Source organism: Pleurodeles waltl, chromosome 4_1, assembly GCF_031143425.1.
Source record: "Pleurodeles waltl isolate 20211129_DDA chromosome 4_1, aPleWal1.hap1.20221129, whole genome shotgun sequence".
Taxonomy (NCBI): Eukaryota; Metazoa; Chordata; class Amphibia; order Caudata; family Salamandridae; genus Pleurodeles; species Pleurodeles waltl.
In genome coordinates, this window is record NC_090442.1 from 1,009,748,114 (window position 1) to 1,009,820,202 (window position 72,089).

Consider the following 72,089-nt stretch of genomic DNA (forward strand, 5'->3'; position numbering starts at 1 on the left):
ACAATTCGGTGAGTCCCTTCCCTTAATACAAAGCCATTGTGTGTTCTTGGGCTTATATATTAGAATGCTAATAGTGCCCTTTTAACTCTTGTTTTTTTGTAGAGTGAACATAATAACTCAGCCTGTCCTCAGGGCCTTTTTCTCTTAATGTGAGCTGTGGCTTTACTAAGTCTAAAAGTTTTCCCTCCATGGCTAGGATACCACGAATAACAGTGGGCCTTCTTTGCAATTTTAGGGACCTGATTAGTTTCTCTGTAGACGAGGTGCCGGCTGGCTCTCACCATACGAACAGTTTTCGCAGTTTCCTCACCGGAGGAATGAGCAGTCCAGGTGAGCATGCATGCATTGTATTAAAGTATCACTATCACACACATTGTTATATGGTTTTAATTAGTTTGGACATAATGTAGTTCATTTGTCCAATAGATTGATCCCCTCTATTCTATTACTGAGTCCTGATGAAGACCCAAACCTTGATTGGATAGTTGGTCCACCTAAGGGCAATTAAGATTGAAACAGTTACCCTTTCTCAATGAATTCACATTCATTTTGTACAATAATTGTGACTGACAGGCTTTTCTATATTGATTATGACATACTTATGATTTTTTCTTTTAATCTCTATTTAATTTTACTTATGCCACTCCTTTTTGAGCACTTCCTTTTTCCTACTCTTTCTGTCTGGTGCTGTCGCGTAGGCCCTCATTGTTCTAATGAGACTACTGGATTTGGGCGGCAGAATCACTTCCACTGTGGGGGACTGAGTCTGAACCCACTAGAGGTGACAACTGTTGGCCTAGTCCGGGTTTTGCTCCGGCTGACTAGCAGTGCCTCATCTCCCCCCAAGAGCAGGGATGATTGGGTAACTGAGCGCATGACACAATTGGGAAATCGTGGTCACTCAGATCTTATCCGTTTCTTTCAGTTATATTAGTCTCACATATACAAGGACAATCAGAGGCAGAATATATTTCAATAAGGTTTTATTGAAGTAACTGCACCTTAGATAATAAAGCCTGTACTGCAATAACTAGGACGATGAAGCATGACAGGATTAAAATTGTGACAAGGAGAGTGAAACATAAAAATAACATATTGTCACTAGAATCATTAACATAGCTCCTACCTAGGCTATGTTAGAGCACTGCATGTTAAGCTCTAATTCTGCCCTTCGGGTTCCCCTGGGAAGACATCATCCCTCATACCTAAGCAAGTAGCCCATAGTCGTGGTCATCTGGCTGTAATCTCCCTCTTCTGTACATGGGTCAAATCAGTGTATATATCATAAAACAGCTGATGTTCCAAGAAAGGATCCCCACGTTAGAGTGTGTATGTTTCTATGAACACTAGAGACAAAGTGTATCACGTTTGCCGGTAACTTATCTTACTGCAGCCTTGAGAAAAGCACAGAGTGAAAGAAATGTCTTGTTCTGATGGATACAACTACCTGTGGATTCCTCACCTAATGAATTCTCCCCATGCGTAGCATTCGACTGAAACTTCTCTCCAGCTCTGCATGTCGGCGAGGACGTCACAATTACCCGACTCCACGCGGCTCCGCCTGACGTCATCGGGGCAATAAGAGGCCCTCGCCGGCGTGCTGACGTCAGTTCCCTTTTTTCTGTGCCTTCGATAACGGTTACTTTTCCAGCTACCTGTATCGTTTGCTGTTCGGAAGGGATACTTTGTGTTTTTTGTCGACATGTCAGCCCCGAAGAAGTCAGGCTTCAAGCCCTGCAGAGAATGTGGAGGTCGGATGTCAGTGGCTGACCCCCATAACGACTGTCTTTGGTGCCTGAGTTCAGACCACGACGTCCAGGAATGTGGTTCATGCCAAAAAATTAACCCGAAAGCCTTGAAGGAACGTGAGGCTATGTTGTTCTTAGCCAAGGCTAAGAAGGAGAGAAAACGGCACCATAGATCATCGTCGGGGAAGTCAAGTCCAAGAAGCGGCGTCATCGTGATTCTAGGCATCGATCCAGAAGCCGGTTGGAGTCGAGGTCTCCATCGACCCGACGCCGTAAGTCCTGGGAGGTCAGCCCGACGGTGTCTCCTCAACCATTGACTCCGTAGTCATCCCCGGCGCTGTCGGTCTTTGAGGTTGTGGAGCCTCAGAGTCAACAAGCTTCTCCGGCGCATCCAGGCGCGCAGGATTAGAGTCCGGTGCCTGCTCCGGGTCCTCAGGACTATCCTGCATTCCCGGCTCCGGGTACGGATCCAGCGGCATTTCTAAATGCCATGTTCACTATTTTCCAGAACATGGCTCTGGGAGGTGGTGCGCCGGCTGGCCCCACTGGTCCCCTGGCATTCAACTTAGGCGTTCCAGCTCCGTACAGGCTGACGCCGTTTATGCCATTCTGTCCGGCAGGAGACACTAGCCCAGCGCCGGTGCTGGCGGTGCAGCCATCGACGTCGAGGGAGAGGCCTTCGACGCCGTTATCCGTTGAGATGGAGCCTCGGAGCCGGATGGCGTCAGCGGGTGCAGGTCGTACATCCATCTACGAAGTTGGGAAAATCCAGAGATCCTGTAATGACGCCTTTTCGGTGCCATTCGCCGAGGTCGTTGCACTCCATGTCGACGCCGGGGTTGGAGGCCAAATTGCGGTCCAGGAGGAAGGCCCTCAGGTTGTTGGAGGAGAGGGAGTTCCAGCGACAGATCCTTGAGGGTTGGATACGGCCAGTGGACTAGATACTTCCCCGGAGTGGGATCTGGCCTCCCCAGGGGAGTATACAGCGGAAGCAACCACCTTTCATTCCGTCATCAGGAAGGCTGCTGATTTCCTGGAACGTCCCCTGCCTACGGCGCAAGTTAAAACCAACATCCTGCCACGGCCATTGCAGATCTTCTGTTGCCATTCAATGAAGCTCTCAATGAGCCAATAGAAGAGGTGTGGAAGAAACCTGTTACCCGAATTTCTATCTAAGCATCAGTCTCCAGAGACTCTGGTCGTACAGGCATCCTGTTCTTCACGGTCGGCTCCTGGAACCTTTCCTTTCCTGGGGTACCATCTGACCGGGAGTCCAAGCGTATGGAACAGTCGGCAAAGAAGGTTTTCTCCTCGTGTAGCATGGCATTGAAATCTGCTAATGCTACGTGCATCCTTGGCAGATACATTCACGCAATAATGGATGCAGCAAAGACAGCGTTACCGGACATGCCCCAAGACTTGCATGGTCTACTCTTGGATGTCCAGGCAGCGGCTACGCAAGTCATACAGTCAGGGTTGGATACCACAGACTCTGTTGCTAGAGCCATGGGGACCTCTATTGCCACCAGGCGCCATGCTTGGTTGCGCACATCTGGATTTTCATCAGATGTTCAGGCCACGCTCTTGGACTTGCCTTTTGATGGGGCTAAATTGTTTGGCTCTAAAGCTGACTCTGCGCTAGAGCGCTTTAAGGAGTGTAGGGCCACTGCTAAGTCCTTGGGCCTGCAGAATGTTTCGACCCCATTTAGATCCTTTATGCGGCGGCGAGTTTTTGGACGAGGGGCTTCCTTTCGTGGGAGATTGCAGCAGGCAGGACAGCAGTCTTCGAGCCTCCCTTATAGATCATTTAGGGGGCGGGGTAGGGTCTGCACTAGAGGGGCCACCCAGCAGCAGCACCCTTCCTCTTCCTCAGGAGGGATGCAACAGGGAAAGCAGCCCTAGTCCTCTCGCCATGCGTCCCATGCCTCTCCGGTAGGGGGAAGGTTATCTCTTTTTCTTCCCATGTGGGAGTCCATAGAATCCGATTCTTGGGTCATCAGCGTGGTAAGGAAAGGCTATGCCCTTCCCTTTCGGGAGATTCCTCCTCCCTTCCCTCCCTGTCCTTCCTTTTGTTCAGAAGATCATCTCCTGTTGCTAGAACAGGAGGTTCTGTCCCTATTGTCAAAAGGTGAAGTGGAGTTGGTTCCCGAGCAGGAGAGGGGTCAGGGATGTTATTCAAAGTACTTTCTGATCCCCAAAAAGGATGGTCGTCTGAGGCCTATCTTAGACCTGAGGATTTTGAATTAGTTCCTCAAGCAGGAGAAATTCAAAATGCTGACTCTAGCATAGGTACTTATGGCGTTGAACAAGGAGGATTGGATGGTGTTGGTCGACTTGCAGCATGCTTATTTCCATATTCCCATTCTCAAGTCACACAGGAAGTAGCTCCTTTTTGTGGTAGGGTCGCAACACTACCAGTTTGCAGTCCTTCCTTTTGGTCTTACTTCCGGTACCTCAGGTCTTCATGAAGGTGATGGCCGTTGTTGCAGCAGACCTCAGAAGGAAAGGGATAGCAGTATTCCCTTACCTGGACGATTGGTTGATCAAAGCCAAGTCTCCGGAGCTTGTGCTGCATCACCTGCAACTGGCAACCCAGTTGTTGTTCAGTCTGGGCTTTTCCATAAATGTGCCCAAGTCTCACCTGGAGCCCTCTCAACGCCTCCTGTTCATAGGGGCAGTACTGGACACTACATTGAATCAGGCCTTTCCTCCACCACAGCGGATTCAGGACATTCAGGCATTGATTCCGATGTTTCAAGAAGTAGCGGTTGTTCCGGTCCTCAGGGTCCTTCGGTTGCTCGGTTTGTTCGCTTCTTGCATTCTGTTGGTCACTCATGCACGCTGGCACATGAGGGCTCTTCAGTGGTGCCTCCGCAGGCAGTGGTTTCAACACAAAGGGGATCTCGAGGAGTCGATAAATATTTCCAGAGACACTGCTGCGGATCTGCAATGGTGGGCTGCGGGCGGCAACCTGTCTCAAGGAAAGCCGTTTTCGCTGCCTCATCCAGTGACCACAGTGATAACAGATGCCTCCACTTTGGGGTAGGGAGCTCATCTGGGGGACCTGGAGATCAAGGGTCGATGGTCTCCATTCATTCATATCAATCTGCTGGAACTGCAGGTGATTTGTTTGGCCCTCAAGGCCTACCTCCCTTCCCTTCGCGGTCAGTCGGTTCAAGTCCTAATGGACAACACGACCGTGATGTGGTACTTCAACAAGCAGGGAGGAGTAGGGTCGTACCTTCTCTGCAGAAAGGCTCTGCGGCTGTGGCCCTAGACACAGGACCATCGGCTTTGCGTAGTAGAAAAACCATTTGGCTGGGGTTCAAAACGTGCGTGCGGACAGTCTCAGTTGGTTCTTCTCAGACGGTCACGAGTGGCGTCTTCATCCGGATCTGGTTCTTTACATCTTTCGGATGTGGGGTTTTCCCCAGATAGACCTATTTGCCACTCGGGAGAACGCGCACTGCCCGTTGTTCTGCAGCCTTCAGTATCCGATGCAGGGAGCGTTGGGGGGCGCGTTTCAGAGGTCCTGCTGCGACCAGTTGCTTTACGCATTTCCCCCCATACCCTTGACTCCTCGGGTTTTGAGGAAGATTCGCCAAGACCGGGCCCGAGTCATTCTGATAGCTCCGGATTGGCTGTGAAGGGTGTGGTACGCAGAACTACTCCAACTCTCACTGTGCCCTCTGCTCCGTCTCCCTCACAGGGCATACCTCCTCTCGCAGTCGCAGGGGCAGATTCTACACCCCCACCTCCAGAGCCTGCACCTTCATGCCTGGAGATTGAACGGGGCAACCTGAGTGCTTTTTCTCTCCCATTGGATGTTGTGGAAGGTATTTTATCGGCCCGGCGACACTCCACCAAGTCTGTCTATGCGGGCAGATGGGCTAAATTCGTTCATTGGTGTGGAGAGCATCAAATTAATCCCTTAAGTCCCCATCTGTCAGATATATTGATGTTTGCTTTGTCTTTTGCTATCTTTCGGCTCTTTCGGCCTTCTTATGTCTTCCTGATCAACACTCTTTGTTCAAATCCCTTTTAGTGTTAAGGTTTGTGAAGGGGCTTACCAATAGGTTTCCTCCCACTCCGTTTATCATGCCCCAGTGGGATTTAAATCTGGTGTTAACCTTTTTGATGGGCTCTCCTTTTGAGCCGCTTCATTCTTGCCCTTTAAGGTTTTTGGTTCTAAAATCTGTGTTTCTGACAGCCATCACATCAGCTAGACGTGGGAGTGAGCTTCAGGCGCATTCTGTTCACCCACCTTTTACAACCTTTCATAAGGACAAAGTGGTTCTGAGGACCAGGGCTGCTTTCCTCACCAAGGTAGAGACTCTGTTTCATTTGGGACAATCCATCACTCTCTCGACATTCTACCCTCCTCTGCATCCATCTAATGAGGAGGAGAGACTCCATCGACTGGACCCTAGGAGGGCTCTCAGCTTTTATATAGACAGGATGAGAGAGTTCTGCATGGATGACCAACTCTTTATTGGATACGTGGGGAAGAGGAAGGGGAAGGCCGTACACAAACGAACGCTATCCAGGTGGGTTATTCTTTGTATTAAGGTATGTTATTCATTGGCGAAGAAGGATCCTCCTGAGTGGATCAGAGCCCATTCCACCAGGGCCAACTCGACCACATTGACCTTGGCTAGAGGTGTTCCAGTGGCGGACATTTGTAAGGCCGCAACTTGGTCTTCCCTCCACACCTTTGTAAAGCATTATTGCTTGGATTCAGAGGTGAGGAGGAATGGCTATTTTGCGCGGTCTGTGCTGCAGGAGTTCTTGGTATGACCAGACGGACATTTTTATATATGTGAATTTAACAAAATAAATATATTATTCCTTAAATTTTTTACATATGGTTGCACTGTTGTGTAGCCATTTTTAGTTACAGCTTTATACACGTTCTTTTAGCGAACTAGGCCTGCAGCTGTGCACTTTCACCTAGACATATTTTATTTAGCTTTGTTTTATTATTTTAACAATAGCCACATTTGCGGTCTTGTTTATTTTCTCTATCTAGCTGTAATTGTTTGGTTCCTGTGTCGGGATGTTGGGCACTGTGGGACGTCTTCCTGCAGCCTGAAGTTCATGTCAACACTGCCAAGCTGAATAGTGCCAATTTCAGATGAGGTCAAGTATAAAAATTTCACACCAATGTGTTTCACTTGTACTCCCAGCTGACGTTATTGCCGAGCACTCTTACACAGCCATTCCTGCTGTATGTAGTGGGTGAGGTATGTATGTTTTAAAACAAATGTCACATACACAGTGACTTGCTTGTAGGGGATGTGGCCAGCATTGACGTTCATCATGTAGTTACCTTGTGCATAGATATCTGGCCACATTATTTATGCCCTCTTGTATTGACACTCTGTGACCATAGACATGTTACACGCATCACAAATCTCCAGCAAAGTAGATGTGTCACATTACACAGAGACAAAGTGGTTGTACTGGTGCTGTTTATTTTAAAGTGCTGTTGTGCAATATTTACATTGTCCAGGTCTGTGACCCCCATTAGTGTAAACCATTGTATTGTGACACAACACAAGTGCAAGGTTGAGGCCCATGTCATTGGACATGCTGAGGTGAAGTGTCGTTCAGTGCAGGGGAACATGAATTGCCAATGGAGTAGTGAGAGACAATTGCAGTCCATAGTGGAAAGGTGAACAGTGTGTCGGTGAAGAGTGCATGTCACCAACTGTAGCAACACTGGCATGTTGTCAAGCACAGGACAAAAGGAAATCACTGCCCATGTGGCATGGGCTGGTGCTACCGGGTTCTCCTACGGGTGAAGAGGATCTGTTCCACATCTTCATTCTCTGATGTGTGTGTTGTCTCCTCTGCCCTTGATGGTGGTGCTGGTGGGTTTGAGGGGGCGACACACACTTCAGTGGTTGAAGAAGTGGACACCAAATTCCCAGCAGCTGCCATCTGTGAAACTACATATGGCATCACTGCAGCAAGGAGGAGCTGCTGATTATTGAGTATAGCAGCAACATCCCTGTGGTAGGCAGCCATGTCTGCCCTGAGGGAGGCCAGTTCCCAGTGCATGGAGTCCTGCTTGTTGTCATGCATGCAGCAGCAAGATTGGGAGGGCAGGTGTTGTGGCAACTCCCTCACGGCAGTGGTTAGGTCCCTCACACACTGTTGGACTCCATGCAGTGGGGATTGTGTGACTTGTTTGGCTGCTGTCCGTTCAGCAGACCTTATCATGCACATACGCATACCCTCAAGGCTGGCTGCCATAGTTTGTATCCCCACCCGCACCTCTTTGGCTAGCTCCCGCTGTACTCCCACTACTGTCCTCTCAAGGGTGGTCCCTGTGTCATCAGAGTCCTCAGGTGTGTTTGAGCTGGCAGGTTGTACTATTGGGGTGGTGGGTGTGTCCTCTGGGATGGCTGCTACATGAATCAATCAATCAATCAATTAAAAAAATGTGTAGAGCGCGCTACTTACCCGTGAGGGTCTCAAGGCGCTGGGGAATAGGGGGGGGGGGGCAGGGAGGGTCACTGATCAAACAACCATGTCTTGAGGTTCTTTCTGAAGACCAGTAGGTCTTTGGTTTTGCGAAGATCGGTGGGGAGGAAGATCCAGGTTTTGGGGGCGAGGTAGGAGAAAGACCTGCCTCCTGTGGTGGTGCGTTGGAGGCAGGGGACTGTGGCTAGGGCAAGGTCGGCTGATCGGAGGTTGCGTGTGGGAGTGTGGAAGTTAACTCTTTCATTGAGGTAGGTTGGGCCGGTGTTGTGGAGGGATTTGTATGCGTGGATGAGGATCTTGAATGTTATTCTCTTGTCTATGGGGAGCCAGTGAAGGGATTTGAGGTGTGATGAAATTCGTTTGTGGCGGGGGAGGCCAAGGACGAGGCGTGCGGCTGTGTTCTGGATTCTCTGGAGTTTGTGTTTGAGTTTGAGTGTGGTGCCGGCGTAGAGGGTGTTACCGTAGTCCAGTCTGCTGCTGATGAGTGCGTGGGTGACTATCTTTCTGGTTTCTGGGGGAATCCATATGAAGGTTTTTTTTAGAGTGCGGAGTGTGTGGAAGCAGGAGGAGGTTAGAGCATTGATTTGCTGTGTCATGGAGAGGGAGGGGTCGAGGATGATGCTGAGGTTGCGTGCGTGGTATGCGGGGTGGGTGCGGGGCCTAGGGCGGTGGGCCACAAGGAGTCATCCCATGTGGTTTTGTTGGGGCCAAAGATGATGATCTCGGTTTTGTTTGAGTTGAGCTTGAGGTGGTTAGTGGTCATCCAGTTGGCAGTGTTGAGGAGAGCGGCATATAGGTTGGTTTTGGCGGTGGTGGGGTTGCGGGTGAGGGAGAGGATGAGTTGGGTGTCATCTGCATAGGAGAGGATAGTGATTCCGTGTGCTCGGAGGATGTTGGCTAGGGGGATCATGGAGATGTTGAAGAGTGTGGGGCTGAGGGAGGACCCTTGGGGGACTCCGCAGGTGATCTTGGTAGTGTTGGAGTGGAAGGGCGGAAGGCGGACTCTCTGGGTCCGGTCGGTGAGGAAGGAGGTGAGCCAGTCTAAGGCTTTGTGGCGAATTCCTATGTTGTGGAGGCGTGTGCGGAGTGTGTGGTGGCAGACGGTGTCAAAGGCTGCGGAGAGGTCTAGGAGGATGAGTGCGACGGTCTTGCCTTTGTCGACTTTGGTCCTGATGTCGTCAGTGCATGCGATGAGGGCGGTTTCTGTGCTGTGGTTCTTGCGGAACCCAGATTGTGAGGGGTCACAAGTGTTGTTAGCTTCGAGGAAGTGGGATAGGCGGGTGTTGACTAATTTCTCTGCAACCTTGGCGGGGAAAGGGAGGAGGGAGATGGGGCGGTAGTTGGAGAGGATCTCCGGGTCGGGTTTTTTTTTTTTAGGAGAGCGGTGATTTCCGCGTGCTTCCAGGGGTCTGGGTAGGTGTCGGAGTCAAAAGAGGAGTTGATTATGTTGTAGAGTATAGGGACGATGGTAGGGCTAGCTTTGTTGTAGATGTGGTGTGGACAGGGGTCGGAGGGGGAGCTGGAGTGGATGGAGTTCATGTTTTTTTCGGTTTCTTCATGTGTGGTGGGGGTCAATGTGGAGAGTGTGGTGGGGGGGTCCTGAGTGGGGGTTGGGTTGGGTGAGTGAGGGGTATGTGTGGTGGGTGTGTGTGGTGTGAAGCTGTTGTGGATGTCCAGGATTTTGTGGAGGAAGTGGTTGGAAAGGGCGTCACATAGGGGCTGTGTGTGTGGGGTCTATGTTGCTGGCTTTGGGTTTGGCAAGTTCATTGATGATGGTGAAGAGTTCTTTGCTGTTTTGAGAGTTGTTGTCAAGGCGTGTCTTTTAGTGATCTCTTTTGGCGGTGCGTATGAGTTGGTGATGGGTGCGAATGGTAGTTTTGAGGGTGGAGAAGTTGGTTGTGGAAGGTTCTAATCTCCATATTTTCTCAGCTTGGCGGCATTTGCGCTTGGAGTCTTGGAGTTCAGGGGTGAACCATGGGGTGTTCTTGATGTTGCAGGTGGCGATGTGTTTTCTGAGGGGGGCTAGTGTGTCTGCGCAGGTAGTGATCCATTTGGAGAGATTGTGTGCTCCTGTGTTGGGGTCGTTGGTGTGGGGGGGGTTATGGGCCAGTTGGGAGTTTAGTCGTTCTGTGGGGATCTTGTCCCACATGCGGTAGGGTGTGGTGTGTTGATGGTAGTGTGTGGGGGGTTTGGTGAAGGAGAAGTGGACGCAGTGGTGGTCAGTCCAGAGGAGTTCGGTGGTGTTGGGTGTAGGCTATGTGTTGGCTTGAGGTGAAAATTGCGTCAAGCGTGTGTCCTGCTGAGTGGGTGGGTGCGGTGACCAGTTGTTTGAGTCCGAGGTTGGTGAGGTTGTCTATGAGGGAGATAGTGTTGTGGTCTTGTGGGTTTTTTAAGTGAAAGTTGAAATCACTGAGGATGATGTAGTCTGTGGAGGTGAGGGCGTGCGAGCTGATGCTGTCGGCGATGGTGTCGCAGAAGGCAGGGCGTGGTCCGGGTGGTCTGTAGATTAGTGTACCTCTGAGGGTGGAGTTGTTGTTAATGTAGATGAGGAAGTGGATGTGTTCGGTGTTGTCGATAGTGTCTTGGGAGCTGGTGGTGACTTTGATGGTGTCTCTGTGTAGGATGGCGATGCCACCACCTGGCCTGTTGAGGCGGTCTTTGTGTTGGAGTTTGTATCCCTTGGGGGTAGCTATGGCTATGTCAGGTTCTGAGGAGGGGTTGGTCCAGGTTTCCGTGAGGAAGGCGATGTCGGGTGAGTGTGATGTGATGAGGTCCCAGAGTTCTATGGTATGTTTGTGAAGGGAGCGGATGTTGAGGAGCAGGCAGTTAAGGTGGTTGTGGTGGGTGGCGTTGGTGTGGTGCGTGAGGGTATTGTTGCGGGGTGTGTTCTGGTTGTGGGCTGGTGTGCTGCGGGGTTGGTTGGTGGGGGCAGGGTGGGTGAGTCTTGTGTTGGGGGTGTTGTGTTTGTTGAGGGTGGGGTCGCTATGGTTGGTGTGTGGTGTGAGGGATGACGAGCAGGAGAAGTGGCAGGTGAAGGGGCCATGAGTGTGTGGGGCTAGATGTGGTGCATGTGGGGCGGGGGCCTGGGTTGAGAGAGTGGAGGGTGAGGGGGGAGTAGGTGTGTCTGAGAGGGCCAGGGGTTCTGGCGCTGGGCGCGGTCCAGGCGCGGACGGGCGCAGACGGGCAGCTGCAATAAGAAGAGGGGAGGGTGGGAGTGGCAGCTGGGAGGCGGGAGGGCTTGTCCAATGAGAGGGCTGGGGGGGTGGGGCCACAGGGGACGCAGCGGCGGGGAAATTGCTCAAGAAGCGGTGAGAAGGAGGGGGAGGCGGGAGGGGCCGCAGGGGACTAGCGGCGGGGAAATTGCTCAAGAAGCGGTGAGAAGGAGGGGGGAGGCGGGAGGGGCCGCAGGGGACGCAGCAGCGGGGAAATTGCTCAAGAAGCGGTGAGAAGGAGGGGGAGGTGGGAGGGGCCGCAGGGTACGCAACGGCGGGGAGAAAAGGCAAAAAAGGAAACGGGAAAGGAGGGATCGATCTGCCTGCAGAAGCAGGGTCAGAGAATGCTCCTCCTTGCGACTGGAGGTGGTGTCTGGAAGGTTCCCAGGACATCTTGGAGAGTTTCCTGGCTGATGGTTGTCAGCTGGTCATCCAGGTCATCAGGGTAGTCCATGACAGGCAGATCCACAGGAGAGCCATCATCCTCTGCAATGAGATATTGTACAATTAGTGTGGCTGTGTTGTGGCAGTTGTAATGTGACATCACTGACTTTCTATTGGTGGTACATTGTCATCTTGGTTCCCATGCATTGTTCCTGTCATTACTGATTGCAGTCTCTCAGCCCTATGCCCTACCTGCATGTCACATGTAGTGAAGGGCAGTTTGGGCAATTGTCTGCGTCACATCTTCTAGGTGTGGGTTCTGTCCAAATTGTGGAAAGCTACCTTCTTGTCCTCATCAACCCTCCCTCTGCTTCCATTTGCATGGTGAGGCCCTGCAATGAATGTTGGTGGGCTGCTGCCACAGCACCACACATGACAATATGGCCCTGTCCCAGTCTTTCATTTTTCACATACACCTATGCAGTGCTGAGACCTAGCACCACACCATGCATGGCATTTCCATGAGACAATGCACATTTTACCATTGGTAGTTTCTCAAGTTGATGTTTGCGTATGTGCGCTACATTGCATTGCACTGATTGACCTGGCAGAGTTCTGTTTCCTCTTGTGACTGCGGGTGTGTTCGCCTTCCTACACACATATGTCCTCCCCCTCAATGCAGTTGTCTTTGCACTATAATATCTGAGATGTTGCATGGTGGCATTGCAGCTATTGTGACACAGGCACAGGGGTAAACCCAGGGATGGCCAACATGGGTATGAGATTACTGCTGTGTACATCATTATTTATGTGACAGTGCCTGATGGTTATTGAGTCTATGGGATGCACTTGGATAGGGATTGATGGGGATTGATTACTTAGTCATACTGAACCCTCATTTCGAGTGTGTTTGTTCCATGGGCACCTAACTGCCATTTCCTAATTGACCAGCGCAAACAGCACAGGTAGTTGTGGCAGATGTTGTCAATGGGATATGCCGCTTGAGCCAATGGCCTGAGACTGGGCATTGTCCTATAGTTTACATTCTGACAATACCAGCTGTCCTGTGACACCAGACCAGTTTTACATTCTACCCTACCTTCCTGGTCTGCTTCAGGATTTCCACCAGCCTTGGAATGGCAGTGTATCCGCATGCTAAGGTTGTTGGTGTTGTGTTGTGCTGTGCCCCTGGATGCCCCTGCACAGCCCCTGCACACTGGGAGTCCCATTCCCTGCCTCTTTGCCCTTTCCACTGCCTGATTTGCAGGGCTGACATGCATTGTGTAGTAGGTGTGTGCCTCCGCCTTCTCGCACTTGACATTTAGGCATTTTTATCCCCCACGCAACTTACCCTGCATGTGTTGTTTTCTGGTAGTCTGCGCTGTCCTGTCCTGCGACACCAATGACGATTTCCTCCGGGATGTCGGCTGCAACCATCTCCTCCATCTCGTCCAGGTCCTCTTGTGGTGCTGGACTCCCACCTCCGGTCTGCAATGCTGCCTTCCTGTTCCTTGCCATTTTCTCCTGTGTCCTCCGCTTGCAGTCATGCCAGCATTTCTTGCACTCAGTGACAGTTCTCCTGACCTCTGCCACACTGTAAATCTTGTCCACAATCTGCTGCCAAATTGCCTCTCTCCTTCCAATTGGCAATTTAGAGGTGATGAAGAGTTGATGCTGGTGCTCCGTCACTTCTCTCACCAGTATTTCATGCTCCTCTGCGCTGAAGCGACACTTCCTCTTTTTCTTGTCTCTCCCCTGGGTCTTGTCAATGTCCTCCTGGCTGGTTTCCGGTTGTCTGGGGTCTCTCCTGGCTTTGTGGATCCATCTTGCCTCTCCTTTGCACTGTTTGCTCCATTTGTGTTGCTTTTTGATGCTATTGTGGGCAAAAATGGCACAATTCCGTTTTGCGAAGTGTTTACATGTCGTAAACCGGATTAGAGTCATTTTTCCTGCGTTACTGTCATTTTGCCTTACGACAAGGCGCAATGGTTAGCTTCAGGAAAAATTACTCTAACCTATTCTTAGCGCTATCCAGCGTCATAGTATAAATATGATGCACGGGTGGCATTAAGAAATAGTGCTAGACAGCGTGAAACTTTTTGACGCAAAACTGTTAGTGCAGTTTTGCGTCAAAAAGTATAAATCTGGCCCTAAGAGAGACCAGGGTTGCTGTTTCTCTTGGGATAGAGCAGGACAGGGCTGCTGTCCTAAAGTCTCCACATAAAGACAGGGCTGCTGTCCTATGCCATTAGAGGTAGTGCAGGGCTGCTGCACTAAAGTTTCTCTGGGAGGGCTGGAGGGTTGCTCCAAACATACTAACACAGTGCAGTTCTGCTTTTCTGCTTTAGTGGTTTCACAGAGAGGGACTTTTACCTCTGGGACTTTAGCTGTGGCAGCTGTGGGGTCCCTTGGTCAGTGGCGGCCGGCAGCTTTAGGAGGGAGGGGGGCGGGCGGGACACACACACACACACACTCATTCTTTCACACACAGACACGCACGCACATCCATTAACAACACTCATACCATTCAAACATGCACGCACGCACCAAACATTCAATTTAAAACATCACACACACTCATTCTTTCACACACGCACACACGCACATCCATTAACAACATTCATACCATTCAAACATGCACGCACGCACCAAACATTCAATTTGATACATCACACACACACACACACACACACACACACACACACTTACCTTCGGCCTCCAGGTCCCAGGAGGGTTGGGACTGCTGCCTTTCCTCATTGGCTGACAATGAAGGAAGGCAGCAGTCCTAGCCTCGTCACAGAGTGGGATGGGGTCAGTGAGACTGCTGACCCCACCCCACTCTGTGACGAAGTGTCACTGATTGACACTTGCCCTGGGCACTTCAGGGCTTAAACTGAAGCACCCAGAGAGAGTGTCAATTGGTGACGCTTTCCTCGTCACCCAGGGGAGGGCCTCGATGCACCTTTGCTGGGCTGAGGAGGTCACGCCCATAGGAGCTGTGATCTCCTCCGCCCAGCAAAGTTCAGCTCAGGCAGCCAGGAATCTGCGCAAATCGCGCATGTCTGCTCCTGGCTGCCTGACCTGAACATGAAGAGTGTCTGTCAGGCTGACCTTTGTTCAGCCTGACAGACACTCTTCATGGGGGGCAAAAGGTGGGGGGGGGGGGTGGCCCCCGCCCTAAAGGATGGGCCGCCACTGCCCTTGGTACAGGTTCCACCCCAAGAGAGGTCTCTACCACCACAGGAATAGTATCCTTAGTAGTAGGGTGGGGAAGGGATACTTTGATACCCTTTTTACCTGCGGGGCGAGAAGGATCCTGAGGCTTCAGGCTCCTCCTCTTCTCTGCTTTTTCATTTCGCTTGAAATTAGAGGAAGCAATTCCTCAGGGATACCCAGCATAGCTGCATGGGTCCTAAAGTCTACCTCAGCCCAACCTGAGGCCTCTAGGCCATTACCTAAGAGACAGTCTGCAGGCAAGCTAGGTGACACCACCACCTGCTTTGGGCAAGTAACTCCACCCCAACTAAGTTGCACTACAGCTAAGGGGAGGGACTGAGTGGAGCTATTGACAACAGTAACCTGGTACTTCTGTCCAAGGAGGTGTTTTGGAGGTGACACCAAGTTTTCAGTCACCAAAATTATACTGGCACCTGTGTCCCTGTAGGCCTTGGCCTCAACATAATTTATTTAAATTGACTGCTTGTACTTGCCCATGTTACGGGAACAAGCAGCCAAGGTGGCAAGGCCAATGCCACCAGGTGAGACAGAAACTGTCTTGGGGTTTTTTACACCTAGCCCAGCTTCTATAATGGACCCAAAAGTGAACCCAACTACACCTTTAGTTTGACTATTACCAGTAGTCCCACCACTATTACTACTACTAGCAGGGGCACTAGAAGTTGAAGTGGATGTATTAGTGGTAGTAGGCTCAGGGGCTTTACCTGGGCAGGACTTATCCCCTGGCCTCTGGCCTTTATCTCTGCAGACATAGCACCAAGGCTTTTTATTGTGTGTAGAAGAGGAAGAAGAAGAGGTTTTATCCCCACCCCCAGAAGAGTGTTGTGGACCCGAAGAGGAATATTTATGTTTATGTTTGTCCCCATGCCTGTTCTGAAATTTTTCACAGTCTTTCTTCTTTTCTTTGTCACCCCTGGTATGAGATTTTCTGCTCACTCTTGTTCTGACCCATTTGTCTGCCTTCTTACCCAATGCTTGGGGAGAGGTCAGATCTGAGTCCAATAGGTACTGGTGTAACAAATCAGACACACAACTATTCAATATATACACTCTCAAAATCAGATTATACAGACCCTCATAGTCAGACACTTTGTGGACTGTCCTGTCAAGGCTTTAGAAGGTTGGTTACATGGCAGCAAAATCAACCCAATCTTGTGAAGATTCTTTCTTGGCTTCCCTGAACTTAATTCTGTATTGCTCCGGGGTGAGCCCAAAACCATAAATGAGTGCATTTTTCAGAATGTCATAATTGTCTGAGTCTGTCTCCCTAACAGTGAGGAGTCTGTCCCTCCCTTTATCAGAGAAGGACAACCAAAGAATAGCAGCCCATTGCCTATGAGGGACCCTCTGAACTTTACAGGCCCTATCAAGTGTAGCAAACCCCTTTTGAAAAACATCCCCCACTCTGTATAGGGGAACAATTTTGTGTAGGTTTCTTGAGTCAGTGGTGTCCTCCCTGACCCCCATCAGTTCTGAAACTACTGTTGCTGCTGCCACCATGGGGAACTACTCCCAATCCCTGTCTTTCCCTTTCCACTGCTAAGGCTTCCCTATCTAGGGCCAACTGTTGCAGCCTCAGTCTAGCCTCTTCCAATCTCAGCTTTCTGAGTTCCCTGTCTAGGGAGTCATCCTCAGGATTGGATGTGTGGGACAACTCAGAGACTGAAGTAACATGAGAATGAGCAGAGGCAGATCTTTCCCTAGCTGTTGTAACCATAGTAACATGGCCTCTAGGTGTGAAGGGAGCTCTACTTGTGTGTGACCCCCTCCCACTGCCAGCTACATTAGATGGTTTGCTAGGGGGGGCTTTTGTGAAGGACCCTCCCTTGCATCCTCAGGACCCTCTCCTGATTCTAGGGGGTTAGAATCCCCCTCTCTCTCCTCTACCTGGTTACCAGATTGCTCCTGGTCATCCCGGAGAAGGAGATTTAAAAGGAAATCCTTGTTAGGGTTCTTCCCAACCCCTAGGCTTCTCTTTAAGCAAAGCCCCCTCAAACCTTTAAAATTGTAATTCTCATAAGTAGTTTTGACAACCCTAGGGGTGGCCTCAGAGGAAGCCATAGTGATAGATAAAGTAGGTATTTTCTTTCCTTTCACTTCAATCTAACTTTCTAACTTTTAGATTTTTAGAATGCAAGTGAAAGACTAGGTATACTTTTTGTATAGTTCTAAGTACAGAGTACACTTTCCTGTGGAAAGCACAGGTGACAGAGTGATAAGGCAATTGTAAGTACTTATCCCACCGCTGCCACCAATGTAGGAGGCTGGCCTGGTTTTTAGTGAGTACTAAAGGTACTTAAACCTTAAACCAGGTCCAGTTATCCCTTATTAGTGAAATGTAGTCAGTGTCTAGAAGCCAGGCTGTCTAGAGGTAGCTGTCGGCAGGGAGGCCAAGGTTGAACTAGGAGACATACAAAGCTCTTGCAATACCACTGTAGTCACACAGTACTCACACACATGAAAGACAGTACTCAGGCCCTCATTACAACCGTGGCTGACGGCCGCCAACATACAGTGACTGCGGCGGTAATCCGCTACTGGTATTATGACCCACACAGAGAAATCTGCCACTGTACAGACACCCAGACAAGTCCGCCAGCCCAAAGGTCAGTGATAAAATGGCGATAGCAAAAACCACACCATTACGCCACCAGGAATATGCCCACAGTATCAGGACCCACAAATCAACGCAGCGATCTTTCATCCACGGTAAACCATGGGCGGTACACACAGCTGCGCTCAAAATACACACACACACTAACAAAACTACACCACCTTGGACAATTCAAACTACACACACCTGACACACAGACACACACCACACCCACAACACTATAAAACACACATTACCCACAACCCTTTCAACGAGAAAAAAGATTGCTAACAGAGAGAGAGACAAATCAGGAGCACCCACTCAATCAGAGGCACAATACATCATCACCCATACACCATCCACGCACCCCACAACACAACACCCCACACATTAACCCACACATCCTCACACATACCACTCACACCACATCCATGGCACCCCAAAGACCCCCCAGGTTTTCAGAGGAGGAGCTAAGGGTCATGGTTGAGGAAATCATCTGGTGAGAGCCACAGCTATTAGGATCACAGGTGCAGCAGACGCCCATTGCAAGGAACATGGAGCTATGGCGGAGGATCGTGGCCAGGGTCAACATCGTGGGACAGCACCCAAGAACTAGGGATAACATCAGGAAGAGGTGGAACTACCTATGGGGGAAGGTGCGTTCCATGGTTGCAAGACACCAGATAGCCGTACAGAGGACTGGCGGTGGACCCCCACCTCCCCCCCCCACAACTAACAACATGGGAGGATCAAGTCTTGGCGATCATGCATCCTGAGGGCCTCACAGGAGTAGCAGGAGGACTGGACTCTGGTAAGTCAAATCTTTACTACTATATCCCCTACCTGCATGCCATCACAAACCCCTACCCCTACCCTCACCCCATCATTCAACCACCTCACACATACCCCACTATCACAACCCACCCATCCCAATACCAAGCCCTGCATGTAACACCAATGCATGGACCCCCATCACACGCCTGCATGGACACCCATCACCACAGCATGCCCAGTAGAGAGACTCACCCAGCCCACAAAATCACCACGAACACAAGGCAAAGCTGACAGGGAAATCACAACCATACAGGGAAACACACCCATGCACAAGATGGCACCTGCAGATACACTAACACTGCATTTGCATCCCCACAGGACCCCTACTCAATGTCACCAGAGAGGAGGTGCCAGCTACATCCAGTTCCCCCCCAGAAGAGGCCCACTGTGACGACAGTAGCTCTGCACGCCTGGATCAGGATGACCAACCTGGCCCATCAGGGACCTCTGGACAGTCAGTTCCACTGCCACAGTCCCAACCCACCACAGAGCCTCCCCCTCAGGAAACACCAGCACAGCACCCACCCAGCGGGCCCATGTCACTGTCCACAGGACACGTCAATCAGCAGTGTGTCCACCACTACAGGGACCCCAGGCAACCCCACAAACCCAGGAGGATCAGGGACCTGGGGTCAGTGGCAGTGGGCACACAGTTCAGGGGACAGAGGCACAGGACAACAGGGAAGCTGGGAGGAATGCTGTGCGACAGGGGGAGGACAGGCCCAGGGAACCCACTCTCCAGGAGGCACTCACCAATATTCTGGGAGCATACCACCATTCCCAGGAGAGGATGGGCCAGATACTGGCCAAGTTGCAGGAGACCCAGCGGCTGCAGGAGGGACATTACCTGGGGATCAGGGAGGACCTCATACTCATCTATACCATCCTGATCACCATTGCAGGGGTGCTGGGTGACATGGCCAACACCATGAGGGAGGCAGTGGCCCACCAATGGGTCCCTGACACTAGCCAAACCGATGAACAGCCTTCCACCTCCGCCAGCGCTTTTGGACAGGAGGCCCCGCCACAGGAACAACCGGCCACCAGCACCCCTCCCCCTGCAGAAGGAGAACAACCTCACAAACGGTCCCTGCGATCCAGGCAGAAGCCAGAGAACATTGCCAAGACCCCCGCCAGGAAATAAGTCTATCCTGATTTTCACCCTTCTGTCCCACTATGTCACCCTGTCCACCTTGAACTGTCATTGCTCCCCTTCCTATGCCCCATTGGACAATGAACCTGTGATACCACAAGACTGGACTCTACCCTGGACTTTCCTCCACTATCAGCCCAGCCAATTGCACATCGCCCTCTACTTATGAGCACGTAAATAAACACCCTTGGAACAAATACAAATCTGAAATCTGTCAAATTATTCAAATATGTATTAGTTCAACATAAAGCATTGCAAGTCAAATGTATGGTCAAATATACTTTGAAATGGCCTTTGGTGGGCAACAGTACACATAGGAGGAGCCAGAGTGGGCCACAGAGATCTGAAAATAGAGATGCCAAATGGTACAGTAAGTGGCCATAGACATAGGGAAATCAGGCTGCCATGTACAATGTCCAACAGATAACTAATAAGTTAAGTTACAGTGTCTTACCTGTGTGTCACTGGAAGTACTGCTGTATTATGTTGCTTCTGTTGTCACCATCTTCTTCCTCTGCCTCCTCTTCCTCAGTGTCCACAGGCTCCACCGCTGCCACATGCCCATCTCCAGGCTCATCCTCCTGCAGAAAAGGCACCTGGTGTCTCAAGGCCAGGTTGTGCAACATGCACCATGCAACGATGATCTAGCACACCTTCTTGGGTGAGTAGTACAGGGATCCACCAGTCAGATGGAGGCACCGGAACCTGGCCTTCAGGAGGCTGAAGGTCCTTTCGATAATCCTCCTTGTACACCTATGTGCCTCATTGTAACGTTCCTCTGCCCTGGCATTCCTCACTGGGGTCAGTAGCCATGAGAGGTTGGGGTAACCAGAGTCACCTGCAAATATCAAGGGACAACTGCTAAACACTAACCCTTAGGGACAACCCCATACCCAGACACCAAATTATACTGTGTGGGGTCCTTGGGCTCACCTATTAGCCACACCCGGTGCCTCTGGAGTTGGCCCATCACATATGGGATGCTGCTATTACTCAAGAGAAAGGCGTCATGCACAGAGCCAGGGTATTTGGCATTCACATGGGAGACGTACTGGTCTGCCAAACACACCATCTGCACATTCATAGAGTGATAGCATTTTCTATTCCTGAACACTTGTTCATTTCTCCGGTGGGGGGGAACAAATGCCGCATGTGTACCATCAATGGCACCAATGATGTTGGGGATATGTCCCAGGGCATAAAAGTCAGCTTTCACTGTGGCCAAATCCTCTACCTGGGGGAATATGATGTAGTTGCGCATGTGTTTCAGCAGAGCAGACAACAGTCTGGTCAACACGTTGGAGAACATTGGCTGAGACATCCCTGATGCCATGGCCACTGTTGTTTGGAAGGAACCACTTGCCAGGAGATGGAGCACTGACAGGACCTGCACTAGAGGGGGATACCTGTGGGCTGGCTCCAGTTGGGCACACCGTTCTTGGATTGTGGCACGATCGCAAGGTCCACCAGGGGTCTGTACACCAGAGGATGCCGCCATCTCATATTCATCCTCAGCGGTTGAAGCCTCTTGAAGAAAACGGTTAGCAGAGGGTCATATTCACACATCTATTGCACTAATGATGAATTTCTTCCTTTACAGAACCAGTATGTGAATCCAACAGTCAGTTTCTGTGACAATGTCTGCTGTGACGCAGTTAGGTGCCATGGCCCAGTGCCCCCCTGAAATGGCGGCTGCCTGACCTGTGAGGAGGGACAAGTGGAAATGAGGTAATTCCGCTGGCGTTGTGCCCCGTCGTTGTATACGGTTGATGACCGCCGTGCAACTTCACATTGGTTAGCATTGGGCCCTATGGGTTCCAGGAGCCAATGGCAATGTATGCCGGTGGTGACGGTACGCACCGCCGCGGACGTCACCGCCATTTTCTCTCTGTTCACTCACTGCTACCTGACCTTCAACAGGAGAGGACCTACACTGCAAGTGCTGATGTGACCTGTGTCTGGAAGCGACAATGGCTCATGTCTCTGGGAAAAGGGCCCCTGCCTTCACTGCGGAGGAGTTGGAGAAACTGGTGGACATTGTCCTACCCCAGTACACATTTGTCAACGGTCCTCCAGACAAACAGGTGAGTAAACTGTGGGCATGATGTGTGGGCCATGAATGTATGGAGTGCTGTGTGTGTAAGCCACATGTTGGAGGGGGGCAGAGACGTCCTGGCCAGAGTGCAGCATGTGAGGTGGTCAATGTATGTGCGTCAGGGGATGGAAGGGATCCGGTGGGCCATGAGTCTGACGGTCCGAACTGTTGACTAATTCACTTTTCTGCTGTCTTTTCCATGCAGGTCAGCGCCCATCAGAAAAAGGGTATTTGGTGTGCCATCGCCAAGGAGGTGCGGACCCTGGGGGTCTTGGACAGGGGGAGCACCCACTGCCACAAAAGGTGGGAGGACCTGCGCTGCTGGGCAAAGACGACGGCGGAGGCCCAGCTGGGGCTGGCCTCCCAACAAGGAAGGGGTGACCGTCGCACCATGACCCCCCTGATGTTCCGCTTCCTGGCAGTGGCCTATCCGTTGTTGGATGGGCGCTTGAGGCCATCACAGCAGCCACAAGGCGGTGAGTATAGATTCTGAATCCAGACTTTGCGCGCGTTAAGAGTTACCTGGGTGGGGGATGTGGGCTATGGGGGCCCCTAGGCCAGGGAGAAGATGGCAGGGTAGGTCCCTTATTGGGCAGGCTCTGAAGCACTCCTATCCCAGTAGTGTTAGTGGACATCTACTACTGGGCAGGGTCCTGTGGGTTTCAGGTGTGCAGCTAATGGCTTTAGGCATTGTACCCCATGGGCTGGTGACTATCTTAGTAACTGGTAGTGCCTGGCCTAGTGCACAGGGCTGCTTCCTGTGTGTTGTGTACGCCAACGGTGGTGTTGTTGCCGGCATTGACCAAGTGTATCCTCTGTCCCTCCCCCCCTTTTTGTTTTGCCACCCTGTCCTTGTGTGCATTAGCATCATCTGTCGGAAGAGCAGAGGCACCGGCGACGGAGGGAGCTGCATCCCACATGTGCCTGGAGGCTGAGTCCACCGAGGGTGAGGGTACCAGTGGGACGGAGGGTGAGAGGAGCACCACGATGGGGACAGGAGGGGATACCACAGACAGTGACTCCTCCGATGGAAGCTCCCTGGAGGTGGCGGACACCTCTGTGCCCACCCCAACAACAGGTACAGCCACCACCCTCCTACCAGCACCGCCCTCCCAGCAGCCCCTCAGTGTGTTTCCTATGCCCGCTCACCCAGGAGGGTGGGCATCTCCTTCGCCCCAGGCACCTCAGTCCTGCCCCAGTCAGCCCTGCTGCCCTCAGTGAGGAGGCTATTGACCTCCTGAGATCCCTCACTGTTGGGCAGTCAACCATTCTGAATGCCATCCAGGGTGTTGAGGGGCATTTGCAACAAACAAATGCATACCTGGAGGGCATTCACTCTGGTGTGGTGGCGCAACAGAGAGCATTTCAGGCTCTTGCCTCTGCACTGATGGCAGAAATTGTCCCTGTCTCTAGCCTCCCCCCTCCAACTTCCTCTACCCAGTCCTAATCCCCTCAACCCCAGCCTATCCCAAGCACACCTTCAGACCAGCAGTCACCCAAATCAACACACAAAAGTGGCTCAGGCAAACACAAGCACCACACTCCATCTCACAGGCACTCACACAAGCACCATACCCATGCAGACAAACCATCATCCACTGCTTCCACTGTGTTCCCCTCCTCCTCTTCGTCCACCTCCTTCCCAGTAGCGTCTCCACTCACACCTGCATGCACTACATCCTCATCCACTACCTACATCACCAGCACACCCATCACAAAACACCCCTCACGAGCAGTCACCACCCCCACAACCATGCTCATGTCCCCTGTGTCCTCTCCCAGTGTGTCTGTGACCCCTCCTCCCAAAGTACACAAACACAAGCACCCACCCACCCAACAGCCATCCTCCTCACAACAGCATCCAGCCCATGCACCTGCACCCAAACTCAGCAGACAGACACCTCCTACAAACACTCCCTCTTCCTCCACTCCCAAACCCTCTCCCTCTTCCTGCTCCAGTGTGTCTAAGAAGCTTTTCCTGGCAAACATTGACCTCTTCCGTCCCCCCCTGTCCTTCGCCTCATCTACCAAGTCTCCGTCTGCTGTGGTACGTGCAACTCACAGAGGCTCAAAGGGGGCACCTGTCAGCCCAGCCAGTGTGCCACCAACCCCTGCAAAGGACAAAGGCATTTCACCACCTGTCAAGGTGAAGAAGGGGCCAGCATGCAGAAAGGGCAAGGAGCATGAACCACCAAGCAAGGCCTCCTCAAAAACTCTACCTGCCAGAGCCAAGGTCACACACCATATGCCAAAGTGAGGAAGGCGCAGAAAACACCAGGCAAGGCACTTCAGCCGTCAGAGGTCGCAGGAGAAGGCCTGGTGGCTACCAGCACAACCGGCAGCCCTGCCACCTGCACAGCAGCCAGCACCGCCAGCAGCCCCGTCGCAAGCACCGCCACCTGCACCGCCACTAGCACCACCAAAGTCAGCAGCAGCAACCCCAGTGGGCTGCCGTCCGAGGCTTCAGGAGAAGGGCTGGAGCCTCCCTGCAGAATTGGCAGCACCAGCACCTGCACCACGGCCAGCACTGCCATATGCACGCCAGCAGCACCGCCGCAGGCCCTGCCGCAAGCACCGCCACCTGCACCGCCACCTGCACCACTGACAGTAGGACCACTACCAGCAGCCCCAGTGGGCAGCCATCCAAGGCTGCAGGAGAAGGGCTGGAGCCTCCCACCACCACTGGCAGCACCCCCACCGGCACCGGCACTGCCACCAGTTTGCAGCCTTAGCCACCGCAGGATGGAGTCTAGCCCTGCCTCCAAGGACTATCACGCCACATGTTCAGTGCAAATCTCGTGCCTCAGACACCCAGGTGAGGGAATATGAACTGCCACACCCCAAGTGTTTCTTCACTGGGCACAATGCCCCCTCCAGAACCACTGGTGAAATGTTATGTTACGTTACACAATTTATAAGCGCATGGCTACCCTCGGGTTTCCCAGCGCTACTAAACCCTAACCACAGAGGGGAAGAGAGTGATACGCAACAAGAAAGGAATAAAAACAACTGGACCTAGAATAACCAAGTTTTCAAGGCCTTTCGAAATTCCAGTTCTTGCTGCATCGCATCCACTCACCCAATGCTTGGCAGGATGAAGCACACTGGGCACAAGGCCCCCTCCAGAACCAGTGGAGAAAGGCATCCACTCACCCAATCCTTGACAGGATGAAGCACACTGGGCACAATGCCCCCTCCAGAACCAGTGGAGATAGGCATCCACTCACCCAATCCTTAGCAGGATGAAGCACACTGGGCACAATGTCCCCTCCAGAACCAGTAGAGAAAGGCATCCACTCACCCAATCCTTGGCAGGATGAAGCACACTGGGCACAAGGCCCCCTCCAGACCAGTGGAGAAGGCATTCACTAGAGGGACTGTGGCTTTGCACTCCCCAGGACCAAGCAGTGGGCAAACCACCCACTTGAGAGACTTGAGAGACTGTGGCTTTGCACTCCTCAGGACCAAGCAGTGGGTAAACCACCCACTAGAGAAACTTGAGAGAGTGTGGCTTTGTACTCCCCAGGACCAAGCAGTGGGCAAACCACCCACTAGAGTGACTTGAGAGACTGTGGCTTTGCACTACCCAGGACCTAGCAGTGGGCAAACCACCCACTTGAGAGACTTGAGAGACTGTGGCTTTGCACTTCCCAGGACCAAGCAGTCGGCAAACCACCCACTAGAGTGACTTGAGAGACTGTGGCTTTGCACTCCCCAGGACATCGCTGTGGGCATGGATCCCCCTTGAGGAGCAGTGGCATTATTCCATCTTCCGGCTGAGGTGCCCCTCCCTTCCCCGTCTCCCTGAGGTGCCTGCGTGTTTACAACCTGATGCCCCTGCAGTGTTCTCTCCGTATTGAGGCAGGAGTCAAGCGTGGGCTTGGCCCATGATTTTTGGCCCAGTGGTCCACGGATATTTTGCATGGACAATGTACGGCCTTATGTACATAATGTATATTTTTGTAAATACTGTTTCTCAAATTATTATGTATATCTGCCTATTTCTAAAATATCAGTGATTTAACTCAATTCTTTTTGTCCTTGTGTACTTCCAGGGGGTTACGGGGTGTAAATGTAATGTTGATGCATGTGTTTGTGTGTATGGTGTTGGGGGTGAGGGTGGGGGTGTTGCGTGTTGCATGTTTGTGTCACTCTCTTTGTCCTCCCCCTCTCCCCTATGTGCTAGGTGCAGCACTCACTGTGGTCATCACCGCCGCCTTTCGTATTCCTGGTAGATGAGGAGGTAGACATGGATAGGCAGGACCTGTAGCTAAGGCTCCATGGCGTTCTGGTTCTTCGTTGAGTGTCGAGAGGTGAGTGGTTTCCCTTCCAAGTCCTATTTCCGCCGTGCTTTTGATGGCGTTGGTACCACCCCGGAAAAGCTGGCGGATAGGCGGGTTGTAATATGGTGGGCGGTACATTGTCCTCCGCCTGGCTGTTGGCAGTGACTGCCGTGGTGTTTGTTGCTACCGCCGTGGTGGTCGGAGTGTTAAAGTGGCTGTCTGTGTTGGCGGTTTCCGCTGTGGTCGTGATCGCATTTTTTTTACCGCCGGCCTGTTGACGGTATTACCGCCGCTTTAACACCGACCGTCAGGGCTGTAATCAGGGCCTCAGTGTTACAAAAATATAGGCACTTTATTTTAGTGACACAATGTGAAAAATACTTTGGAGACTATACTCCCTTAGAAGGTGAGTAAATTACACAATATGTACATTAGTAACCAAAAACAGGTAAGTAAATAGTCAGAAAATAGTGCAAACAGTGAAAATCACAATAGGCTGCAAAGGGCCTAGGGGGAACACAAACCATATACTAAAATAGTGGAATGCGAAAGTCGGTTTCCCACCTAAGCAAGTGTAGTGTGTAGAGAGGCACTGGGAGTGTAAGAAAATGCCAAAGGTAAGTAAAATACCCCACCCCAGAGCCCAGGAAAGCAGGAGTAAAACACAGCAAGATTCCTAAAACAAACTATAAGTTGTGATAGAAGATAATGCAAGAACCAGAAGAGACTGAAAGACACCAACAATGGATTCCTGGACCTGAAGACCTGTGGAAGAAGGGGACCAAGTCCAAGAACCGATGAAGAGTCCAGGGAGAACAGGATCCCCTGCTGACCTAGATGAAGGTGCAAAAGAAGAACCATTGGTGAAAAGACAAAGTCAGTATTGCACCAAAGAAGAGAGATGCGTGTTCCTGGTTGGTGCAGAAGATGTCCTACGCCGATTGGATGAATGCAGTCTGATTTGCATCCCTGGATTCCGCCAACAAGCCTTGGCTCACGCAAAACACGCAGTTGGCGGAAAATGTCGCTGCCCGGAACCAGGAGGGACCTGGTGGGCTCTACCCAAGAGGGGTAGACAGAGGGGGCTCTCAGCAACTGAGGGAGCTCTCCGAAGACCAGGCAGCATGCACAGGAGTCCCACAGCATGGGGACAAAGGAGGTGCAAATGGAAGCCCACGCAGGACAAGACAAAGGATTCCCATGCCGCTGGAGAACCACTCAGGAAGCTGTGTGTCGTAAGATGGAGTGCTGGAGGCCTAAGCTGTACTGTACACTAAGAACTTCTTGGGAGGTTGCACACAAGCCTTGGCAACTGCAAATAACGCGGTGCACAGGAGTACGTCTTGCGGGGGAGGCAAGCTCTTACTTCCACCAAATTTGGACAGCTGGACATTGGGACTGTCGGAGTTACTTTAGTCCACCACTGTCACCTGGAGAGGGGACCCAAGCCACCGGTTGTCGCTGAAGAGAGGTGCCTGCTGAAGCAGGGAAGTGACTCCGTCACTCCACGGGAGATTCCTTTGGTTCTTCTGCTGGAGGCTGAAGACAGGAAGTCCTTGGAGGATGAACAACCTGGAAACTGCTGCAGTTGCTGGCAGGAGCTGAAATACAATGTTGCAGAAGTCGTCTTAGCTTCTTTGTTGCAGTTTTGTAGAGTTCCTGGAGCAGTCAACGGTTGATCCGTCAGTAGAAGATGAGGTAAAGGATGCAGAGGATTCCTGCTGGAGTCTTGCACTCCGAATGTGAAGAAACACCCAGAGGAGAGACCCTAAATAGCCCTGAGAGGGGGATTGGCCACCTAACCAGGTAAAAACCTATCAGGAGGTGTCTCTGACGTCACCTGCTGGCACTGGCCACTCAGATGCTTATACTGTAGAGTGCCCCACTAGAGTACCTCACGACCTTGGATTCCAAGATGGCAAATCCCAGGGAAACTCTGGAGGAGCTCTGGGCACCACCCCTGGGGTGGTGATGGACAGGGAAGAGGTCACTCCTCTTTCCTTTGTCCAGTTTCGGGCCAGAGCAGGGACTGGGGTCCCTGAACCGATGTAGACTGGATTATGCAAGGATGACACCATCTGTGCCCTTCAAAGCATTTTCAGAGGCTCTGGGAGAATACCCCTCCCATGCCTGTAACACCTATTTTCAAAGGGAGAGGGTGTAACACCCCTCTCCTAAAGGAAATGCATTATTCTGCCTTCCTGGGATTGAGTTGCTCAAGCCCCAGGAGGGCAGAAGCCTGTCTGTGAGGTGGCAGCAGCTGGGGCTGCCTGGAAAACCTCAGAAGGCTGGTATGGCAGTACTGAGCGTTCACTGTGGAGCCCCCAGAGTGCTTTGGATTGTGCAACCAATAGTATTGGAATCAGTATTGGGGTACAGTTCCCAGTTGTTAGATACCTTACATGGCCATATTCAGATTTACCATTGTGAAGCTGTACATAGGTATTGACCTATGTCCATTGCACACTTAAAATGGCGTCCCCACACTCATGAAGTCTGGATAAATGGGCCTGTATGACATGGGGGCCCCTGTGCTAATGCAGGGGTGACCTCACACAGAGCAACTTTGCACCCAGCCTTCAGGGTCTGAATGCCTAACATATAGGTGACTTATAAGTGACCTGGTGCAGTGAATATGGCTGTGAAAAAGTGCATACACTATTTCACACTTGCTGCAGTGGCAGTCCTGTAGAATCCTTTGCATGGGCTCCCTATGGGTGGCAAAAAAAATGCTGCAGCACATATGGATCCCATGGAACCCCAATGCCCTGGGTTTCTATGTACCATATACTAGGGATTTATAATGGGGCTCCAGTATGCCAATTTGGAGCCAAGTTTGGAACCAGAGAGAGCATAAGCACTGTGGTCCTGGTTAGCAGGATCCCAGTGACACAGTCAAAACACACTGACAAACAGGCCAACAATGGGGGTAACCATACTAGAAAGAGGCTACTTTCTCACAATGGACAAGACAGTTTATCATTTATAATGGACTCCCCTGTACAATATGTCAGGCGTGGGTATCCGAATCTGACTAATCCCCAGACACAATTTCTATTCATTGGGAAGGGGGCAGACTTGTTGCATAGCTGAGACTCAGCTTTCTTAGAGAAAGAATTAATGTAAGTGCCAGACAGCTCCATCTTAAGTGGGAAGGAGACTTTGCTGGAACATTTTCAGAAGCAAGTGTGGGATAGGATTAGAAAGTTTCCAATATAAAATAACCCATAACGCCAAGTTGAAAGTACATGCATTCAATTATTTGGACCAAGCCTACCAGAGTCCCTCACAGCTACACTGAGTTAATCCTGGAGTACCCTAGACAAGCCACAAATGTGGGAAGGGGCGAAGCGTGTTTCTTTCCTGTGGTATGGATGTGCCACAAAGTAGTGGACTTCTGACCCAGCCCCAGATAGAAACCATCTGCGTGATTCTGTGACCTTTTTACTGGGAAACGTGCAGGGACCCAAGAAACACAAAGCAGAATGTAAATTCGTGGATATGCCAATATTACTTGCCAATCATCTGTGTCCAAGCAGTCTTCTGCACCCCCTAGTGTAATAGGCAGAGGGTGGAAAAGAATTGTAGAAGCTGAAAGTAATATGATCAAGGGATTAAGTAAACACACTGATACTATAGAAATGGTGTAGGTTTGGGCCACAGTACTGAGGCACTATCTTTAGGAGGGGGACGGACTTCATAGTATTCTAATATGTGCAATGCTGAGGGATGCCTGCATTGGATCACGGAGAATCACTCTGTGGTAATCGGGCCCGAAACTCTGATTGTGTGAAGGATACTGGTGATTGTTAAATCTGACAATAAATTATGCGCAATTGGCCTGTGGGGCAATCATTATAACGGTGAAGTGTTAATTCACGTGCAAGTATGTAGACATGGTGCCTAATTATGGCAAATACATATTTGTGAAGTGAGAAAATTGGTGTTTGAGGCATTCAAGTTGTTGGAATTATATCTTTACTTGATACGTTTGTATGGCGGAAAACTTCTCATGCCGAATTAATGTAACCTGAACGGTGCTTCTTACTAATTGTTAAATCGACCAATAAGGATAAGGAAAACTATAGTTAAATGCGTTCTCCCTGATTGCAGCTACTATAGGTTCGCATCCTTAAGCTGTGGAGAAACGCAGCAGAGATATTTACAGGCAGGAATATGTTTATTGCCCTATCTCACACAATGTAGGATGCAGGACATCAATCATTTTACGTACTTCCTGGTGGCAAAGATAGGCAAGTGTATGGTGTTATCATTAGTGTGCAAGTTCTTGTGTTTATGAGGTTGAGTGTGGGCGACTCCAACCCACTTTCTCTGTGAGGCGGTGGTACAATGCTGTATAACTCAGGGATGATTGAAAGGTTCTGTGATGTGGATCATGGTTTATTGTTGTCATGGCACTGAGGTTGCCCTGCTCCTTGAGGGCAGGGTCGAACGTATGATAGAGGTGCATTACGGTACCTGTATCTTTGCAGCCTTTCCTCTCTCCTTGAGATGAAAGCCATGAACTTTCTCACCTTTAGACGCTCAGGGCCATATTTATACTTTTTGACGCAAAACTGCGCTAACGCAGTTTTGCGTCAAAAAAATTAGCGCCGGCTAACGCCATTCTGAAGCACCATGCCGGCGCCATATTTAATCAATGACGTTAGCCGGCGTTAGCCGCCGGCGCTGCCTGGTGTGCATGTAAAAAAACGACGTACACCAGGCAGCGCCGGCGTAGGGGGATATGGGGCTTGGGCGTCAAGAAATGGGGCAAGTCAGGTTGAGGCAATTTTTTCGCCTCAACCCGATTTGCGCCATTTTTTTTTACTCCCAAACCCCATAGAAATCACTCCTGTCTTAGCAAAGACAGGAGTCATGCCCCCTTGCCCAATGGCCATGCCCAGGGGACTTATGTCCCCTGGGCATGGTCATTGGGCATAGTGGCATGTAGGGGGGCACAAATCAGGCCCCCCTATGCCACAAAAACAAATGAAAAAAAAGACTTACCTGAACTTACCTTAATGTCCCTGGGATGGGTCCCTCCAGCCTTGGGTGTCCTCCTGGGGTGGGCAAGGGTGACAGGGGGTGTCCCTGGGGGCATGGGAGGGCACCTCTGGGCTCCTTCCGAGCCCACAGGTCCCTTAACGCCTGCCTTTTGCAGGCGCTAAAAAACGGCGCAAAAGCGGCCGTACGTCATTTTTTTTGACCCGCCCACTCCCGGGCGTGAATTTTGCCCGGGAGTATAAATCCGATGCACATGCCTCGGAGTCGATTTTTTAGACGTGAATGCCTACCTTGCATCTCATTAACGCAAAGTAGGTGTCCACGCAAAAAAATGACGCAAACTCCATGGACTTTGGCGCTAGACGCGTCTAACGCCAAAGTATAAATATGGAGTTAGTTTTGCGTCTAAATTGCGTAAAAAAAACCGACGCAATTCCAGCGCAAACGGAGTATAAATATGCCCCTCAGTATGTGTTAGTGTTAGACCTGGCATCTTTACTGGGGTTTTCTTCTTACTTTTTGCCATAGGACCTCCTTTTTTTAGTGACTTCGTTTTTTCTGGTCTTAGGACCCTGTACACTTTGCCATTGCTAAAGTGCTTGTGCTCTTCCCCTGAAACATAGTAACATTGGCTTATACCCAACTGGCGTAATTTACTTGTGTCTAGTAAAGTGGCACTACATGTGCCCAGGGCCTGTAAACTAAATGCTACTACTGGGCATGCAGCACTAGTTGTGCCACCCACTTAAGTAGCACCTTAAATATGTCTCAGGCCTGCCCTTGCAGAGCTTGTGTGTGCAGTGTAAACTACCATTTCAATCTGGCAAACTAAACCTTTTGCCAGGCCAAAACCTTCCTTTTTAATACATACAAGTCACCCCTAAGATAGGACCTGGACAGCAATTTATTTAAAAAGCATGACGTACTTTTATGTTGTTTTACATGTCCTGGTAGAGAAAAACTCTTCTATTCGTTTTCACTGCTGCAAGGCCTATCTCTCACATATGATAATATTGGAGTTGCCCTGCTACCTTTTATACGTGTAATTTCCAACTGGGAAAAGATAACCCGTTCATGTTTGGTGTCTTTGGAATCACAATTTAAAATCCTAACTGATGATGAAGTTGTATTTTACATTTCAGTTCTGAAAATTCCACCTTTAGAAAGTTGGTGTTTTCTTGCCTTAGCCATTTAGTGCCTGCAGCCTGTCTCTAGGTCACATGACTGGGTGTAGCTGACAGCTGGGCTGTGTGCTTCCTTTTAGACAGCCACACACAGTAGAGAGCTTAGGTGTGGCTGGATGGGCTGGCAGGATGGGTGAGAGGGGCTGGCCCTGCCCCACTTACACTTGAATAGACTATGTCCTGTCTCCACACAAAGGGCTGCACACCACCTGTAGTTAGTCTGGAGCCAAGACAAGGATGGTGGGACATCTGCACACTTCAAAGGTATGCCTCTAGAAGCTTCTTCCTACTTCATTGGCACAACTGTGTATAAATACCAGACCTCACACACAAGCTCTTCAGTACACTTCTGGACCTGTGGATACTCTGCCAGGAAGAAGGACTGCTATGCTACTACAAGGACTACCACTCTGCTGGACTGCTGTTCCACAGGGAACTGCTGACCTGCTGCGATGACCTCCTGCCTGGGGAAGAAGAACTGGACCTGCAACTTCATTTTGAACCCTGGACCCCAGAGTTATTCCAAGGGCTAGTCTGCTGGCCTTCTGATCTGATCATAAAGGACATAAAGGGCACCCCTATCAGCATCTGGACCCAGCTGCAGCGAGTTCCTGGCCACCAAGTGGTGCCCCTCAGGTCTTGGACTCTTAGCGTGGTTCAGCAAGCTTAAATCAGGCTTTTTGGCTCTCTGAGCCATGAACAGGCCTGTTTGCATCGAGATCGGGCCGCTTTGACGTGGTCCAGTGTGACCAAATACGCAATTGTCATTTTATGCTTTTAAGAGCCATTTTACACTTTATTCTTTAAAAAATCATTACTCTGGTTCTACTGATTGGATTCTTGTTGTTTTGTTTTTGTTTTATTTATTAAATTCAGCTCTGGGGGTTTGCTTGTGCCTTACCTTCATAAGGATTGCGGTTGCTCACACCCAAGTCAACCAGTGACCCACTTTCTTACAGACATAATGGGGCCAAGAATACCTATTTCAGCATTATCCAGGGTGATGCTTGTGTGGATTTCTGTTTTTTACCGTAGCCCTTTATTACGCTCTGCCTAGGTAGAGCGGGTTTTGAACAAATGATCCAGTGAGTAAAGAAAGTCCAATACTGTTGAGTAAATCAAGGTGCAAGGCTTCTGTTATTTTCTTCCCGAAGACTTTAATTGATGTAGAGTACTTGTAGCAACATGAGGTTCATGACAAAGAAGCAGCCAACGCGTTTCACCCTATACAGATGGGCTTCTTCAGGGCTTCAAAGTAACATATAACCATGGAAAAGTAAGATACTATAATGACATAGATAAGGTAACAAGAACAAATCATATTAATATGTAAAATGATACTTTACATACATGTAGCAAAGACAGAGTTGCTATTGTAAAAGTACAACAATAATACAAAAATGAAAAGAAAAGAAAAAGTGTAAGTGATGCATTAAACTAGACCAATATCAAGTCATACGTGGTCAGGAGAACCGTCAAGGAGAAACAATCAATACCGAGAGTCAAAGATAAAAATTAAAGCAAAGCAACGTGAAAAGGTGTGCACAGGAAAGTGATAGAGTAAGTTCCTCGTGGAAAACCAGTGCATAAAGACGTTAAAAAAGCATCCCTCTGCCAATAAATCTGAACTCCATAAGTGTCCCAAAGAACAGAGTGAAAAAAACAGAAAAAAAACAAGAATATCTCAAGTCAAAAAAACATACCAAAGTGGTACTCCAATTGGAACGAAAATATCATTCACGTTGTGCAAATGCACAAAGGCACATGAAAATCCTGATAAAGAAAAAGAAAAAGGGCGGAAGAGGGAGAATATGACAATATGTATAGTCAAGAGCAAGGGTCACTAGTTGAATTACAGAGAAACAAATAGACCAGGAATATTATATTGTCCTACATATAATAAATAAAGTTGAAAAAAGAGTCAAAAAAGGAGGACACAAAAAGGCATTACATGTAGAAATTCCAGTACTAAGTGTAGCGACCCATATGAAATACATGTCCCCCAGTGTTGGCCAATAGAAATACATTGAAAAGAAAACTAGCGGCAACCTCGGAAAGAGATTTAAGGCACTGGGTAATGCCGCGCTCGTAGAGAGAAGCTATTTCAGTCCTACCTTGAAACAGTATAAAAATATATTGCTGTGCGGTGATCCACAATGCTATCACAGGCCGGTGACCATAAAGTAAAGATGGGCCCGGCCGTATGCCACCTGTCCTGCTGGTTGTAGGAATATCCAGCGCCGAGTTAAAGAATATAAAGTAGAGAACGCCGGTTACTGAAAATCCCGCCGTCGCCGGGAGAGCAAATTATAAACATAAATGACGGACTGGTTTTAGCAGTCGTCGCGTTAGGATCAGTTTCCCAATTGTCATGTGCGGCGGCCATCTTGGAATAAGTAAAAATGCGTAGAAAGGAGTACGAACCCTGGTATCTTTAAGGAACTTGATCAGAAAGTCAAAAAATCAACCAGATGTTAACAAATAGGTATACAAAAATTTAAAATAAAAATTCAAAAGTTAAAGGATAATGAAGTGCAAGAAAGAAAGGGAACAGGGAGAGAAGGAAGAAAAAGGAGAACAAACAGTGCAAAACCCAAATAGGGGAATGGACAAGGTAATGAAAAAGCGATAAATAGATAAACCAGTACTGGTTAAAGCGGGGATACATATTGGTACAAAATGTTATACAAAACAATAATAAGATAGAAATAACAAATAACAGTACAATCCAAAATATTCATTAGGAGAACCTATTTACATGATAAGAAGGAAAAGAGTAAAATTAAACAGATAATCATGAGAAAATTCCAACTCAAGTAGGCATAAAAAATACATTTAACATACTAGCTGGGGGTCGCGTAACTAAAATGCAGCCATGGACAAATATATAAATTAAGATCTTATAAAGCATATCGTAAAACAAGTGGATCAATTGAAAACTACTCCAACATTCAATAATTAAATGTAACTATTGGAAGGATCGCTATTAAAGATACAAAAAAAGCCTGTTTGAAGATCTCAGAAAACGTAACATATAATAGTCAGATAACAATAATTATGACAATATATTGTGTACCGAGAGTGTTATAAATAATAATGAAATTCATGGTCTGTATTATGTCCCAGCTCAACTGCTCGTAAGCGGCATATCCAAGCTGCCTCCCTTTTATGTAGTTGCAGTTCTCTATTGCCTCCCCTGGGATTCTGTGGGATGTGGTCAATCCCTTGGAACAAAATTGAATTGTCATGAGGGTGAACCAGTGTCATGTGTGATGTCAGTGGGTACCTATTGTCATTGTTCTTAATGGCACATACGTGCTCCTGTATTCTGTGTTTAAGAGGTCTTATGGTAGTGCCCACATATATTTTGATACATGTACAACCCAAGATATAGATCACAAATTTGGTGTTACAATTAATAAATCTCCTAATAGTGTGAGTCCCTGTGTTATTGTAACAAAAAGTACTGGTTTTGTCCAAACCAAAGGTACAAACATTACATTCACGACGTGTAAAAACCAGGGGGCATATTTATACTCTGTTTGTGCCGGATTTGCGTCGTTTTTTTTTACGCAAATCCGACGCAAAACTAATTCCATATTTATACTTTGGCGTTAGACGCGTCGAGCGCCAAAGATCTTGGAGTTTGCGTCATTTTTTAGCGTGGACACCTTCCTTGCGTTAATGATATGCAAGGGAGGCGTTCCCTACTAAAAAATGACTCCGAGGCATGTGCGTCGTATTTATACTCCCGGGCAAAAATGACGCCTGGGAGTGGGCGGGTCAAAAAAAATGACGTCTACCCTCGTTAGCCTCATTTTTTAACGCCTGCTCAGGGCAGGCGTTAAGGGACCTGTGGGCTCGGAAGGAGCCCAGAGGTGCCCTCCCATGCCCCCAGGGACACCCCCTGCCACCCTTGGCCACCCCAGGAGAACGCCCAAGGATGGAGGGACCCATCCCAGGGAACTTAAGGTAAGTTCAGGTAAGTAATTTTTTTAAATATTTTTTGTGGCATAGGGGGGCCTGATTTGTGCCCCCCTACATGCCACTATGCCCAATGACCATGCCCAGGGGACATAAGTCCCCTGGGCATGGCCATTGGGCAAGGGGGCATGACTCCTGTCTTTGCTAAGACAGGAGTCATTTCAATGGGGGTTGGGAGTAAAAAAAAACGGCGCAATTCGGGTTGAGGTGAAAATTTTGCCTCAGCCTGAGTTGCCCCATTGTTTGACGCCCAAGCTCCATATTCCCCTACGCCGGCGCTCCCTGGTGTAAGTCATTTTTTTTTACGCACACCAGGCAGCTCCACCGGCTAACGCCGGCTAACGTCATTGAATAAATACGGCGCCCGCATGGCGCTTCAGAATGGAGTTAGCCGGCGTTAAATATGTTGACGCACAACTGCGTTGGCGCAGTTGTGCGTCGAAAAGTATAAATATGGCCCCAGAAGGTTTAGTGGGGAGCCATGTAGTAACATTAGGTACAGAAACATAACTAGGACAGAGATAGTCCCTCAATGTCCTTCCTCTCCGATAAGTAATCTGAGGTACTCTGGGAAGGAATCCTTTTAGTCCAGACATGTCAGTTGCCAAATGCCAGTGACGTTTGAGTATTTTATAGATACCCTGACTATGAACCGTGTATCTAGTCACAAAGGACAAATGTTCAGTGCATTTCTTATTTTTTCTCCTGGTTGCTAAAATCAAAGTGTCCTTTCTTGACGTACTCATAATGCGTTGGTCTGCTTTGGAAAGAATCTCATGATTATAGCCTCTACTGGTGAATCTCTGTTTGACAAGTCCAATTTGTTACAATTACGTTGCACGCGTGTCATCTCACCAAAGGGAATATTATTGATTACAGAAGATGGATGTGCACTAGTCGCGTGTAGAAGGCTGTTGCAAGACGTGGATTTCCTGTAAAGAACACTTTGTATAGAATTGTGTTGAATGAAAAATCTTATATCCAAGAAATCAATAGTATCCCTACTGTAATGAAGACTGAGTTTTACATTACAAGGATTATCGTTGAGGAAGGCATGGTACAAGGTAAGTTGTTCAATAGACCCATTCCAGATCAGAATAATATCATCAATATACCTCCCCCAGAATACAATACATTCCGTCCAGGGGGAGGCCTTGCTTTCCCCATGCCTGTATTTTTTCAAACCAGCCCATAAAGAGACAGGCGTATGATGGGGCAAATTTTGAACCTATCGCCGTCCCTTGTACTTTCTGGAACCACTTGGTGTTGTGCAAAAAGTAGTTTCTAGACAAAATAATATCAATCATTTCTAGAAGAATCTGATTGTGGGCATAGTGGTCAGCAGGACGGGTATTTAGGTAAGAGTTGACCGCCAACAGGCCAAAAGATTTTTGAATACAGGTATAAAGACTACTGACATCCATTGTAACAAATAAAAGATCGTCTGACCATGGAAAGTCCTCAAACATATTGAGGATATCTTTACTGTCCTGTGTGAATGAGGGTAAATTGCAAACAAACTTATGTAAAAAGATATCTACATATTCCGATACCTCTCAGTTGGGGAGTCAATCCCCGATATGATAGGTCTACCCGGAGGGAAGTTGCCTTCTTTGTGTATTTTCGGAAGGGTGTATATACAAGGATATCTTGGATGTTTCACCAATAGGTACTTGCATTCATGGTCAGAAAGTAAGCCCTGTTCATACCACCCCCACAATTTGTTATTGATATATTCTGTCAGGTCATGGATTGGATTATTAGTAAGACATTTGTAACAAGCGGTATCGGCTAAGTTCCTATCTCTTTCCAGCATATAATCACTCTTGTTCATTATAACAACATCTTCGCCTTTTTCTGCATCAAGAATTACAATGGATAGGTAATTTTTAAGGCTGGTAAGGGCCTTACGTTCTAATGTGGATAAATTGTCTTTTTGGCGCCAGTTAATTTTGAGCGTGCTTAGGTATTTGAATAAGTCTGATGAAACCTTATTAGGAAATAAGTCAATTTTGCTATGTATGTTGGTAGGTGTAAATTTGGACCGTAACTTAAGGCCACTAGTGATATTAATAACAAATTGTGGGGGTGGTATGAACAGGGCTTACAAAAGTTTGTTTGCAATTTACCCTCATTCATAGAGGATAGTAAAGATATCCTCAATAAGTTTGAGGACTTTCCATGGTCAGACGATCTTCTATTCGGTACAATGGATGTCAGTAGTCTTTATACCTGTATTGAAAAATCTTTTGGCCTGTTGGCGGTCAACTCTTACCTAAATACTCGTCCTGCTGACCACTATGCCCACAATCAGATGCTTCTAGAAATGATTGATATAATTTTGTCCAGAAACTACTTTTTGCACAACACCAAGTGGTTCCAGAAAGTACAAGGGACGGCGATGGGTTCAAAATGTGCCCATCATACGCCTGTCTCTTTATGGGCTGGTTTGAAAAAATACAGGCATGGGGAAAGCACGCCTCCCCTGGACGGAATTTATTGTATTCTGGGGGAGGTATATTGATGATATTATTCTGATCTGGAATGGGTCCATTGAACAACTTACCTTGTACCATGCCTTCCTCAAAGATAATCCTTATAATGTAAAACTCAGTCTTCATTACAGTAGGGATACTATTGATTTCTTGGACATAAGATTTTTCATACAACACAATTCTATACAAAGTGTTCTTTACAGGAAATCCACATCTTGCAACAGCCTTCTACACGTGACTAGTGAACATCCATCTTCTGTAATCAATAATATTCCCTTTGGTGAGATGACATGCGTGCGACGTAATTGTAGTACTGATGACCAATTTTTTGAACAAATTGGATTTGTCAAACACAGATTCACCAGCAGAGGCTATAATCATGAGATTCTTTCCAAAGCAGAACAATGCATTATGAGTACGTCAAGAAAGGACACTTTGATTTTAGCATCCAGGAGAAAAAAATAAGAAATGCACTGAACATTTGTCCTTTATGACTAGATACACGGTTCATAGTCAGGGTATTTATAAAATACTCAAACGTCACTGGCATTTGCTAACTGATTTGCCTTGACTAAAAGGATTCCTTCCCAGAGTACCTCAGATTACTTATCGGAGAGGAAGGACATTGAGGGACTATCTCTGTCCAAGTTATGTTTCTGTACCTAATGTTACTACATGGCTCCCCACTAAACCTTCTGGTTTTTACACATGTCTTGAATGTAATGTTTGTACCTTTGGTTTGGACAAAACCAGTGCTTTTTGTTACAATAACACAGGGACTCACACTATTAAGAGTTTTATTAATTGTAACACCAAATTTGTGCTCTATATCTTGGGGCGTACATGTAACAAAATATATGTGAGCAGCACCATAAGACCTCTTATACACAGAATACATGAGCACGTACGTGCCATTAAGAACAATGACAATAGGTACCCACTGACATCACACATGACACTGGTTCACCCTCATGACAATTCGATTTGGTTCCAAGGGATTGACCACATCCCACAGAATCCAAGGGGAGGCAAAAGAGAACCTCAACTACGTAAAAGGGAGGCAGCTTGGATATGCCGCTTACGAGCAGTTGAGCTGGGACATAATACGGTCCACGAATTTCATTATTATTTACAACACTCTCGGTGCACAATATATTGTCATAATTATTGTTATTTGACTATTATATGTTACGTCTTCTGAGATCTTCAAACAGGATTTTTTTGTATCTTCAATAGCGATCCTTCCAATAGTTACATTTAATTATCGAATGTTGGAGTCGTTTTCAATTGGTCCACTTGTTTTACGATGTGCTTTATAAGATCTTCATTTATATATTTGTCCATGGCAACAATTTAGTTACGCGACCCCCAGCTAGTTTGTTAAATGTATTTTTTATGCCTTCTTGGGTTGGAATTTTCTCATGATTATCTGTTCAATTTTACTCTTTTCCTTCTTATCATGTAAATAGGTTCTCCTTATGAATATTTTGGATTGTACTGTTATTTGTTATTTTTATCTTAATATTGTTTTGTATAACATTTTGTACCAATATGTATCCCCGCTTTAACCAGTACTGGTTTATCTATTTATCGCTTTTTCATTACCTTGTCCTTTCCCCTATTTGGGTTTTTCACTGTTTGTTCTCCTTTTTCTTCCTTCTCTCCCTGTTCCCTTTCTTTCTTGCACTTCATTATCCTTTAACTTTAAAATTTTAATTTTTCATTTTTATATACCTATTTCTTAACATCTGGTTGATTTTTTGACTTTCTGATCAAGTTCCTTAAAGATAGCAGGGTTCGTACTCCTTTCTACGCGTTTTTACTTATTCCAAGATGGCCTCCGCACATGACAATTGGGAAACTGATCCTAACGCAACGACTGCTAAAACCAGTCCGTCATTTATGTTTATATTTTGCTCTCCCGGCGACGGCGGGATTTTCAGTAACCGGCGTTCTCTCCTTTATATTCTTTAACTCGGCGCTGGGTATTCCTACAACCAGCGGGACGGATGGCATACGGCCGGGCCCGTCTTTACTTTATGGTCACCGGCCTGTGATAGCATTGTGGATCGCCTCACAGCAATATATTGCCATACTGTTTCAAGGTAGGACTGAAATAGCTTCTGTCCACGAGCGCGGCATTACTCAGTGTCTTAAATCTATTTCCAAGGTTGCCGCAGTTTTCTTTTCAATGTACTTCTATTGGCCAACACTGGGGGACATGTATTTCATATGGGTCACTACACTTAGTACTGGCATTTCTACATGTAATGCCTTTTTGTGTCCTCCTTTTTTGTTTCTTTTTTCAACTTTATTTATTATATGGAGGACAATATAATATTCCTGGTCTATTTGTTTCTCTGTAATTCAACTAGTGACCCTTGCTCTTGACTATTCATATTGTCATATTCTCCCTCTTCCCCCCCTTTTTGTTTTTCTTTATCAGGATTTTCATGTGCCTTTGTGCATTTGCACAACGTGAATGATATTTTCGTTCCAATTGGAGTACCACTTTGGTATTTTTTTTTACTTGAGATATTCTTGTTTTTTTTTCACTTTTTTTCACTCCGTTCTTTTGGACACTTATGGAGTTTGGATTTATTGGCAGAGGGATGCTTTTTAAAGTCTCTACAACGTCTTTATGCACTGGTTTTTCACGAGGAACTTACTCTATCACTTTCCTGTGCACACTCTTTCAGGTTGCTTTGCTTTGATTTTTATCTTTGACTCTCGGTATTGATTGTTTCTCCTTGCCGGTTCTGCTGACCACGTATGACTTGATATTGGTCTAGTTTAATACATCACTTACACTTTTTCTTTTCTTATCCTTTTTGTATTATTGTTGTACTTTTACAATGGCAACTCTGTCTTTGCTACATGAATGTAAAGTAGCATTTTACATATTAATCTGATTTGTTCTTGTTACCTTACCTATGTCATTATAGTATCTTACTTTTCCATGGTTATATGTTACTTTGCAGCCCTGAAGAAGCCCATCTGTATAGGGCGAAACGCATTGGCTGCTTCTTTGTCATGAACCTTATATTGCTGCAAGTACTCCACATCAATTAAAGTCTTCAGGAAGAAAATAACAGAAGCCTTGCACCTTGATTTACTCAACAGTATTGGACTTTCCTTACTCACTGTGTCTTATTGGATGCCTTGGAGTGGTGCACCCCCTAAATGTCTTTTATTGTTAGGGTTTTCTCTTGCCCCTCTGGCCTTTCTTTGCAGCGGGGGCCTTGGTGGAGTTGCACACCGTAGAGTTTAAAACAGTCATTATCTTATACATTGTGATTCACTGGGCACTCTTAGGGATTGATGCGTTTTCTTTGGGCCTGCTGCATCCTGCTTTTTTGGGTTTTGAACAAATTATCTATTAAGAGCACTACATGATAAGGCTTCCTGCCATCTCTGACTTTATCAGCTCTGGTGATGGAGGTAATGGCTTTCCTCATGCAACACTGAGATTTGACAAGGTTTGGAATTTGTTACCCTTGTAGGCACATTAAGGCCCATATTTATACTTTTTTAGCGCCGCATTTGTGCCGCTGTTTGACGCAAAAGCGGCACAAACTTACAAAATACAATTGTATTTTGGAAGTTTGCGCCGCTTTTGCATCAAAAAGCGGCGCAAATGCAGTGCTAAAAAAGTATAAATATGGACCTAAATTCTGTGCTATAGAAAAGTGTGGTTGCCTTTTCTTTTTAGCGATATACAATTTGGGAATGATCCTGGATAAGCACTGCCTGTTGCTCTGCATCTGACATAGATTTGGAAGAAATGGACCTTTCATCTTAGGTCTTGAAGCATCTCCGCTTCAAATATCTGTGAGTCTTGGTCCATTGTAACAAACAGATAATTCACGTAACTGTTACCATATTGTTGGATGTTATCTTTGCTAGACAGTCCTATGCAAGAGGTTGTCATTGCCTGAAATGGACAGCATACCCCCCAATGATGGCTAACCTTCCCCTTTATTTCTTTTTTCATATATCTTCTGCAAAGCCCAAGACTGCCCGCTTTTGGGAACAAAGGGATAGCTGTACTAATATTTGGCACAACGCACTGCTGAAAGACAACTTGCTGCACTGTGTCAAATGGGGAAGGCAGGCATGTGCTGTATCTACTAAGATATGGCACATTCCTGGTCTCCTTCTGCACTGGCTCACTTGTGGCATGCAAGTGCCAACACAGGCACCCTTGCACCATGGTGCAAGGGTGCCTCTGTTACAGCCAGGATTGTTTTTGTGCAGGAAGGAACTCCTTCCTCGACAAAAAACATTTGTCTGAGGCTTTTTGCTATCGCTACATGTGCTTTAGAATGCAGAACACATAGAAAGAAGAAATACCGATGAGAAATTCCCATATTTCTCCTTGTTACGTCTCTATTGGGAAGGCATACATTTTGATGCATTCCCAGGTTTACTATTCTTACTAAGTCAAGAAATGTAACTAGGAAATTACCCTCTTTTTTGGCATGGTTACCCCCATTTTCTGCCAGTTGTCAGTGCGTTTGACTATGTTCACTGGGATCCTGCTAACCAGATTATGCTCTCTGGTTGCTGGAACCATTGCCACCCCACATTTGGCAAACTGGTGCCCCCATGGAAGTCCCTAGTATATGGTACCCAGGTACCCCAGGCATTACGATCTCAGGGGATACCCCTGGGCTGCATTATGTATTATGCCAACCACGGGGAGCCCGTGCCAAGTGTTCTGCAGACCTGCCATTGAAGACTGTGTGAAAGGGTGCATGCACCCTTTTTCACTATAGGTCACTGTAAGTCACCCTTATGGCAGGCCTGCCTAACCCAGAGGGCAGGGTGCAAATACCTATGTGTGAGGGCACCCCTGCACTAGTAGAGGTGCCCCCACAAACTACAGTGCCACTTTCATGGACTTCGTGAGTGCAGGGACACCATTTTATGCGTGTACTGGACACAGGTCACTAAGTATGTCCAGCTACATAATGGTAACTCCGAACCTAGGCATGTTTATTATCAAACATGTCAGAATCATAGCCCAATACAATATTGGAAGAATGATTCAATGCACTCTGGGGGCTCCTTAGAGGACCCCCAGCATTGCTCTTAACAGCCTTTTGGTATGTTCCCGGGCAGCCCAAGCTGCTGCCACCCCTCAGACAGGTTTCTGCCCTCCTACTGCTTGAACAGCTCAAGCCCAGGAAGCCAGGAAAAAGGCTTTCCTTTGGGAGAAGGGGGTGTAACACCATCTCCCTTTGGAAATAGCTGTTACATAGCTTGGGAGGGGTAGCGTCCCTAAGCCAATGGTATGCTTTGAAGGCCACATTTGGTGCCCTTCAGGCATAAACCAGTCTACACCGTTTCAGGGACCTCCAGTCCCTGATCTGGCACGAAACTGGACAATAGAAAGGGGGAGGTGCCCAGAGCTCCTCCAGAGGGTCCCTGGGTTCTGCCATCTTGAATCAAAGGTTGGCAGGGACCTCTGGGAACATCTGAGTGATGTCAGAGCCCCCTCCTGATAGGTGGTCATCTAGCTAGGTGACCAATCCCCCTTTCAGGGCTACTTAAGGTCTCTCGCTTGGGTGAGTCCTCAGATTTGGCTTGCACGATTCCAGCAGGACTCCACTGCAACCTCTACTTTGACTTCTAGCCACTGGAACTGCAACTGGACCCTCCAAGAACCGACAATCTGCATTAACAACAAAGACTCTGCTTGCAACATTGTTTCCACGGCTCCTTCCAGCTTCTGTAACATTTCCCATCCGTGCATCCTCTGAGGGTGGCAAGACTTCAGCCTGCCCAAGAAGGAAGAAGGAATCTCCCTTGGAGTGAAGGAGTCACTCACCTGCAACGACCACTGTCTGTGTGGATCTCCTCTCATCCTGAGCTGCATGGATCCAGAATAACGGGTGGTGGTCCGGAATAGTTCTCTTGGTCCTCTCTGCCAGCTGTCCAACTTTGGTGGCGGTAAGCCCTTGCTTTCCCACACAGGACAGTACCCCATGCACTACGCCCCTTGCAGCTACCAAGGCTTGTTGGCATCTCCTCCAAGAAATCTTCACACTCTCTGTAGCCCCAGAACCCAGCACTCCTTCCTGCGATGCACAGCCCTATGTGTGCTTCTCCTTCGGCGTGGGACCCTTCATCAGTTGTGCTGCGTGGGCTTCTCTGTGACTCCTGGTTCCTAGTCCAGTGGGTCTCTTGTGGGGGCTGCCTCTTCTTCTTTGGACTCTCTGCCTTGCTGAGGATCCCCCTAGCACTCTCCCTATGAGTTGAATCCTCCTTGACCTTGCTGGTCCCCGGCAGCTCCACTTTTTATTCATCGTGACTTCTGCCTTTGCCAAGGCTTGTTGGTGGCTTTTCCACACTACTGACTGACTGCAATCATCCATCATGCATGGGACGTTGACTGCATCCCCCAGGAACTCTTCACCTGTTCCAGGGACAGAACGTGAGGATCGGCGCCGGCCCTGACATAACCCGGGGGCACTGATCAGGGTGCCGGAGTAGAGGTCAAACCCCTACGTCACGATGGCTCCACGATGCAGGGGGCAGAGACTCTTGTACCAGGAAGATGCTGGGAGATGAAATTTAAAGAGCGGCTGGGAGAAGAGAAGGAGATCACGTTGGGAGGAAACCCGACAACGGAGAAAGAGACGGTAGGACAACGGGGAACCACAGAGGAGGACAAATTTGGCGGAGGCAAGACGACGACAACGGAGGAGGAGACGGGAATCGGAGACGGGCAGCAGGGAGCACCCAACAGGACAGCGCCTCAAGAAGAGTGAGAGGGAGACCACACAAAGAAGCCGGCCACGTTCCAGGAGGAGAGTGGCTCCACCAGGTACATGCAACAAGCTGGGGAAAGAGAAAGGGGGGGTGGACAAGAAAAGGCAGGGAAGTGGGGAGCACTTTCTGTTTGGTTATTTTTGTTTTTTCCCCTATATTCTAATACCTATTACAGCACTGAAAGAAAAAAATATAGGAAAAGGCACTGGGTGAAGGGAAAAGCGGGGTACTGCATGAAGGAAACAGCGACAAGACTAACTTAAGAAATGAAGGATACTGTATAAGAAGGAAATCAAGAGGCCAGAACAAATTAGAGTGATAGGACTACAGAAAAGAAAATACTAGAGATTCACCAAGAAACTAAAATCACTAAATAATAAAGAGGCACAGAAACGCACAAGAGAAACAATCAATCAATCAATCAATCATTCATTTGTAAAGCGCGCTACTCACCTGCCAAGGTCTCAAGGCACCCCACTGAAAAGGGGGTGGGGGCGTGGGAGACAACTGCTACTGCTCGAATAACCAGATCTTGAGGTGTTTCCTGAAGGTCAGGAGGTCCTGGGTCTGTCGTAGGTGGGTGGGGAGGGTGTTCCAGGTCTTGGCGGAGAGGCGGTAAAAGGATCTGCCGCTGGCTGTAGTTCGATAGATGCGAGGGACAGCGGCAAGAGCAAGGTTGGCGGAGCAGAGTTGGCGGGTGGGAGCGTGGAAGGTGAGTCGCTCGTTTTGGTAGGCAGGGCCCGTGTTGTGAAGAGCTTTGTGGGCGTGGATGAGAAGTTCGAAGGTGATCCTCTTGGTGACGGGAAGCCAGTGTAGGTCTCTTAGGTGGGCTGAGATGTGGTAGCAGCGTGGGATGTTGAGGATGAGGCGTGCAGAGACGTTCTGTATACGTTGTAGTTTCTTCAGGAGCTTGGCAGTGGTTCCTGCATAGAGTGCGTTGCCGTAGTCTAGTTTGCTGCTGACGAGGGTGTGGGTGACCGTCCTTGTTTCGGTGGGGAAGATGAGACGGTGTTGACTTGATGGGTCATGGTGAGCAATGAGTCTAGGATGAGGCCTAGATTACGTGCGTGGGTGGTGGGTGTAGGTGCGGTTCCTAGGGTGTCTGGCCACCAGGAGTCATCACACGAGGAGCGGTTGGAGCAGAGGATGAGGCTCTCCGTCTTGTCCGAGTTCAGTTTGAGGCGGCTCTTCTCAATCCAGTTGGCGATGGCATGCAGTCCGTTGTGGAGGTTGGTTTTGGTGGTGGCGGGGTCCTTGGTGAGTGAGAGGATCAGCTGGGTGTCGTCGGTGTAGGAGACAATGTTGAGGTTGTGGGATCGGACGATGTTGGCGAGTGGTGCCACGTAGATGTTAAAAAGAGTTGGGCTGAGTGAACACCCTTGGCGAACGCCGCAGATGGTCTTGGTGGCTTCCGACAGGAAAGGAGGGAGGCGGACTCTCTGAGTTCTGCCGGAGAGGAAGCATTTGATCCAGTCCAGGGCCTTGTGGCGGATCCCAGCATCATAGAGGCGAGTGCAGAGGGTGTGGTGGCAGAGAGTGTCAAAAGAAGCCGAGAGGTCCAGGAGGATGAGGGCCGCGATTTCGCCTTTGTCGATCATGGTCCTGATGTTGTTGGTTGCGGGGATGATGGCAGTCTCGGTGCTGTGGTTCCTACTGAATCTGGATTAGGAGATGTCCAGTGTGTTGCTGTCCTCCAGGAAGCGGGTCAGTTTGCTGTTGACGATCTTCTTGATGACCTTCGCTGGGAAGGGGAGGAGGGAGATGGCTCGGTAATTCTTGAGGCCCTAGGGGTCTGCTTTGGGTTTCTTTAGCAGGGTGTTAACTTTGGCGTGCTTCCAGCTCTCTGGGAAGGTGGCGGTCTCGAAGGAGCTGTTGATGATCATGCGGAGTTGGGGGGCGATGATGGGGCTCTCTTTGTTGAAGACACGGTGGGGGCAGGAGTCGGAGGGAGATCCGGAGTGGAAGGTGCTCATGGTTTTGATGGTGTCCTCGTCGTTGATATGGGTCCAGGAGAGAATGAGGTTGGTGTGGCTGGGTGCGTTGGGGTTGGTGGTGGCTGCAGTGGTAGTGGGGGGCGAGGAGTTGAAGCTGGCGTGGATTTCCATAATCTTGCGATGGAAGAAGGTGGCGAGGGAGTCGCAGAGGTCTTGCGAAGGAGGGGGGTCGATGGAGCATGACCTGGCGTTGGTGAGTTCTTTGACGATGATGAAGAGCTCTTTGCTGTCGTGGGCGTTGTTGTCGATGAGATCTTTGTAGAAGGATCTTTTGATGGTCCGGATGAGCTGGTGGTGCTTGCAGATGGCTGTCTTGAGGGCTGCGTGATTGCTCTCTGTTGGTTCGTGGCACCACTTCTTCTCGATTTTCCGGCACTCCCGCTTGGACGTCTGAGGTCGGCGGTGAACCAGATGGCCTTGGTGCCACTGCAGTTGTTGGAGAATTTCCTGAGCGGAGTGAGGGTGTTGGCGCAGTTGTCTATCTAGTGTCTGAGGTTGAGGGCGGCTTTCTTGGGGTCGGTGGTGCTGGGTGGCGGGGCCTGGGCAAGGGTGGAGATCAGTTGGTCTTCCGAGATCTTGTTCCAGCTGCGGCGGGGGATCTGTTGTGGGCGGTGGTGAGTGGCATGTTCTGGAACGTGAAGTGGTCCCAGTGGTGGTCGGTCCAGTGGAGTTCGGTAGTATGGCTGAAGGTGACGTGGCTGCTGGTGGAGAAGACGGGGTCGAGTGTGTGGCCGGCGGAGTGGGTGGGCGTTGTGACCAGTTGTTTGAGACCGAGGTTGGCGAGGTTGTCGATCAGAGCAGTGGAGTTGCTGTCGTTGGCGTTCTCTAGGTGAAAATTCAAGTCGCCGAGGAGAATGTAGTCTGTAGAGGCAAGGGCCTGGGTGCTGATCATGTCGGTGATAGAGTCGCTGAACTGAGGTCGGGCATGGGGACCTGTAGACAAGAGTTCCTCTGTGGGTGGTGTTGGCGTTGATGTGGATCTGGAAGTGTAAGTGTTCGGTGGCATCGAAGGTGTCATCAGTGTTTGTTGAGATTCTGATGGTGTTCTTGTGGACTATGGTGATTCATCCTCCCAGTCTGTAGGTGTGGTCTCTGCGGGTGATCTTACAGCCTTCGGGGATGGTTATGGTGATGTCAGGTTTCGAGGAGGAAGTCATACAGGTTTCGGTGAGGAAGGCAACATCTGAGGAAGATGAGGTGAATAGGTCCCAGAGTTAGACGGCATGCTTGTGGATGGAGCAGGTGTTGAGGATGCAGCTGAGGTGGTTGTGTGTGGTTCTGGCGTTGTGCTTGGCGGCAGGTGAAGCTGCATATCCGACATGAGAAGGGTCCATGGGTGTGCCTCGGGGTGGCTTGGAAGCAGGCGGTGGAGCGGCTTTGGTTGATGGCGTCGAGTTCATTGGCACTGTAGTGGCGTCTGGTGGCGTGGGGAGAGCACGGGCCAGGGGGTCTGGCACTGGGGGTGGTCCAGGCACAGACGGGCGCAGACAGGCTTGCCTCTGGCAGAAATAGAGAAAGAATAGCCAGATAAGACAGAAAGAGCAATACCTGTTTTAAAATTCAAACGTACCTTTCAAAACAGGCCTCTTATTTTTCTGTCCCTTTCATGGTCTGGATGATCTTCTGGATCCCTGAGACGCCAACCTGAAACAGAGAAAGAAGATAAGAAACAGGGAAGAACGAAAGGAAGAATATAGCCTACAGACATACAGCCAAGTAGAAACAGATAAAAGGGATAGACATTTATTGAAAAGACAAATAAAAAGAAAAAACCTGTATACTCAGTTTGCCTACTTACGTGCCCATTTGTACTTACCTGTCACAGCTGCATTCCTGACCGCTTCGTTCTCCTGTCAACCAACTCCTGCATCCACATCTGGGTGAGTAGTAGCTCCTACTCTTACTAGACTCTTCAGTGACTTCTGGACTTGGTCCCCTTCTTTCACAGGTCTTCCTCTTCAGGAATCCTCTGCTGGTTTCTTGCAAACTTGTCTGGGTGTCACATTTTCTTCATTTTCTTCCTTTTGTGTGGTTTGGGGAAAATCTAGTAATTTACTCCTTTCCTCCTGGTAGCTAGGGGGCACTGTGGTACTTATCTTTGGGGTTTCCTGGTACCCCCAGCTCCCCTCTACACATTCCACTTACCTAGTTGGGGGTCCTGTGTTTGCATTCCATTTTTTTAGTATATGGTTTGGACTCCCCCGAGGGTCATTATTATCTATCTGCTTTGGCACTGTTTTTTATAGTTTTTTATGCCTATTTCTGATAACTAGTGTACATATTTAGTGTGTTTACTTACCTCCTATTGGAGGGTTCCCTATCTAGTGTTTCGGTGCTGTGTTACTGTAATAAAGACCCTTTATTTTTGTAACACTTAGGGCCTCATTCTGAGACTGGCGGGTACCGCCAAATGGCCGCTCCGCGGTCGAAAGACCGCGGAGGCCATTCTGGTTTTCCCGCTGGGCTGGCGGGCGACCGCCAGAAGGCCGCCCGCCAGCCCAGCGGGAAACCCCTTCCCACGAGGAAGCCGGCTCCGAATGGAGCCGGCGGAGTGGGAAGGTGCGACGGGTGCAGTTGCACCCGTCGCAAATTTCAGTGTCTGCACAGCAGACACTGAAATTCTTTGTGGGGCCCTCTTACGGGGGCCCCTGCAGTGCCCATGCCATTGGCATGGGCACTGCAGGGGCCCCCAGGGGCCCCACGACACCCCATACCGCCATCCTGTTCCTGGCGGGCGAACCGCCAGGAACAGGATGGCGGTATGGGGTGTCGGAATCCCCATGGCGGCGCAGCAAGCTGCGCCGCCATGGAGGATTCCGTCGGGCAGTGGAAAACCGGCGGGAGACTGCCGGTTTCCCTCTTCTGACCGCGGCCAAACCGCCGCGGTCAGAATGCCCTGCGGGGCACCGCCAGCCTGTTGGCGGTGCTCCCGCCGACCCCGGCCCCGGCGGTCCTTGACTGCCGGGGTCGGAATGACCCCCTTAGTGTTTTCTTTCATATGTGACTACAGTGGAATTGCATGAGCTTTCCATGTCTTTTGGATAAGCCTTGATAAGTCTTGGCTGCTCATGCACAGTTACCTCTAGAGAGCCTGGCTTCTGGACACTGCCTACACTACACTAATAGGGATACCTGGACCTGGAATAAGGTGTAAGTACCTCAGGTACCCACCACACATCAGGCCAGCTTCCTACAGTAACAAAATCATTGGGTGGATGCGCGGGACACTTCTTCCATGTATCGCCATGTATTGCCTTTCCAACGCAGAGTAACAGAAGACAGCGAACTTGCTCTGCCTTGTGTTACTCTACATTTACTAAGCCACGCAGAGCCATGCAAGGTGGCTTTGCGTGGCTTAGGAAGTCTGACTTAAGGCTTGCATTTCTTTGCTTCAGCTTGCGTGATGAAAGGGCAAGGCAAGCCTGTAGTAAATCTGGACCTTAGTGCATAAGTCCTTTATAAGAAAGAGCAAGCATGTTTGCAAGCATGATGAATAAAAATAAAGGGCCAGATTTATGAATCTTTCACACAACACAATGCAGTAAGACTACCTGTGAAAGGGAGGGGCGAAATGCACCATATTTACAAATTTCTGATGGATACAACTACCTGTGGATTCCTCACCTTATGAATTCACCCTTGCGCCAGCATCCAACGGAAAATCTTCTTCCCAGCTCTCCATGTCGACGAGGACGTCACAGTCGCACGGCTCCACGCGACTCCGTCTGACGTCACCGTGCCAATAAGAGGTCCTCTCGCCGGTGTGCTGACGTCAGTTCCCTTTTTTCCGTGCCTTCAACGCTAACGGTTTTCTCCTAGCTCTCGCTTCTGTTGGAGGTTTCATCTTGTTGCTATCTGACTTTTTAGTTACAATTGCTCCCCCTAGGAAGTGCGGTTTCAAGCCATGCAGAGAGTGAGGGGGTCGCATGTCGGTCACTGACCCTCATGATGATTGTCTTTGGTGGCTTAGCTCTGAGCATGTCGTAGAGGAGTGTGTGTCTTGCCAGAGCATGAATCCAAAGGCGTTAAAGGAAAGGGAGTCCAAACTCTTTTTGGCCAAAGTGAAGAAGGGTCATAGGAGCCGTCGTAGATCCTCTTCCGATGCTTCTTCGAAGAAGCATAAGAAACTGTGCCGTTATGACTCTCGCTGTCATTCGGCTCGGAGCCAATAAAGATCGAGGTCTCCATCTCGTCGGCGCTGTGCGATGTGGGAGGTGAGTCCGACGGTGACTCCTCACCCCCAGAGCCCTGAGGCTTCTCCGGCGCTGTCTGTCTTTGAGGTTGTGGCACCTCCAGACAGTCCTCCATTTTCACTGGCTACTCAGGAATCCGATGTTCAGCAAGCACAGGTGCAACAGGGAAACCAGCGGTATCCTGCCTTCCCGGCTCTGGGAGCGGATCCGGCGGCATTTTTGAATGCCATACTCTCTATCTTCAATGCGATGGCCCCTGCTGGTGCACCAGGTGGCCCCACGGGTCCATTGGCATTTTCGTTGGGCTCCCCTGCTCCGCACAAGGTGGCGCCGTTTATGCCATTCTATCCGGCTGAGGGTACCGGACCGGTGCCGATGACATCGCCTCATGGCCCTGTGGATCCCATGACGTTGCCTTCCAGATCTACGGCACCAATTTCATCACCCCATCACCCGGCACCGATGGTGGAGCCATGAGCATCCCTGGTGCCATTGGGATTCATGCCGGCGCCGGATCCTGGTGATGGATTTGACCGGAGTCAACCTTCTTCTCCTGCTCCACGTAAGGTATTGAAGCCGGGGTCTTCGATGTCAGCAAATTCTATGTCGACGCCGAGGTTGGAAGCTCGACTGAGGTCACGCAGGAAGGTCTTGCGACTCTTAGAGGAGGAAGAGTATCAAAGGCAGTTGTTGGAGGAGGGGGAGATTGTCGAGCCCTTGGGAGAGTATCAAGGCAAGGATTCGGCCAGTGGGCTGGACACTTCCCCGGAATGGGACTTGTTTTCATCGGGGGAGTTCACGGATGAGCCAGCTTCTTTTCACACAGTGATAAGGAAGGCAGCGGACTTTTTAGAACTTCCATTGCCTGCTGCGGAAGTTAAGACGAACATTTTAACAGAGGTCCTGCATCCTTCCTCGACTTCTGTGGATCCTTTGCTTCCATTCAACGAGGCTCTTACGGGGCCCATATTAGAACTTTGGAGGAAGCCTGTATCGTCACCTGCTGTGAATAGAGCTGTAGCACAGAGATACAGAGTGGCGCCTGGTGATCCGGGGTTTTTATCAGGACATCCTACCCCAGAGAGTTTGGTGGTTCAGGCCCCTTGCTCTACACAGTCTGCTCCAGGCTCCTTCCCAGTGATTCCATCAGACAGGGAATCCAAGTGGGTGGAGCAATCCACAAAGAAGACTTTCTCGTCTTGCAGCATGGCCTCCGCCAAGGCCATGGTTCCTGACCTGCCGCAGGATGTACAGAGACCATTCGGTGAACTCCTATCTGATGCCGCCAAGATCGGGTTCAGGTCATTTTAATAACCCCAGATTGGCCAAGAAGGGTGTGGTACATGGACCTTCTCCAACTCTCGCTGTGCCCTCTGCTCTGTCTCCCTCTCAGGGCAGACCTACTCTTGCAGTCGCAGGGGCAGGTTCTACACCCCCACCTCCAGAGCCTGCACCTTCATGCCTGGAGATTGAACGGGGCAACCTGAGTTCCTTTTCTCTCCCACCAGATGTAGTGGATGTTATTTTATCGGCCAGGTGACATTCCACTAAGACAGTTTATGCCGGCAGGTGGGCAAAATTTGTGGCTTGGTGTGGAGAAAAGCAAATTGATCCTTTGAAGGCCCACCTTTCTGATATTTTATTATATGCTTTGAACTTAGCAAAGAAGGGTTGTGCAGTGGCTACGGTTAAGGGTTATTTAGCTGCTCTGTCAGCCTTTCTTTGTCTTCCGGATCAGCCCTCATTGTTTAAATCACCTATTGTGGTTAGGTTTCTTAAGGGTTTACTTAATAAGTTTCCTCCCACTCCTTTTCATGTGCCTCAGTGGGACCTAATCTTGTTTCAACCTTTTTAATGGGGTCACCTTTTGAGCCCATGCACTCTTGCCCGTTAAGGTTTTTAGTGCTTAAAACAGTTTTTCTCGTTGCCATAACCTCGGCTAGGCGGGTTAGTGAGCTTCAAGCTCTTTCTGTTAAACCCCACTTTACCTTGTTTTTCCTAGATAAAGTGGTGTTGAAAACCAGGGCGGCTTACCTGCCAAAAGTTGCCACTCCTTTTCATATAGGGCAGACTATTATCCTTCCATCTTTCTACCCTTCTCCTCACCCCTTGAAGGAGGAAGAAAGGTTTCACCGCTTGGACCCTAAAAGGGCGCTTAATTTTTACATTGAAAGGGCGAAGGACTTTCGCCTGGAAGATCAGCAGTTCCTGGGGTATATTGGACAGAGGAAGGGCAGAGCAGTCCATAAAAGAACAATCTCCAGGTGGGTTATCCTTTGTATCAAGATCTGCTACTCGCTGGTGAAAAATGTTCCCCCTGAGGGTATCAGAGCCCAGTCCACCAGGGCTAAGTCTGCTACTTTGGCCCTGGCAAGGGGGGTTCCGGTGATGGATATCTGCTAAGCAGCAACTTGGGCGTCCCTCCACACCTTTGCAAAGCATTATTTCTTGGACTCTGAGGTTCGGAGGGATGGCCATTTTGCACGATCTGTGTTGCAGGATTTCTTGGTGTAATCAGACAGGCACCCACCTTTGAGTGTGGTACTGCTTTAGGACACTATTCATAAGGTGAGGAATCCACAGGTAGTTGTATCCATCAGAAGAACAAGTTACTTACCTTCAGTAACACTTTTTCTGGTGGATACAATAGCTACCTGTGGATTCCTCACAGTCCCACCCGCCTCCTGTTGCCTGTCTGATTGCACTAGGATATGTGGTTTTATAGATGTATGTATATATTGATATTTTTCCTGTATATATAAATGATGGTTTTGACTATGATGCATCATGAAGGTTTTATGTATATATGTATTTATTGAAGTTATTGTGGAGTTGGTTCTCACCTGTTCGTCTCAAAGGGACGTACAAAATGGGTGAAACTGACGTCAGCACGCCGACGAGGACCTCATATTGGCACAGTGACATCAGACGGAGTCGCGTGGAGCTGTGCGATTGTGACATCATTGTCGATGTGGAGAGCTGGGAAGAAGATTTTCTGTCGGATGCTGGCACAAGGGTGAATTCATAAGGTGAGGAATTCATAAGGTGAGGTGAATTCATAAGGTGAGTGAATTTATAAGGTGTGGTAGCTATTGTATCCACTAGAAAAAGCGTTACCGAAGGTAAGTAACTTGTTTGTATGGCCAAGTCCAGCTCTCTGCCTGTGCTGGTGCACATTCTGCTGCCTAGCACCAATGCAGATACCCCTACGCCATAGTACAAGGGTGCTCTGCATTTCAGGCAGGGTCGTTTTTGTGCAGGAAGAGACACCTTCCTGCACACATCCAATCCTCTGATGCTCTTTTTTTCTTTCTAAGTCTACTGCAACATGCAGAAGGCTTAGAAAGAGGAAACAATGAGGAGAAATAAAGATATTTCTTCTCAGAGCAACTCCCCTGGGAAGGCATAGCATTTTGAAGCATTCCCAGGTTTACCAGTCTTGGTAAATATGGGAATATACCAGAATCCATGGGTGGATACATGGGAACACCATGCTCCACCCATGTAATGCTTTCCAGGACAGAGATTTACCAATCAATGTAGGGGCACACAAAGTGACTTTGTGTTGCTTGGTAAATCTAACTTTAGCATTGTGTTGCCCTTGCTACACCTTGTGTCATGCAATGGCAACACAATATTATGATAAATCTGGGCCAGAATCTCTAGTGCAAAATTGAACACATAAAAAAAGATGTTGGGTTGTTGGTTGACTGGTGTGTGAGCCCTGGTCAAGCAATAGCCACAGTCCTTTGAAGGGTGAACCACAGAAAGTCACTTAATTAACCTGTGCTTAACCGTGGGTAGCTTGGCACAAAGGCAATCATGCTTAACTTATAGGCAATGTGTAAAGTGTTTTTGCAGCACACAAATGGCAATACAGTGAAAACACAACACAATAAAAATCACAAACCAAATTAGAAAAAAAGAGAAAATAAAATGTTAATACATTATTTGACACCAAGACCACAAAAATCCAATTAATAGAACTAGGGTTGTGAATTTGTTATGCTTATGGTTCAAAATAGCACTTTAAAGCAAAATGCGCCAACCAGAAACATCTTGTCACACTAGTCTGGAGCAAAGTCAAAAGTTAAGGTCGACTGCAATGAAGCATGGTTTGGATACACGAAGTGCAATGGACCTGGACAACGTTTACCTTGTGGACTTGAAGAAAAGGTTTCTGAAGAGGTAGAGTTTCAGCGGGGCAAGGCTGCAGGAGTGTCTGAGGAGGGAGCACTGTCGTCGGATAGCCGTGGAACGAAACTGTGGTGAAGATTTTTACCTTTGGACTTAGCTGTCGAGATGGTAGTTGAAAATCTCCAGCAGGACGAAGCAGAAGGCTGTAGCCGAAGGCAGTTCCCTGAGATTGGATACCTATTTCACAAAGGGCCATAGAAATTGATTTGCTGCAGCAGAGAAATACGTAGCAGGAGAAACCATCAGGTCAATCCGACCAGCAGTGCACTTCGGGCCGGTAGGCAAGCATGTTGGTCCCAGTCTTCTCCGGGTTCTCACTGCACTTATTAGTCAAATTTCTCAGTTTTGGAAATTGACCATCTGGGTACTTTTAGTACCACAAGAAAGGACCCAGGAGTGGATTGATACCTCTTGGGGGTTCAAGATTCACTCAGGCTGAGTCCAGGTGCAGGTTCATGATTGTGGGAGCCTGTCATGTCCCTATGGCTCTGAACAGGAGGCCAGCAAACTAGCCCTTGGAAACACTTTTGAAATCCTGGGTGCAGGTGAAGATGCAGGGCTCAACAGCTGGGCTGGCCTCTGAGGGTTCAAGGCAGGCTCCAGGCTGCAAAACAGTCCTTCCAGGTACAGCAGCATATTGGTAGAGTGCACAGCAGGTCACAGCAGCAGGCAGTCCTCTGGGAGTCCTTCCACAGGTCTAGTAGTGAATTGAAGAGTGGGTCTGAGAGCCCTATTTTTGGTGGGAGACGTTTCCAGAAAGGTTCTTTGAAGTTTCAGGAGTTTCCTGCATCCCCTGCCCTGGCTCCTAGCTGGCTGAACTGACAATACAGGGTTGTTAAGCCCATTGTGTGGTGGCAGAGAGCAGCCTATTCAAGTGCAAATGGGGCTGTGCTTAGCTCCATGTAGGAAAGTACCATCTTGCCTGGCATGTTACCACCATTTTTACTTGTATGTATGTTTGTTTTTGCCTGTGTCACTGGGATCCTGCTAGCCAGGACCCCAGTGCTCATAAAGTATGCCCTGTATGTGTTCCCTGTGTGGTGCCTAACTGTATCACTGAGGCTCTGCTAACCAGAACCTCAGTGTTTATGCTTTCTCTGCTTTTAAAATTGTCACTGCAGGCTAGTGACTAATTTTACCAATTCTGATTGGCACACTGGAACACCCTTATAATTCCCTAGTCTATGGTACCTAGGTACCCAGGGTATTGGGGTTCCAGGAGATCCCTATGGGCTGCAGCATTTCTTTTGCCACCCATAGGCAGCTCAGACAATTCTTACACAGGACTGCCACTGCAGCCTGAGTGAAATAACGTCCACGTTATTTCACAGCCATTTTACATTGCACTTAAGTAACTTAGAAGTCACCTATATGTCTAACCCTCACTTAGTGAAGGTTAGGTGCAAAGTTACTTAGTGTGAGGGCACCCTGGCACTAGCCAAGGTGCCCCCACATTGTTCAGGGCAATTTCCCCGGACTTTGTGAGGGCGGGGACATCATTACAGGCGTGCACTACATATAGGTCAATACCTAGATGTAGCATCACCATGGTAACTCCGAACATGGCCATGTAACATGTCTAGGATCATGGAATTGTAACCCCAATACCATTCTGGTATTGGGGAGACAATTCCATGCATCCCCGGGTCTCCAGCATAGAGCCCGGGGACTGCCAAACTAACTTTCCGGGGTTTTCTCTGCAGCTACCGCTGCTGCCAACCCTCAGACAGGTTTCGGCCCCCCTTGGGGCCTGGGCAGCCCAGTCCCAGAAAGGCAGAACAAAGGATTTCCTCTGAGAGAAGGTGTTACATCCTCTCCCTTTAGAAATAGGTGTGAAAGGCCTGAGAGGGGTAGCCTCTCCTGGCCTCTGGAAATGCTTTGAAGGACACAGATGGTGCCCTCTTTGCATAAGCCAGTCTACACTAGTTCAGGGATCCCCCCAGCCCTGCTCTGGCACGAACTGGACAAAGGAAAGGGGAGTGACGACTCCCCTGACCAGCACCTCCCAGGGGAGGTGCCCAGAGCTCCTCCAGGATGTCCCAGACCTCGGCCATCTTGGATGCAGAGGTGTGAGGGCACAATGGACAGCTCTGAGTGGCCAGTGCCAGCAGGTGACGTCAGAGAACCCTCCTGATAGGTGCTTACCTTTCTCTGTAGCCAATCCTCCTCTGAGGGCTATTTAGGGTCTCTCCTGTGGGTATCTCACCAGATAACGAATGCAAGAGCTCACCAGAGTTCCTCTGCACTTCCCTCTTCGACTTCTGCCAAGGATCGACCGCTGACTGCTCCAGGACGCCTGCAAAACCGCAACAAAGTAGCAAGAAGACTACCAGCAAAATTGTAGCGCCTCATCCTGCCGACTTTCTCAACTGTTTCCTGGTGGTGCATCCTCTGAGGTCTGTCTGCTTTCACCCTGCACTGGAAGCCAAGAAGAAATCTCCTGTGGGTCTGTGACGGGGTCCTTTATCCCGAGTCGAGGGGATATTGGAAGAAGGGGACAGACGCGGCACTTAAGGGTGTAGTACGTTTATTTATTTCTTCGTGGAGATTGTAGTACTGGCTTTTCCGCCAAAGTGTTATATTCCAAGTCCAAACTAATATATAAATCCCTTTTCTTTTCAGGGTTCCTTGATGTTCCCGGGACAGCCTGGTCCGGTCCGGAGGGAGTGGTCTTGTTCACCCGGCTCTCATGGCCCCAGGATTTCCCAAAACAAAGAAGGAGAAAGGAACAGGTAAGTGGGGAAATGTATCTATATAGGGTTAATTGGGGTTAGTAAGGAGTGAGAGGGGGGGGGTTTTGTGTGGAGGTGAAGGAATGTGGGGGGGGTACGTTTCTCTTGTGTCTTCCTTTTGTTGTGCCCTGTTTGTGACCCCCTTACAGTTCTATCCACTGGTCTGGGTACGGTCCTTGTGGGGTTACCCTTCAGTTAACTGTGGTGCTAATTAAATGGGATCCCCTTCCCTACATGACCTCAGCCCTCTCCACTTAGCCCCTTTAAACCCAGCCAACCACCCAGAACCCCAGTCCCAGCCCCGGTACGCTCGTACCTGACTTGGCCACGCCCCTCCAGGGACGTGTCCGGCTTGTAGGCGATCTCCCGACTTCGTCTCAACAGGGGCGGGAGGCGCCCAAGGGTTTCCGCTCTCTGTCCGCTGTTCCTTCTCTACGGCGGGGTTTTCCTTCTCTGTTGGTGGTCCACGGCGTTCGTCTCTCCGGCTCTCCCGGACGTCGGCGTCTCTCTCTGGGTTGCGCGACTCTCCTTTTCCGTCGGTCGTCCCTCCTCCTTCTATCTGACGGATGACGTGGGACGTCATCACGTCAGGAATCCCTCGGGTGCCCCCGGGGTATCCTCCGGCGGCCGTTTGCTCCGACCCGGAACCGGCGTCTGGAGGCGCCCGGTTACACATCCCCTCACATGAATGGGGCTGATCGAGCCCCTCCAGATCCGGAAACCGGGACAAATAGTCAGCCTGACCCATAAGGTCACCAGGGAGGTGGCAAACCTGGAAGGAGAAAGGTTGGAGTTCCATGAACCATCTCAATATACGATTGTTGGTATTCTTATATCTTGAGAGCCACGTAAGGGGTGCATGGTCCGTATACAGTAGGAAAGGTCTGCCCAAAAGATAGTATTGGAGACTTTCGATAGCCCACTTAATGGCAAGACATTCCCGCTCTATAATGGGGTATCTTTGCTCCCTGGGAAACAGCTTACGGCTAATAAAGACGACGGGATGGCTCACTCCGTCTTCATCCTTTTGAAAAAGCACGGCCCCTACCCCCACGTCGGAGGCAACCGTTTGGAGATGAAAGGGTTTGTCAAACTCAGGACATTTCAATATCGGTTGGGTGGTGAGACACCTTTGCAAGGTATGATAACTATGAAGTTGAGTCGGGTCTAGTCGTGTGATGTTGTTGGGTTGTCCTTTTCTTAAGAGATTGGTTAGGGGGGCAGCCAAACTGGAATAGTGGGGAATGAACCTTCGATAGTACCCCACTAGACCTAAAAAGGAACGAACTCCCTTCTTCGTGGTGGGAGCATTGGTGTGTAGGATGGCTTCGATTTTATTCTTTTGTGGTCGAAGTATACCGTTGCCAATGTGATAACCCAGGTAGGAGATCTCATTAAAAGCCAGTCGGCTCTTGGCGGGGTTGGCTGTCAGTCCAGCCTTCCTTAAAGCCGAGAAGATGTGGTCTATGTGGACCAGATGGTCTTCCCAGGTCTCACTGAAAATAACGATGTCATCCAGATAGGCCGCCGCGTATCGGGTATGAGGTCGTAATATGGTGTCAATGAGACGTTGGAAGGTGGCGGGGGCGCCATGTAACCCAAAAGGGAGAACCTTAAAGTGATACAATCCTGAGGGGGTAGCGAAAGCCGTCTTTTCCTTGTCTTCGGGACCCAACGGGATCTGCCAATATCCCTTGGTCAAGTCAAGGGTAGACATGTATTTCGCTTTCCCCAACCTTTCTAAGAGCTCGTCTATCCTAGGAAGAGGATAGGTGTCAAATTGTGATATGGAATTGACCCGTCTAAAGTCAATACAGAAACGTATAGACCCATCAGGTTTGGGTACCAAGACCACGGGCGAACACCAGGGGCTTTGGGAAGGTTCTATGATGTCTAGATCTAACATCTTCTCGATTTCGTTTTCTACGAGGGTTTTCCTAGCTTCAGGGATACGATAAGGTTTTAGTCGTACGGTCTTCCCAGGTGGTGTGAGGATTTGATGATGTACCAATCGTGTTCTACCGGGTACCGAGGAGAACACCCGACCGTGTTTATCAAAGAGATTCTTCAATTGTCTATTTTGTTGAATCGAGATCTCTGTATTAATGATAGGAACCTCTCTCTCGCCAGGGGGATCAGTGGGGCACCACCCTATCTCTAATTCCTTAACGGTATTAACTAGGCAGCCGTGCCTTGGGTCGTTCGGAGGTTCTTCCCATCTTTTTAATAAGTTAACATGGAAGATCTGTGACCTAGGGGGAGTGTCGTTAAGCTGAATTTTATAAGTTACGGGGGTTACTAGTCCTGTTACGGTGTAGGGTCCTTGCCACTTGGCCAACAATTTGTTGTCTGAACTGGGGAGAAGAACTAGCACTTTATCTCCTAGGGAAAAGGACCTTAATTGGGTATTTCGATCATAATACCTTTTCTGTTTGTCTTGGGCCCTCTCCATGTGTTCCCTTACGCTTTCCCATACTGTATGTAGGTGGGTTTTTAACTCACGGGCGTACTTTAGAATGGTTTTTTCCCCGTCTTCTTCTTCCCACATCTCAGCGGCCATATCTAGTAGGGTCCGTGGTTGTCTCCCAAACAACAGCTCAAACGGGCTATGGCCCGTAGAGGCTTGTTCGTGTGTCCTGATTGCGTATAATACTAAAGGGAGTTTCCTATCCCAGTCCTTACCAGTCTCCGAGATAGTTTTCTTTAGTAGTGTTTTGAGGGTACGGTTATATCTCTCCACCAAACCATCGGTTTGTGGATGATAAACCGACGTCCGTAACTGTTTAATCCCCAATAGTTGACATATTTGTGTCATTAGGTTGGACATAAATTGGGTACCTTGGTCCGTTAGGATTTCTCGAGGAAACCCAATTCGGGAAAAGAACCCTATCATGGCGTGAGCAACACTTTTGGTGTTAATACTAGAGAGGGGAATAGCCTCAGGGTATCTCGTGGCGTAATCTACTAATACCAATATATAACGATAGCCTCTCGACGAGGGCAGAAGAGGGCCAACGAGGTCCATCCCTATTCTGGAGAAGGGGACATCAATGATGGGGAGGGGTTGTAAAGGGGCCTTTCTCCGTGAGCCGGGGTCAATCAATTGGCATTTTGGACATTGTTGACAGAATTTCCTAATCTGGGAAAATACCCCCGGCCAGTAAAACTTCCTCAACAAATACTCCTCTGTTTTCTCCCTCCCATAGTGTCCACCCCCGGGCTGGCTGTGTGCTAAGTGTAGAACTTGTTGTCTATAAGGTTCTGGAACTATCAACTGTTTCTTTTCGTCTTGGTCTTTGTAAGTGACTCGGTATAATAGGTCCTTAACTATGGTGAACGAGGGACCCTTATCCTGGGGGTTCCGTGGGCGTGCACTTTTCCATGCATGAATTAAACTGGGGTCTTCTCTTTGCGAAGTCCGGAAGCTGGGAAGAGCAGTGAGGGCGAGGACCTTTGTAATTACCCTGGTCCTGCTGGAGGGGTCTTGGTTATAGGTTTTCTTAATTATTCTTTTCTCCTTCCGGGTGAGTTTAGGTCGTACCCTCGGAGGTGATAGAGGCATATTGGAGAAAGGAGCGTCCTTCCACCAGTTGTTGGTTTCTTCGAGCTGTCTAAGGCTGTCTAGGAGTTGCGGGAACTCCGAAAAGTCAGTTCCTATAATTGCTTCTTCAACCAGTTGCTCTACTAAACCCACTCTTATGGGTATTTCTTTTCCTCCCCAGGTGAGGGTTGTCCAGATTAGGGGATATTCTCTGGTTTCCCCATGGATGCAACAGATTGATACCGTGAATTCCGAATAGTAATGTGCGTTGAACAACCCGGCCCTGACCACAGATTGGCTGCACCCTGAATCGATGAGGGCCACTGTGCTTTTCCCATTGATACTCAGTCTCTTTTTATAAGGGTTGTCTCTTCTCCCTGTATAAAAGACTCTTCCCCTTGTGACCCCTATTTCCATGGGTTCTGGTTTTTCTGTCTTCAGGGGGCAACCTCGAGCTATGTGGCCCCATTCCCCGCAACTAAAACACTGAGGTTGTTGTATATAGGGCCTATCTAGTCCCCGGGATTTCGCTATGTCCTCATTGATTCTTCGTCCCGCTGTCGCGGATGTTCCCGAACCCAGACGCAGGGGACTAGGTGTTGATCGGGGGGGGGTTACTTTGAATTCAAGGGAGCGATGAAAGGCACAGGCCAACTCGATGGTAGTATTGGTATCCGGGTTTGGATGTTGTTTGATCCAATTGCGGGTAGACGGAGGCAGAGCATCCAAGTATTGCTCTAAGAGCACGATCTCAATAATGTCTTCCCGATTTGTCCCTATGGGACCCAACCATTTGAGACCCAGATCTTTGATCCTAAAATATAGGGCCCGGGGATTTTCATTGTTTCCCCACTTCGCTTTTCTAAACCGGATGCGATAATGTTCAGAATCAAAACCCACCCGTTCTAAGATGCTCTTTTTAATATCCTTATAGGGGGTTATTCCACCGGGGTTTACCGCTTGATAGGCGGCTTGAAGAGTCCCCGTCAATAAGGGGGCGATATATTGGCCCCATCGCTCCTGAGGCCAAGTAGCGGAAGTAGCAACTCGTTCAAAATTGGTGAAAAAGGCATCGGGGTCTTCACCTTCTTGATATCGTTGTAAGACCGAACTGGGCACATTCGGGTGTACGCGAGTAGCAGCGATGGTATCTGTGAGATTCTTAATGGCGGTTTCATGAACCAACTGGTTGTTGGCCATTATGGTGGCCTGACTCTTAAGGGCATTTTGTAGTGCCTCTCTTTCCAATTTGGCCTCTTTTTGTTGCTCTTCCCACACTAATTGTAGGTGTCTTTGTCCGGAGGCCAACTGTTGCATCATATCGGATATGGTACACTTCTCCTCCATGGTTGGGAAGTCTCTGTCACCTATTCCAATATCCCACTTCTGACACCACTGAGACGGGGTCCTTTATCCCGAGTCGAGGGGATATTGGAAGAAGGGGACAGACGCGGCACTTAAGGGTGTAGTACGTTTATTTATTTCTTCGTGGAGATTGTAGTACTGGCTTTTCCGCCAAAGTGTTATATTCCAAGTCCAAACTAATATATAAATCCCTTTTCTTTTCAGGGTTCCTTGATGTTCCCGGGACAGCCTGGTCCGGTCCGGAGGGAGTGGTCTTGTTCACCCGGCTCTCATGGCCCCAGGATTTCCCAAAACAAAGAAGGAGAAAGGAACAGGTAAGTGGGGAAATTTATCTATATAGGGTTAATTGGGGTTAGTAAGGAGTGAGAGGGGGGGGTTTTGTGTGGAGGTGAAGGAATGTGGGGGGGGTACGTTTCTCTTGTGTCTTCCTTTTGTTGTGCCCTGTTTGTGACCCCCTTACAGTTCTATCCACTGGTCTGGGTACGGTCCTTGTGGGGTTACCCTTCAGTTAACTGTGGTGCTAATTAAATGGGATCCCCTTCCCTACATGACCTCAGCCCTCTCCACTTAGCCCCTTTAAACCCAGCCAACCACCCAGAACCCCAGTCCCAGCCCCGGTACGCTCGTACCTGACTTGGCCACGCCCCTCCAGGGACGTGTCCGGCTTGTAGGCGATCTCCCGACTTCGTCTCAACAGGGGCGGGAGGCGCCCAAGGGTTTCCGCTCTCTGTCCGCTGTTCCTTCTCTACGGCGGGGTTTTCCTTCTCTGTTGGTGGTCCACGGCGTTCGTCTCTCCGGCTCTCCCGGACGTCGGCGTCTCTCTCTGGGTTGCGCGACTCTCCTTTTCCGTCGGTCGTCCCTCCTCCTTCTATCTGACGGATGACGTGGGACGTCATCACGTCAGGAATCCCTCGGGTGCCCCCGGGGTATCCTCCGGCGGCCGTTTGCTCCGACCCGGAACCGGCGTCTGGAGGCGCCCGGTTACAGGGTCGACAGAATCTTCCCCCTGCCAACGCAGGCACCAAACTTATGCATCACCGGTCCTCTGGGTCCCCTCTCATCTTGACGAGCGTGGTCCCTGGAACACAGGAGCTGGATCCAGGTGTCCCCGACAGTCCAGTGGCCCTTCTGTCCAAATTTGGTGGAGGTAAGTCCTTGCCTCCCCACGCCAGACAGTAATCCTGTGTACTGCATGAACTGCAGCTGCTAGGGCTTCTGTGCACTTTTGCAAGACTTCCTTTGTGCACAGCCCAGCCCAGGTACCCAGCACTCCGTCCTGCATTGCCCAACTCGTTGAGTTGGATTCTGAGTTCGTTGGACCCTCTTTTGTTGTGCTGAGTTGACTATCGTGCTCAGATTTTCTGAACGCCTGTTCAGGTGCTTCTGCGGGTGCTGCCTGCTTCTGCGTGGGCTCTCCGTGTTGCTGAGTGCCCCCTCTGTCTCATCCTCCAGGGGGGAACCTCCTGGTTTCTCCTGGGCCCTGGCAGCACCCAAAACCTTCAACTGCGACTCTTGCAGCTAGCAAGGCCTGTTTGTTGTCTTTCTGTGTGGAAACAACTCTGCATCCTCCAGCACGCCGTGGGACATCTTCTGACCAAAGGAGAAGTTCCTGGCACTTTCCGTTGTTCTAGAATCTTTGGCCTCTTCCACCCGGAGGCAGCCCTTTTGCACCTTCATCCGGGGTTTAGTGAGCTCCTGCCCCCCATGGACATTTGCATGAGTCTTGGACTTGGTCCCCTTCCTTTGCAGGTCCTCAGGTCCACGAATCCTTCTTTAGTGCTTTGCAGTCAGTTGTTGCCCTTGCAGAATCCTCTATCCGACTTTACTGTCTTTCTGGGGTAGTAGGGTAACTTTACTCCTACTTTTCAGGGTCTTGGGGTGGGGTATCTTGGACATCCTTAGTGTTTTCTTACACTCCCAGCGACCCTCTACACCAGTGGTTCCCAATCTGTGCGCCGCGGCTCGCTGGTGCGCCATCAAAACTAGCCAGGGGCGCCGCACACAGTTTGGGAACCACTGAGCTATTTATAGCCCTTGGGCCAGTTCGTACAATATAAAACTACTCAGTTGTAGCAGCTCTTTTTTAATTTTGTCCTTGAGCGCCCTCTGGTGGTTAAACACAACTAAAGGGATTCTACATTTCACAATATTTAAACAGTTATGTTATAACTACATAAAAATGAGACCTGCCCATTTTACTAGGGTTACCTTCAACCAATATTTTCCCCTTACTAAAAAACCCTATGCATGCTGTAATTAAACAACTGTTACATTTTTATTTTTTACAGTTATATATAGAATTACAATACCTTCATTGGCGTCATCCCAATTCTTTTCAGGGAGAAAAATGGATGTACTCCCTAGGCCAGGCTTACATCCCCCACCCGCCAACAAAAAGTAACATAATGGGGAGCCGCAGCCAGTGGCCAATAGATCAAGGGAGCCGTGGGTCGAAAATGTTTGGGAACCACTGCTCTACACACTACACTAGGCCTGGGGTCCATTTGTGGTTTGTATTCCACTTTTGGAGTAAATAGTTTGTGTTGCCCCTAGGCCTATTGTCTCCTATTGCATTCTATTGTGTTCTACATTGTTTGCACTACTTTTCTAACTGTTTACTTACCTGATTTGTTTTGTGTGTGTATATTTTGTGTATTTTACTTACTTCCTTAGGGAGTATATCCTCTGAGATACTTTTGGCATATTGTCACTAAAATAAAGTATCTTTATTTTTAGTAACTCTGAGTACTGTATTTTCTTATGATATAGTGCTAAGTGATATAAGTGGTATAGTCGGAGCTTTGCATGTCTCCTAGTTCAGCCTAAGCTGCTCTGCTATAGTTACCTCTATCAGCCTTAGCTGCTAGAACACTTCTAATCTACTAATAAGGGATAACTGGACCTGGCACAAGGTGTACGTACTACAAGGTACCTACTATAAGCCAGGCCAGCCTCCTACATTGGTGGTGCAGCGGTGGGATAAGTACTTGTAACTGCTTTACCACTTTGTCATTGGTGCTTTTCATAAGAAAAACATATACCAAATACTTCAGAATATACACATTGTCCTAAACAGTTCGACTTTCCTTCTCTAAAACTTTCTAAAAAGTTTCTGAAAACTTTTAAAAGTTTTCAAAAGTTTGAAAAAGTTTTTCTCTGTTCTTTCAAAAAGTTCCAAAAACTTTTTTCTCTCTCTGTCCTAAACCTTTTCTATCGTGCCTGCAGTAGAGCTTACTCCCACCGTTGTCCAGGCAACCTCTGGGAATCTAAACTTTAAAAGTTTAAGGGGTCTCTGCATTGAAAGTGGTTTAGCAATTGGAAATAATCCTACCAAAGATCTTCTTCTCAGCCTTCTCCTAGAAATTGACCAGAGACAGTCTGGCCCATCCCAGGATCAGGAGGTAGAAGAGGGGGTACCCAGTCAGACTCAGAGGAGTCCCCTGAGGTTGCTGGGCAGGGTTCTTCCAAGGACCTGTCAGCTAACAGGCCACCGAGTGACACTGGTAGTGGGAGGGGGTCACACATTAGTAGGGCACCTTTCACTCCTAAAGGCCAGGTTACTAGGGTCCAGTCAGTTAGGGACAGGTCCAGCTCTGCCAATTCCTATATAACTTCTGTGTCTCACAATTCCCAAGCCTCCCACCCTGAGGATAACTCAATGGAAAGGGAACTCAGAAAGCTGAGGTTGGAAGAGGCCCGGCTGAAGCTTAAACAACAACAGTTGGCTTTAGACAGGGAATCTCTGGATGTGGCAAGGGGAAGGCAGAGGTTGGGGTTAGTTCCCCATGGTGGCAGCAGCAGTTTTTTGATAATAATCCTGTTAGAGAGCAAGATTCCAGAAACCTGCATAAGATAGTCCCCCCTTACAAGGAGGGAAATGACATTAACAAGTGGTTTGCTACACTTGAGAGGGCCTGTATGGTACAGTTGGTCCCTCAAAGGCAGTGGGCTGCTATATTGTGGCTATCTTTCACTGGTAAGGGTAGGGATAGGCTCCTTACTGTCAGAGAAAGTGATGCTAACAACTACAAAGTTTTGAAGGATGCACTCTTGGATGGATTTGGCTTAACCACTGAACAATACAGGATTAAGTTCAGAGACACCAGAAAAGAGTCCTCTCAAGACTGGACAGACTTTGTAGACTGTTCAGTGAAGGCCTTGGAAGGTCGGTTACATGGCAGTAAGGTGACTGACTATGAAAGCCTGTATAATCTAATCCTGAGAGCATATTTTGAACAATTGTGTGTCTGATTTGTTGCACCAGTACTTGGTAGACTCAGATCTGACCTCTCCCCAAGAATTGGGAAAGAAGGCAGACAAATGGGTCAGAACAAGAGTGAACAGAAAAGTTCATACTGGGGGTGACAAGGATGGCAAGAAGAAGGATGGTAAGTCTTCTGACAAGGGTGGGGACAAAGATAAAAAACATTCGGAGTCTTTATCAGGCCCACAAAAATCCTCTGGGGGTGTTGGGTCCAAATCCTCTTCTCACAATCAGAAAAAGCCTTGGTGTTATGTATGTAAAGTAAAAGGCCATTGGGCAAGTGATGCCACTTGTCCAAAGAAAAACACCAAACCTCCCACCACCACAACCCCAACTGCAAATTCTAGTGCCCCTAGTAATAGCAGTGGTGGTGGGAAGTCTACTACAAATAGCCAATCCAAGGGTGTAGCTGAGCTCACTGCTGGCAGTGTAGTTGGGGTTGGTCTTGTTAGGGAGACCACAGAGGCTGTTTTAGTCTCTGATGGTGGCATTGACTTTGCCACCTTGGTTGCTTGCCCCCTTAATATGGGTAAGTACAAGCAACTACCCCTAATTAACGGTGTTGAGGTTGAGGCCTACAGGGACACAGGAGCCAGTGTAACTATGGTTATAGAGAAACTGGTTCACTCTGATCAACACCTACTTGGTCAGCAGTACCAAGTGACTGATGCTCACAATAACACACTTAGCCACCCCATGGCTGTTGTGAATCTCAACTTGGGGGGGGGGGTTACTGGTCCAATGAAAGTTGTGGTAGCCATTGAATTACCTGTAGATTGTTTACTATGCAATGATTTGGAGACATCAGATTGGGCTGAAGTGGAGTTGGAGGCTCATGCAGCAATGCTGGGCATTCCTGGGCATATTTTTGCTTTAACCAGGGCTCAGGCCAAAAAGCAAAAAGGACAGGGAAACTTGGATCCTGGAACAATGGACCAAGTGCTCCCAAAAGCTAGGAGTAGCAAGGGTAAATCCTTGCCCACTATCCCTCCATCACCAGAAGATTCCCCTTTTGAGGAAGAGGAATCATCTCCCTGTGCAGAACCTACACCAGATGAGCTGGCAGCAGACACTGCTGAGCTTTTGGGAGCAGGCGGGCCTGCTAGGGAAGAGCTGAGTGTGACACTAGAGGGTTTGAGACAGCAAGCTGTCAAACAGCAGAATGGGGATGTCAGTGATAGCCAAAAGGTGTATTGGGAAGACAACCTCTTGTATACTAATTCAAGGGACCCAAACCTGGAGCTGCCAGGAGATTGGTCATCCCTTTGCAATACAGAGAGTTTATTCTTACCTTGGCACATGACATTCCCTTGGCTTGGCATTTGGGCCAAAGTAAAACTTGGGACAGGCTTGTTCGCCTGTTTCACTGGCCTCATATGTCAGAGGACACAAAGAGTTTTGTCATTCTTGTGTGACCTGCCAAACCAGTGGCAAGACGGGTGGCACTCCAAAGGCCCCCTTAATTCCTTAATTCCACTTCCTGTGGTTGAGGTGTCCTTTGAAAGTGTAGGGGTTGACATAGTGGGCCCACTTGACCCTCCAACAGCTTCTGGCAATAGGTTTATCCTGGTGGTAGTGGACCATGCCACTAGGTACCCTGAAGCCATCCCCTTAAGGACCACTATAGCTCTTGCAGTGGCAAGGCCCTACTGGGAATTTTTTCCAGAGTGGGCTTCCCTAAGGAAGTGGTGTCAGACAGAGGTAGTAACTTCATGTCTGCATACCTCAAAGTTATGTAGAAGGAGTGTGGTGTAACTTACAAATCCACTACTCCTTATCATCTACAAACAAATAGTCTGGTTGAGAGGTTTAATAAAACTCTCAAAGGTATGATAATGGGACATCCTGAAAAACTCAGAAGGAGATGGGATGTCCTGTTACCTTGCCTCCTTTTTGCTTACGGTGAGGTACCCCAAAAAGGAGTGGGCTTTAGCCCCTTTAAACTCCTCTTTGGACACTCTGTGAGAGGTCCCCTTGCACTTGTTAAGGAGGGTTGGGAACAACATTTAAAAGCTCCTAAACAGGACATTGTGGACTATGTACTTGGCCTAAGATCAAGAATGGCTGAGTACATGAAAAAGGCCTGTAAAAACCTTCACGCCAGCCAGGAGCTGCAAAAGCAATGGCATGACCAGAAAGCTGTCCTGACTCAGTACCACCCAGGACAGAAGGTGTGGGTATTGGAGCCTGTGGCCCCAAGAGCACTCCAGGACAAATGGAGTGGACCCCATCGAATTGTTGAAAAAAAGGGTGAGGTTACCTACTTGGTAGCCCTGGGCACTGCCAGGAGTCCCCTTAGGTTACTCTATGTCAACCACCTAAAACCCTACTATGACAGGGCTGATCTCACCCTGCTCATGGCAACTGATGAGGGACAGGAAGAAGATAGTGACCCTCACCCTGAACTCTTCTCCACCACTGAAGCTGATGGCTTAGTGGAGGGAGTAGTACTTGCAGATTGTCTTACTGCTGAGCAGAAAGATAACTGTATACATCTTTTAAGTCAGTTTTCTGAACTCTTCTCACTGATACCAGGTACCACTACTTGGTGTGAACATACAATCAATACTGGAGACAGTTTGCCTGTCAAGAGTAAGATTTATAGGCAGCCTGGCCATGTCAGAGACTGCATTAAACAAGAAGTTCAGAAAATGTTAGACTTAGGAGTGATTGAGCCTTCAGAAAGCCCATAGGCTAGCCCAGTGGTGCTGGTTCCAAAACCTCACAGTAAGGATGGAAAAAGAGAGATGAGGTTTTGTGTTGACTATAGAGAGCTCAACCAAGTAACCAAGACAGATGCTCACCCTATACACAGGGCAGATGAGCTGATTGATACACTGGCTTCTGCCAAGTATCTGACCACTTTTGACTTCACTGCAGGGTATTGGCAGATTAAGCTATCAGAAGAAGCAAAACCTAAAACTGCATTCTGAACCATTGGAGGGCACTATCAATTCACTGTGATGCCCTTTGGTCTGAAGAATGCACCTGCCACTTTTCAAAGGTTGGTGAACACAGTCCTGCAAGTGTTGGAAGCTTTTAGTGCAGCATATCTGGATGATATAGCTGTCTTTAGCTCCACCTCTGATGATCACCTGGCCCACCTGTGGAAGGTCTTGGAGGCCCTGCAAAAGGCAGACCTCACTATCAAGGCCTCAAAGTGCCAGATAGGGCAGGGGAATGTGGTTTATCTGGGCCACCTGGTAGGTGGGGAACAGATTGCACCACTGCAGGGGAAGATCCAGACCATTATGGAATGGGCTCCCCCTACAACTCAAACCCAGGCAAGAGCCTTTTTAGGCCTCACAGGGTACTACAGGAGATTCATCAAGAATTATGGCTCCATAGCAGCCCCTCTTAATGATATCACTAGTAAGAAGATGCCTAAAAAGGTATTGTGGACAGCTAGCTGTCAAAAACCTTTTGATGAGCTCAAACAGGCCATGTACTCTGCACCTGTCCTAAAAAGCCCTTGCTACTCCAAAAAGTTCATAGTCCAGACTGATGCTTCTGAATTGGGGGTTGGGGCAGTGCTATCACAGCTTATTACTGAGGGCCAGGATCAACCTGTTGCTTTTATCAGCAGGAGGTTGACCCCTCGACAAAAACGTTGGTCTGCCATAGAAAGGGAGGCCTTTGCTGTGGTCTGGGCACTGAAAAAGTTGAGACCATACCTGTTTGGTACTCACTTTATTGTTCAGACAGACCACAAACCTCTACTTTGGCTAAAACAGATGAAAGGTGAAAACCCTAAATTGTTGAGGTGTTCCATATCCCTACAGGGAATGGACTATACAGTGGAACATAGACCAGGGAGTACACACTCCAATGCAGATGGACTCTCCAGATATTTACACTTAGACAATGAAGACTCATCTGGGCAAGGTTAGTCTTATTGTCCCTTGTTTGGGGGGGGGGGGTTGTGTAGGAAAGTACCATCTTGCCTGACATATTAACCCCATTTTTACTTGTATGTATGTTTGTTTTTGCCTGTGTCACTGGGATCCTGCTAGCCAGAACCCCAGTGCTCATAAAGTATGCCCTGTATGTGTTCCCTAACTGTATCACTGAGGCTCTGCTAACCAGAACCTCAGTGTTTATGCTCTCTCTGCTTTTACAATTGTCACTGCAGGCTAGTGACTAATTTGACCAATTCTGATTGGAACACTGGAACACCCTTATAATTCCCTAGTATATGGTACCTAGGTTTCCAGGGTATTGGGGTTCCAGGAGATCCCTATGGGCTGCAGCATTTATTTTGCCACCCATAGGGAGCTCAGACAATTCTTACACAGGACTGCCACTGCAGCCTGAGTGAAATAACGTCC